Raw genomic sequence first — 72,089 nt, 5'->3', positions numbered from 1 at the left:
TGATGAGGGTTTTTGGTTATATGTGTGTATATATATATATATATATATATATATATATATATATATATATATATATATATATATTGGGTTAATATTTAACGTGATAGATGCTTAGGGAAATGTAATTTATCATTTAGGGAGGTGTGCCAAAGGGATAGAAGTTTGAGATTTCGGCCGAGAAAGGGTTTGCGGTGGAGAGGATTGCGGTCCGAAGGAAAGGCGGCTTCGCACGTTTGTGGTCTTGACCGCAAACTTGATTTCGGTCCGAGGATAGGACTCTCGTATGGGTTTTTCGGTTGGTGCGTTCTTGGTCTCGGTTTTGATTCACATTTGATGTTTTCGGTCAAGTGCTATAGATTTCAAAATTTCTAAAACACAAATATAATAAAGTTATTTCCATTACATCAAATCAAATAATTTTAATAATTTTAATTATTTGGCTTTGGTTTGACTTTCTTGACTTTTAATGACTTGTATATTAAGTTATATATGCATAGTTTTAAATATATATGTGTTTATAACTTATATATAAGTATGATTATCAAAGTATGCAAATAAAATAACTTATATAAACATGCCTTTAAGGAATTTAAGTTCTTATTGTATTAATGTTATGATATGGATTCACTTGCATACGATTGTAGTTAGACTTTTATTTGAACAAGTTTAACTTATATAGACTTGAAATAACAGGTTGTTACATTGCAATCGGTACGACATTTGTCACCCTAGGCATGCTGGCCTAACTGTAGCGAACAGTTAAGGTGCGAGATTGTCAGTCCCATATAGATCTATACACAAGTGTCACGTTCTCCCTTTAGGAGACTCTGGTTATAATTTCAGGACTTGGTTGGTACTTAGATAAGTACGTGAAGTTTGTCTCACAAAAGCTATATTGATGGTTACGTGTAGAATAATGAAAAGTTACTTTGAAATGGATAAACTGTAAGTATATCTCATAAACTATATTTATTATAGTTTATATGTTTGTTTTCCATAATGTATTCTGATTATGTAAAGTAGTGCATATGATCCATAAACTATACCTATTATAGTTTATATGTTTGTTTTTCGTATTGTATTCTGAACTTTGAAAAGTAATATGTAAGTTACATAAACTATACCTATTATAGTTTATATGTATGTGTTCTACTGAAACGAAAACCTTTGTATTGTTAATAATTCAGCAAGTTTAAGTTGTAAAATCTGTGATACGGTTGTTCCATGAAATTCAACATCTATACCCAAATGATATTAAAATAGTTTGCAAAAATATATTTTTTAACAAGTTTTAAATGGTTTTATACTTATATAAATAATCATATAATGGGCCCTACCCAATGAGTGTATCAGGCCCCACCCACACTTGCGTAACAAGCCCTGCCCACTGAGTATAACGGGCCCCACCCAAACTCATATAACGGGCCCGCCCATTGAGTATAACGGGACCGCCTAAACTCATATAACGAGCCCCTCCCACTTACAAATCTTATAAGCATAACAGATATTGAAAACATTTAGGTATTAACACAAAATTTCTTGTGTTACACCTGTATTCCACCCTTAAAATAGTGAAAAATCATGAAAAAGTAGGAGTATGAACTCACCAACTTAATTGTTGACACTCTTTTTAAAACTACTTGTATTCTCAGGAAATCGGTAAACAGGTATCCACAGGTTTTGAGAAGACAGAGCTTCATAGAATCATGTCTTTTAGTTTTTGCTATACATTTTGGTGTCAAGTATACATTGATTTGAACACGAATGTAAAACTATACTTTATGAATGTAATGGTTGTTGTACTTTGATTACTATTTTGCAATTGTTGTGATACTGTACATGACGTCATCCGCCCCCGAACGTTTCTGCCGTTCTGGTTTGGGGGTGTGACAGTTTGAGGGATTCAGACATACTCTCGGCTGTGTGTGAACTCAAACTGAGGATTTGGTAAAGTTTTTCAAAAAGAAGTGTAATCTTAAAAAAAAGAGTTTTCTAAGACAATAAAGGGTGTGGTGCATGCAATCGACCGACCTCAAGTAAGTTTTCCCAAAATACCCATTCATGTTATTTGATATGATTTGATCTTTGAATCTGTGAATTGCAAGCTAGTTAGGGCTAAGGATTTGCTCAGTTTTTGCATGATAGAGTGCTAGGAGAGATGCCTTTGTATGCCTATTGTATGAGCTTGTAGACTTGTATGCTAGTACTGATCAGTCAGTGATAGGATGGTCTGATTAGGTGATGCTTGATTCTGATTAATTGATGCTTGAATGTAGCTTGCTTTGAGCTTTTTAGGAGTTATCACTAGTTTCAGATAACTATTAAGCGAATATTCTAAGTTACATATTATGGGAACAAAATAATTTTAGAAGGTTAATTTTAACTCTATTGCATAGCTCTTGTCTGAGTCCAACCACTTTAGTGTGAGACCTCTCATTAAAAAGAATTGTCTGGTTTTAGTTATATGTAATTATATTCATGATCTAGTTAGAGGGAGTTAGCAGGAGTTCCTTCTGTAGCTGATGGCGGAGAGTGGTGTGTAGTTTTCCCAAGGAAAAACCTAGGATGAGATCTAGTGCTGGGAGCCTTATTTCATGAGGATTAATTGGATGGATATGGGTTGACTTGGTGGATTAAAGGCAATCCTTGGGGAACGTACGGATAGACGTGGAAGATAGTATGGGTCCGTACTACTGGAAGTAGAGGATCCGTACTCAAGTCAAGGAGAGTTGCGAGGAAACCAGGAAACTTGTAGAGTTTGTGATCCCTGCGTATATTCTGATGCTTATTTTTATGGTTTGTATGGTCTATTTTCAGTATGGTGACTCTGCAGGGCAGACTTGTTCGCAGTTCTGGAGCTGGAGAGGGCTCAGGCTCAGGTTCTGGATCCGGACAGCTAGATGATCAGACTAGGGAGTTCATCTCGTCTGAGATTACATGTTGCATTATGAGCAGACTCATGTGATATTTGGTACGGTCAAGGAGGGCATTCTGGAGATTTTGGATGAGCGGTTGAGCGTCTGTCGTTCTGAGATGGTGGCATTGGTAGGGGCGCATTCATTGACCTTCAGGGAGTTCTGGGCATGTGGAGCTCCGGACTATCATGGGGCAAAGGACCTGATAGCGAGCAGGAGGTGGTTAGAGGATGTTGCTAACGCCTTGCGCACCAGTAGTTGCCCTGAGGGGGCAAAGGTGAGACTTACTTCCTATCTTCTGAAGGACATGGCACGAGATTGGTGGGAGAAGGTTGGGCGCTCCGTTGGTGACGCTTCGGTTGAGTCGATGACCTAGGATGATTTTGTGACCAGGTTTAGGGGTGAGTTTGCACCAGTGATTGAGGTGCAGCAGTTGGCGCGAGAGTTTCAGGATCTTCACCAGACTACTAAGACGTTGGCTGAGATCACCGTGATGTTTCGAGAGAGGGCACTTTTAGTTCCGCGGTATGTAGCGGATGAGGAGATGAAGAAGGCTAGGTATCATGAGATGTTGAGGAGTGACATTCGGCAGTTTGTGAGCCGATCCAGCTGCAGGGGGTTCGGCGAAAAGGCCCAAGGTTGTTGATGCGAGAGAGAAGGGCCAGCAGGGCCAGGACCGCTATGGAAAGTGTGGCATGATGCATGATGGGGCGTGCAGGGTGGGTGGTTCTGGCTGCTTCAAGTGCGGTCAGACTGGTCATATTAGCAGAGATTACACTGCTACAACCACCACCACCCCGATATCTGATCTGATTTGCTTCCATTGCAATCAGAAGGGCCACAAGAAGGCCTATTGTCCGAGTTTGGCTGCAGCAGGACCGGTGTTAGCACCCGCTCCTGCAACTCTCTGGATTACTGACGGCTGCTAGGGTCCGGCAGATGCACCTGTGGTGAAGAGCAGGGCTTTCAATTGAAGGTCGGGAGGCTCGTGCGACTCCCGGCGTGGTGATGGGTATGTATCTTCTCCTTATCTCTTTATTTATATTGATTTGTCGGCTTATATTTATGTTTTTCATTTTAGGATCGTTCCTTGTGAACGATATATCCGCTTTGGTGTTGTTTGATTCAGGGGCTACCCGATCATTTGTATCGCTTTCGCTTAGCCAGAAGTTTGTTGGAGCTCCGAGGGAGCTGTATTGTCCATTAGATATCGAGATCACGGATGATAGATTTGTTCGGGTTGCGAGGGTTCATCGGGGTTGTACTCTTCAGTTATTCAGCGAGCAGTATCTGATCGACTTGGTTCCCATTCCTTTGCGTTGGAACAAAGTAATTGTGGGTATGGATTGGTTGAGCCCTAATGGGGAACAGTAGTTAGTGTCGGTTCGAACCCTAAGTGGGGGAGAGTTTCTGGTTCATGGAGAAAGAGCTTAGCGTGGGCCGATTTTGTGTTCAGCAGCGAGGGCCAGACGCTATATTCAGCAAGGTTGCTCAGGATTTTTCGCCTATATGATGGAAACCCCAGATAAGGGTAAGGTGACCGTGGATGATGTGCCGATTGTGCAGGATTATCCCGATGTGTTTCCAGAGGATTTTCCTGGGGTGCCTCCGGAGAGGCAGGTTGAGTTTAGGATTGATCTGGTTCCAGGCGCAGCTTCGATAACCAATGCACTGTATCGGTTGGCTCCTCCCAAGATGCAAGAGTTGTCTACACAGTTGCAGGAGATGTTAGACAAGAGATTCACTCGACCGAGCAGTTTGTCATGTGGAGCACCGATCTTGTTTGTGTAGAAGAAGGATGGGTCTCATCGTATGTTCATTGACTACCGGGAGCTGAATAAGGTAAAGATGAAGAACCGTTATCCACTCCCGAAGATTGATGATCTTTTTGACCAGCTTCAGGGTGGATCTTGGTTTTTGAAGATTTATTTGCGATCAGGTTATCATCAGATGAAGATGTGCAGAAGACATATTTCTGGACTTGTTATGGTCATTATGAGTTCGTGGTGATGCCTTTTGGACTCACCAATGCTACAGCCGCGTTCATGAATCTCATGAACCGCATGTGTAGGTTGATGCTGGATCGCTCTATGATTGTATTTATTAATGATAGCTTGGTTTATTCCAAGACTCAGGAGCAACACAATGAGCACGTGAGGGAAGTGTTGGAGACTTTGAGGAGGGAGAGACTTTTCGTGAAGTTCTCCAAGTGTGAGTTCTGGTTACGCGAGGTGCATATTCTGGGGTACCTTGTCAACCAGAAGGGTATTCTGGTCGATCTAGGCAAGGTCGAGGCCGTTATGCAGTGGGAGGTTCTGAGGTCTTCATTTGAGATTCGAAGTTTCCTTGGTCTTGTTGGTTACTATCAGAGATTTATACATGATTTCTCCAAGATAGTTGTTCCTTTGACTCGGTTGACAAAGAAGACGGTTACATTTCACTAGGGGCCTAAGCAGTAGGCAACTTTTGAGACCTTGAGACAGCAGTTGTGCGAGACACCGATTCTGACCTTGCCGGAGGGTGTCGAGGATTTTGTGGTTTATTATGATGCATCGATCACAGGTTTGAGGGCAGTGTTGATGCAGAGGAGCCGCGTGATTGCTTACGCTTCGAGGCAGCTGAAGCCTCATGAGGAAAATTATCCGACACATGATTTGGAGTTGGGGGCTATGGTTTTCGCCCTCAAAATTTGGCGGCATTACCTCTATGGGGTCTGTCGTACTATTTTCACGGATCACAAGAGCCTGAGGTACCTGATGGATCAACCAAATCTAAATATGAGGCAGCACCGGTGGTTAAATGTGGTGAAGGATTATGATTGTGAGATCCTTTATCACCCGGGGAAGGCCAATGTGGTGGCCGATGCTCTCAGCCGCAAGGCAGTCACGACTCCAATCAGAGACATGTGTTTGAGGATGATCGTGTTTACTCTGCTGTTGGAGCGGATTCGTGAGGCTCAGATTGAGGCTATGAAGGAAGACCACCGGAAGAGTGAGCGTATTGTGGGCCAGGTGGCTTCCTTCGATTATGATAGTTGTGGGTTGTTGACTCTGTATCGGCGGGTTTGGGTTCCGTATTGGGGCGGTGTGCATCAGTTTCTGATGGAGGAGGCGCATAAATCTAGGTTCTCCATTCATCATGGGGAGAAAAAGATGTATAGGGATCTTCGTCCTGATTATTGGTGCCCCTGCACGAAGCGGGACGTGGTTTGGTACGTGGAGCGGTGCTTGACTTGCAGGAAAGTCAAGGCCGAGCACCAGAGACCTCACGACAAGATGTAGCCGTTGGAGATTCCTGTATGGAAATGGGAGGATATTACTATGGATTTCATCACGAAGTTACCCGGACTGTGCGTGTAGTGGATTCGATCTGGGTCACTGTGGATCGGTTACCAAGAGCGCGCATTTCATTCCGATTCAGGAGAGTGTATATGCAAAGAAATTGGTTGAGATTTATATCAGAGAGGTTGTGGCACATCATGGGGTGCCAATTTCGGTGGTTTCTGATAGAGATGTCCGGTTTACTTCCAGGTTTTGGAGGAGGTTCCATGACGAGTTGGGCACTCGTCTCCATTTCAGCACAACATTGCATCCGCAAACCGTTGGTCAGAGTGAGCAGACTATTCAGACCCTTCAGGATATGTTGTGGGTGTGTGTTTTGGACTTTGGTGGGAGTTAGGATACTTATCTTCTGTTATCAGAAATTTCATATAACAGTTATCATGCTAGGATTGATCGACCTCCTTTTGAGATGCTCTATGGGAGGAAATGCAGGACCCCGATTTCTTGCGGCAAGGTCGGTCAGCGGGTTATGGGGAGTACCGAGGTGGTACTCAAAACCACTGAGTTCATTCAACAGGTTCGGAGTAGGCAGCTTAGAGTCTGCAGAAGAGCGTTGTCGACCAACGTCAGTCAGATTTAGAGTTCCAGGTGGGGGATATGGTTCTCCTGATGGTGTCACCATGGAAAGGTGTCATCTGATTCAGGAAGAGGGGAAGCTGGACCGCAGGTATATTGGTCATTTCAAGGTTTTGGCTCGGGTAGTCCGGGTTGCATATCGCTTGCATTTTCCAGATGAGCTCAGTCAGATTTATAGCACGTTCCATGTCGCTCAGCTGCGGAAGTGCTTAGTGGATGATTCCACAGTGGTACTGTTGGAGGATATTCAGGTGGATGACCATCTGAACTATATTGAGAGACCAATGGCGATTCTTGATCGGAAGAAGAAAAACTTGAGGAACAAGGTTGTTAAGTTGGTAAAAGTTTAGTGGCAGCACTGAAAGGGTTTGGAGTGGACTTGAGAGCCGGAAGATGTGATGAGGGAGCACTATCCGGAGTTATTTGGGGCAACGGACTTCGAGGACGAAGTCTGATTCAAGTGGGGGAGAACTGTAAGACTTGAAATGGGTATGTTTTCTTCTATCCCCTTTTAATTAATATTATTGCAGTTTGCTCCTAGTGGTTAGTATGTGGGACGTACCATAGGGTACGCTTAGCGTACTAGCTGAGAAGCTAGTACGCAGGACGTACCATATGTGTACGCTTAGCGTACTAATGGGAAGGTTGGTCGCAGGTTTGAGCCTCGTACGCTGGGTGTACAAGGGTTACGTTGGGCGTACGAGAGGTTTAATGAAACCCTAATTTTGGGGTGTTGCACCCTATATATTCACCTTAGGTCCAAAGAGCTGGCCTTTTTATTAGCCTCCATTGTCCTAAAACCCTATTCTCGAACCCTAATAGAATTTGTGAGTGTTTGTGACCTTTTGGGGTGCTTCCTTGGTTATTTGGTACCTTTGGTACAAGAAGGAGTTGGTGAAGAAGCTTTGTTTGAGCTTGAGCTTGTGGATCCAAAGATTAGGCACCTTTCTCAGTTTCAAGATGGTATAAAGTCTCAACCTTGATCTTTGTATGCTTAGATCTCTTCATGTTATGGTTTTATGCTTTTTTGTCCCTTTTTGGTTGGTGTTGATGGGTTAAGGCCATTTTAGAAGCTAAATATTGTAGATATGGATGTTTGGAGAGTTCCTCAAGCTTAATGGTGCCAACTTTATGGTGTTTATAGTCTCATGCATGTATTAAGTCATTCATTAAGCTCTTTTGAGCTCTAAGAGCCTCATTAAGCCATGCATGCACGTAAAGTTGGCAAATTTACGTGATAAACCAGCTCAAGAAAGTCAGTTCTAAGTTTTGGAGTGAAGTCTTAACCGTTTAAGAACTGAATGAGAAGGTTGGCCAAACTAGTCGAGTATGTTAGGCATACAAGCTGGTACGCGCAACCTACAAGCCCTAAAGCGAGTACGCTTAGCGTACAGGCTGAGTACACCCCGCGTACTTAGCAGTGGGCTTCAGTGTTATTGGCTTCACGGTATTGGGCCATTGTTGTCTTGGGCCTTGTTGGGCCATCATAATTCTAGTGTTGGGTTGTTGGTATTTTAACAGACTTTTGGTTGAAAGCCCACGAAAGAGATTTGGGCCTAATTTGGAAAATTAGGCCATAATTGGGCTTGGAATCATTATTTTGGAATTTTGGGCTTTTGGACAATTGGATTGGGCCTAGGCTTTGGGCCAAGGTGGGTAAAGGATAAAAATGTCTTTTATCCTAGTTTAGACTCTTAGTATGAGTTGGGGTCCAATAATTAATTGGATGATGTTTTTTACTATACCGCAGGGATTTTAGCGAGCCAGCAGCCAGAGACTTATTTGTGAGATTCAACAGTGTGAGGTGAGTTTCCTCACCATGTTTAGCGTGTCTAAGGCACCAATGCTAGCCCATGATCTGTTATGCTAGAATACTATATGTTTGTGTGACTCTTGTATGTGTATAAGCTGGTATGCGTACTCGACGGAGCCCGATGGTTATTCTGTATGTTATTATCTGTTATGCTTATATGATTTGTATGCGGGCGGGGTCCGTTATATGAGTTTGAGCGGGGCCCGTTATACTCAGTGGGCGGGGCCCGTTATATTAGTTTGGGTGGAGACCGTTATACTCAGTAGGTGGGGCTCGCTATATATTCAGTGGGTGGGGCCCGATACACACATTGGGCGGGGCCCCTTTTGCGATTATTTATGTATGGTATTTGGTATTTTCGGGAACTCACTAAGCTTCGTGCTTACGGTTTTCAGTTTATGTTTCAGGTACTTCTGGTGCCAAAGGGAAGAGCTCGGGATGATTGCAGAGCACACACCACTCGATTCCGCATTTTGTGATTTACTCTGATATGATATGATGATTGATACATTCTTTTTACCTAGATTTTTATGATGATGTTTTTGGGATATTGGTTTTATTAAATTAAAAATGAAATTTTTGAATCTTATTTTTGCGACGGTACAATTCAGTGACATTAATCCAATTTTTGTTGTTACTTTTGCTATAGTGTAGACACATTAAAAGAATTAAAATGAAAGTAACCATAAACCGACAATATGAAACGATATAAAAAATAAGAATTCAATATTATTAGTAATTGAAAGGAAAATCCATACATTAAATTCCTACTTAAAATAGCAAAAAACATGTACTAATTAAAAGTATTAAAATATGGTAAAAAAATCAAAAATATCATAAACCGAAAACTGGGCATAACTAAGCATTCATCTTGTTGGTACTGTTCCTTGTTTTCTTGAGAAGCGTATCAGTTGATATAAAAGTTGTTTTCAGGTTCTTTGACTTTTGAAGTTCAATGTATTGAGGTGTTATCATATTTGAAACAAAAATGAACAAGTAAACAAAATTAGTAGAGTAGTTTATGAAGGAAAAAAAAAGCTTAATGCACAAACAAGTTAACAAAAACAAACCTTTGAATCAGGTTTCAAAAGGTGTTTTGGCAATGGGACAAAAGTTTTATATGTTTGCTCAACTATTTTGATTTCTCCAATTTCATGAGGTATAAGTGAATCTTTTTTACTAATTGATCAATGAACACTTTATAGTAGTCATCTTGTATATTTGAGTGAATACAATGATGTGTGATATTAGCATCGGAAAAACAAATACAAAAAATGTATATTTAGCATGTCAAAAAAACTGACATCGTGAAATGGATTTTTTGGTGAAAGTGTTGGTATCTTAGGAATGGTAGTGGAAGTCCTATATTCAACAACTTTTTTGGTGGTTTTTGGAATTGCCTAAAATAAAGATTTAAGTTATATATGGAAAATTAGGATTTAATACAAGAGATAAATTAAAACTAATGAAAACTGTTATGTAAATACATATTTTTTTGTTGAACACGTCTCAATGTATTTGTGTTTAGAATAAACTAGAGTTAGTTATCAATGTACAACAAATGAGAAGGAAAACGGGCAACAAGTTATGCCGCTAAGCTTTTTTATATGGTAAAACCAATTCTTTTGAAGACTACATCCATAGATCTAGGGGATATAACATTGCTATGCATGATCCGTTGTACTCTATTAAGAAGCTCCACCGCATCCGGAGCAAGGAAACCAAACGTATCACATGCAAATTGTATGAACACGTGTTGATTGTCCATGCACGATTTCTCATGTTTGGTGACCTTGCATGTAGCAGCCTTTAATGTAGCCTGTCCCGTTGTGAAACCCCCGACCCTTAAGCCTACGAGAGGGGATACCCCTATAAGGTCTACACATGCGAGTTTCCCTCCAACCCAATGAAAAATCAAAACGTCGGCCAGTCTAAGGGTTGACCTTCCTTCTATCGGGCCAGTCAAGAAATTCACAGGAGCCTCTTTCTTGGTAGAAACCACGGTACGCTTAAATATGTTGACCAAATTATCCCTAACCATATTGTGCCTGTATTTGAAACTCGGGAGTTCTTTGCAATGAACCGCATGCTCTCCAAAAAGAGTCCAAACATGCCTTTCGGCACACCAGACATATCTCGTCAGCTGGGAATATTGGAATCATGAGTCAATATTTGAGGATGGTACGATACTCCACAGGAGACATATGTTGCCCAAGCCCATCTATAGGGATAGCTAGAAGAAAATCTTGAGCATGTGGTGCACCTAAATAATGGAAAACTGCTTTCTGCCGAGTCGTCATGATGAAATGCAATTCCATATCTTGGACAATTTTACTAAAAAGGGCACTCGCCAGTGTACTCTGGGATTTATGGTGGGGGGAGGGTGGTGTCCTTAGCAGAAAAACTGCTAAGGTTAATTTCTAGAAGCTTGTTACAAAGAGAAGCTAAGGCACAAGCATAATCAGAATCCATACCATATATGCCGCTATCCCATAATGTGGTCTTGCAACACACAAGATTAGGCCCTTGAGGCAAAAAAGCATATGAGGTAGCCTCTACTGTTGAGTATAAACCCAAACCAACAAACCTAATGGGTAGAGAAGCAATTTGCCACTGTATGACGCCAAATAATGGGCCACCACAAACCACAATGTCCTCAATCGCCCCGCGCAACTCATTGTCCAAGAACAACGCCACATCCTCCATGTGAATGGGTTGGCACGTCCTTCGTCCAAAGAAAAGTTTAGAAATATGCATACAAGACCGATGTAGAAGGAGCTCACTTTGAGGGTCATAAAATTGTGGAAGAAGGCGCATCAAATTCACAGCATTTTTAGCTCTCTTTTTGGCTAAACTGCTAATGAAAATAGCATCTCTATTAACAGCTCCGCCGAGAAGTTTCACTCCCAATGGTAGCCTCCTAATGCCAACCGGGAATAGCCCATCACGCAGCTTCCTAACATCAATCGAGATCCGAAAGAGCTTGGTTTTCTTGATATTTAACTGAAGGCCCAACTTTAGGCCAATAACCTTAATGATGTCTAACGCTTTGGCCACCTCCTCGGAATCTCCAATAAGTGTGCCATCATCAAGGTACCATGCATGCAGAAGAAGCTTGCAATTGTCTGTAATATTATGCAAGAGTGGGTGGAACACAAGGAATGCGATGGTATATCGAGAGTTGCCGTTGCAGGCTTAGTTTGAACTGTTTTTTTTGGTGATTTTTGCAATTGCCTAAAAAAGTTAAGTCCCAAATGAAAAAACAAAAATTAGTAAAAAAAATATAACAACGGTGTACTTGTGAAGTGATAACATACTGGTATTAAGGGTTCTGTTGGTTCTTTGCTTGTGATAGTATCATGACTTCTACTGATTTCAACAACCTTGTCAATTGAAATACCCTAACAAAAATAACAAAAAAGGGACAATTTACATAAGAACTGCAATTAACAAAAACATTGTCAAGGGATTTTGGTTTTAAGATAACATACAAGTGTTTGAGGCAGATTAGTAAAGTCCGCTCATTTAGCAATAAGATGAGCTAAAACTAGCTTTATTGTTTGATCTTGTTCATTAACCTTTGTAGACAAGGCCTTCACTTCAACATCTTTTTTTGCAAGCTAAAATTTTCCATTCCGCGGTGCTAATTTAAACTCTTTAACTTCCTCCTTAGAAAATCCTTTGCTGCATGGAACATTGAAATATCTATTGGCAGTTACTCCCGTGCCAACACCCTTTAAAAATCTGCCTTTTTCCTTGCCAAAAACTAAGTCATGGCATCCGTGGCCAGTTCAACTTTTAGGTGTCCATCTTTTATCTGATTTTCATGTTCCATATAGCATACATAATATTATTAATTAATTACCTAAAAAAATTAAAAAAATCCTAAAACTAAAAGTAATAAAAGAAATTATTGAAGTTACTAATTTATTTGCCAAGACTTTGACATTATCATTGTTAAATCCTCCTTCTTTACTTTCTCGTCCTTTACACAACATAATTGACATTGGGGGCATTTCTTCTTTTGCAATCACTTTGTTTTCAATCTTGGTCGAACAAAAAAAAATATAAATTGTAAACAATATAAAGCAAAACCTTGTTAACTACATTGATATGAGGTTACGATTATCAGATAATACAGTTAAAGATAGAGCTTACCAACTTCTTTCTTACACTCACAATATTCATTTTTTTTTCAAAGCCAATTCATCATATTTTGACAGACATAATAAAAGGCACATGACCATAAACCACTAAAAGTAACTCGTTGAATTAATTTTCTGAAGATATGATTATGGTTGAAGATTTAAGTGATGATGCTAGAAGTGCTCATGAGGGTCTCCCAGTTTTTTTATATCCTGTTTTTTTTGTTTTATAAAAATTTCCGGACGATCTCCCTCTCCGAAAAAAATAAAAAAAACGAAGTCAATAATATATTAAAAAGTCACCAAACACTTACAAGAACATATTTTCATTTTATGAAGACTATTTTTTAACTTTAGACATACACTAGTACAAAAAGAATGACCATTATATAATCATAGTCACACATTCAATGACCATACTATAATTATAGTGATCAAACGTTATATTTCTTCTATACCAAGATTTACCTATAGAGATACATAATAATTGTAACCATAACCAAATGCTACTTACACTGGCAATATTTGTTTTTTCTCAAAGCCAATTCATCATATTTTGACGCACATATTAAAAGGCACATGACCACAAACCACTACAAGGAACTTGTTAACTTGCTTTTACTAAGTCACTAGTAAACACTACCTTATGGACACATAAATATTTAATGTGGGCATATCTTTCACCAATTAGCTACATTGGATTTCATGTGTCCAAAAAAGCACCATGATACAAAAACATATACAATTTCCTCATGTCACCCTATCTTTATCTATTGTCTCATATAAAAAAGTATCATATTGTTAATCAGTAATCATAGATGATGGTGACATATGGCTACAATGTTTGAGTGTGGCTAATAATTGTCACATTTGGTATAATTAAGTGTGGTTAAAGTTTTGATTATCTGTACAATGGCCACACAAACTGTGACACTTCTTTTGTTATAATGAACTATAAATTGTGACTAAGTAACAATGTAAAATGTTGTATGTAAGTATGTTAAAGTGAGTAAATTGGTAATAGAAATGTTTAGACCAAAAGGGTATTTTGGTCGTTTTGAGTAAATAATGAATTCTGAGAATATTAGTGATAACTATATTAATATAATTAAATGTGGTGTTTGTAATATAGTAATAGTGTTAGACATGAAAGAGTATGTGTAAAACTTAAACAATGGGCTAATAAAAAGTGATTAGACTAAACATGACATTTTAGTCATTTTGAGTAAATAATCACTTTGAATGAACTTCTAAGTGTATAATAGATGAATAATATGATACAAGATTGTGAATAACTTCTTATTGAAATGGACTTAATGTAATAAGAGTGGAATATGGTGAATAAGGGTAAAATAGGAAAAATCCTGAAAATAGCTGATTTTCTAGTAACCACGATGTGGCGAGAATTGTGCCACGACGTGGCTTCGAAGCGGTAAATGGTTGACGTAAAATGAATAGTGAGGGCAGTGCAATTTTAGAACTCCTCAACGTGGAGGGAGTTAGACCATGACGTGGGAAAGTATAATGATATGTTATTTCATGACAAATCCTTTAGTGACGGAATAAAAGTGTCAAAAATAGTCAGAAAACGACGATGTACCAAATAGATGATGCCATAAAGTGGCATGAGTAACACCACCACATGGAAACACGGGGAATTAAAACCTAAGAAAAGGAACATGAGTTCCTTTCAGCTATTATTTTCATATCTTCATTCTACAGTAGTAAAAAACAAAGGAGGGGCGATTTTTGATATGTTTTAAGGGAGAAATTGTAACATACCCCTCTGGCACGTATCACAATATTGTCTACTTTGGGCTCTCGGCGCGAAAACTTCCCAGGGGGTCACCCATCCTTGGATTTCTCTTGCGACCATCAGTGATCCTTAAAGTAACTGGAGCATGTACACACACTACTCCACCCCACAACATCGGACAGTCGGCCTTCTCGTGGCCCACCTGGTTGCAATGGAAACATAACGGACTCATACCCAAGGAAAATCTCTGTTGACCAGACCAAGCCTGCCACACTTATAGTAACCTGAACCCCTAAATCGACAAAATCCATTGTGTTGCTACCCGCACGTGCTGCACTGACCTCGACCCTATTGGCCTATCACTCGCTGATCAAAAGTCTTGGGTCTCTTTGTAGGACCCCCAATTGTCTACACCTGCTTTGGTTTCCTCTTCCCAAGGTGCTCCTAATCGATCTCCCACTCTCGGGATCTAGCTATCATGTCCTCCAAAGTCCGACAAGCTGAAAAGGTGACAAACTCCCTTATACCATCTCGCAACATATCATGCTACCTTGTCTTCTTCATCTCCTTGTTTATGGCATACTGCGAAACCAAAAGATCCCTTTCCCTAAAACTGGTAGTGATCTCTGCTACAGTCTCAGTCGTCTGGCGAAGGTCCTGAAACTCCCTCGCCAATTGTTGCACCTCGATAGCTGGTGCAAACTCTACCCTAAACCGGGTCACAAACTCCTCCTGAGTCATCGTCTCAATGACATCGCCTCCCAAAGTGAATTCCACCTCATCCCTCCAATCTCGGACTCTGTCTTTCAGAAGACAAGAAACAATCTAACCTTCGACCACTTGGGGTAGAAGCTCGACCGAAAAGCGTTCACCATGTCCGCTAACCACCTCCTACTATCGATGGGGTATTTCTCCCCAAAGAACTCGGGAGCTCCACAAGCACACAAATTATGGAAGGAAAGAGTGCGAGCCCCCATCAAAGCCAAAATCTCCATGCGTAAAGTGCCCAGGCGCTCATCCAAAATCTCCATAATCCCTTCCTTGACCAAACCAAAAATCACATGAATCTGCTCCAAAATGTTGCGGATAATCTCCGACGAGATGAAGTCCCGCGTCTGCTCATCCATCAGTTAAATGCCAACACTTGAGCCTGAACCAGAGCCTGAACCTCCTCCACGAGTTCTCATCACCATACTAAAAAAACAACCATACAATAATCGAAACATACTCAAAGAATCCTCTTCCTACAAGCTTCCTAGATTCTCCTTGACTCCCCTTGATTCAAGTATGGATCATGTGTTTTCAGTAGTACGGGCCCAATACTACCTTCCACACCTACCCATACTTTCCTCAAGAGTTCTCCTGAATCCTCCAAGTCACCCTCTCAAATCGATACTCCAAGTACCTGCTAAACAGCGCAACTCAACCCGCTAAAGCACTTCCTAGGCCCTCCTAGGTTCCCCACCTCACCCTGCCATCGGCTACTGAAAAACTACCAATAATGTCAGCTAACCACTTCATGAATACAATCACATGTAACAAAGCTTAGATAATCCTTCGAGTAAAAGACTCAACCCTACAACTTTTGGACTCAGACAAGAGCTGCGCAATAGAGTCAAATCCATCACTGTGAGATTATTTAACCTTTGCAACATGCGGCTTAACATATTCACTTAATAGTTAACTTACATCACGAAGAGTTCCACAAAGAACAAAGCATGCAACATTCGTGTAGTAACACTCCAAGCCATAAAACAAACAAAGGGAATACCACATTCACTTGCTACTACCATGCTAGAAACCTCTACTCTCACTTATGTTTACCTTATGCATGCAAATTATACACAATCCAGGATCAAATCGACTATTAAATAAAATATTCTACCATATGATCACAACCAGACAAGGAACATGAAATAAAGCAAAATCAATCATTGTAGGGCTATATGATCCTAATTGTATATAATTTTTAAACCATACACTTAGCAATTACTGTTACCAATACATATTCCCAATCATAGATTCCAATGTTTCCTAGGCTAAAAGGCATCACATATCATGCCGATCTATCATGCAATTCGTGAAAGCATCCCTAGCCTTATTCTAGCATGTGAACATTCATATCATATATCATATCAACATGTATGGGTATTCTAGGAATCACTTACTTGAGCTCAGCTGATTGCACGCATCACACCCCATTTTTCTTTATAAAAATATTTCCAGAAACTTATTTTCTTTACAAAAATCTTTTTAGAAACTTATTTTCTTTGAAAAGATTACCAATTCCTCGATTTGAGTTTAGACATACCCAAGAGTGTACCCGAATTCCTCAAACCAAGGTTCTGATACCAACTTGTAACGCTATGAAAATCCAAGGTAAATTTTTTCATTTTTAAAACAATAAATCATACAAACGAGTTGTTCCAAAACAAATCAAAGTGAATATATCATTTTAACATCAGAGTAATATTATTAATTGTCAATGCAGAAAACTCTAGGGGATGTTGTGCAATCACGTCGGGCCCTTCCCTTTCGAACCAAAAGTACCTGAAACCATAAATATGAAACCGTAAGCACAAATCTTAGTGAGTTCCCCAAAAAACCACATACCAAAACATACAAGTGTCATGGGCTACTCCCATGGTCTCCTTGCAATGCCAAGGGCCAAATCCCGGTCTTACATATAAGTTTTAGATTAGTGTCTAAGTCCATAACTATAATTGGTATGTACTTGACCCGAGAGTAGCATGGTCCATTTGGGTTGCATGTCACCAGAACAATATGAAGGATGGATAATTGAGAAGAGGTTATTTATGGTTTATTAATATATTATAAGTTCTAATATATTAATATGAAATCATATTATTTAATTAGTATTGATCAAGAATTAATTCGGAATTAATTTTGTGATCAAAAGAGACTAATTAAATATATGAGGATTGATTGTGTAAATCATTCATTCTTACAAAGTGGGCTTATGGTCCATAGTTCTTTATGTTGGGCTAAACCCATGAGGTGACCCATGGGTACTCCATGGAGGTTAAAACCCATGGAGCCTAAGGAATGTGGAAAGTCATGCACATTAGGGTTTACATGGTGTAACCCTAGTTGTGTCACACTATATAAGAAGCCTCATAGCTACCAAAATCGGCACCTAAGTGAGTTGCAAGAGGGCTAGCCGAATTTTGTGTGTGCAAGGAATCTCTTCTCAAGTTCCTCCATTGTTGATGGTGTTGTGTGATTCCATTTGAGGTGCAACACTTGGGGCACAAAGTTCTTAAAGGTCCAAGGTTTCCAACTACACTAAAAGGTATGTCATCTAACTTGTATTTCATGTTGTTTATACTCCATTGTATGCTAGTTAGGATGATGCTTTGGAAATTGAAAGTTTGCATGTATATTAGAGAAAACATAGATCCAAAGCATCTAGGGTTGCATGTACACCATAGGAGTGTTAGAATGCTCAAAACCCAACAGTGGTATCAGAGCCTATGGTTGTTTACCAATATACTTGATGCTACTTGATTTCAAAAGCTTAAAAAATCGATTTTCTGCTGTCTAGACAGTGGACTCGCCGAGTCCACTGGGGAACTCGACGAGTCCACCCTATAAACTGACCAACTCGTCGAGTCAGTTCATGTACTCGACGAGTTGGTGCTCCTGGATGCAGATTTTCGAGTTCTAAGGCTGGAATTGGACTAGGATCATTACCCTAAACTGTTTTTGAACTTATAAACCCGTTTTTGATGTGGTAATGATCATGCTTATCCAATTTATAAGATAATTGTAAAAGTTTCATGTTTTGTATTAGTTTATATGGTTACGCTAATTACATGAAATTTGTTTGATATGAATTGTCTTGTTCTTATGAGTTTATTTTAGATCATAGACAAATTTTTTGATTTTCTTGTTAGAATTTTTGATCTAAATGGTTTTGATGAATTCCATAACTTGTCCTCAAGTTATGGAAAATGAAAAGTTTTTCTTTTAAAGAGATCATTAAAATCATAGGTTATGAGCTTGAAGAGTCTTTTTCCCATAAATAATTTTATGAATGCCATAACTTGTCCTCAAGTTATGGACTTTCAAAAGTCTTTTCATTAAAACCTATATTAAACTCATAAGTTATGGATTCCAAAATTTTTTGAATAGTTCAAAACTTACCCTAAAGTTTTGGAATTTGTAAAGTTTCACCTTTTGAATACTTTAGTTCCAAACCCTAGAGTTTTAAAAGTTAAAATTTTACGCATATACTATTGTGATATTATAGGTTTAATATTTATATATATGTATAAGTGTAAAGTCAGTCTTACCGTTAGTAGCCCTCATTCACGAAGCCAGTCTATAAGGGGGTATAAGGTTACTGCCTATAAAATGGCAGTTTAGTGGGTTTCCACTCTCACCCACCGCTTCCTTGACTGCTGGAGGGTCGTTAGCCGAACAGGTTTGACAGGACATAAATTCTCATTAAAAGTATAATGAAATACTAAGTAAATAAACATTTATTAAATTCCCAATCTTAGTTACTTAGGAAAATGTGAATTTGGTGCTAACCCATGAAATTGCACTTTGCACCATGTTAAGTCGTTAGTGGAGCGTGTGTGGTTAACCGGCACACTAATCTGGGACTGACAGTGCGTGACAAAGGGTAGCTTGATGCTAATCATAGATCAATGGAGTATGAGTGGTTAACTGGAACATTGATTAGGTGGTTGTAACACTGGGTGTACCAAGCTAATTTGCATGGTTATTCACACCTTGTTTGTGATCCTCGGCATCCCAGTCACAAACTTGAAGGGCACAATCGAGATTTAAACATGCCATTGAATTGTTCAATGAATCTCAAAGGATCTAGGAATTTTAATCCATTTAAAACTTAATAATAAATTTCGTTTTTCATGGTGGAAATTGGTAAATCGTCATTTACATACCTTCAAATATTTTGCAATTGGATTACGGCATCCCTCTTCCGAATTGTAAAATATTGTGTTGGGTCCTAGCCTTAATATTTCATTTGGGTGTTATATTAAGGACTAAAATCAACTAAACTTGAATTTCTCCCTCATAAATGTCTAAGTTCAGACAACTATGGTCTTCCCGAATCTTTTAAAAAAAAAATTTCTTTATAAAGATGATTTTCCACAAGGCAATCAAGGTGAAAGATTAATCCCTTCTTTGTGCTTTAGTGGAACTTCACTTCCTTCACCTCCTCGAGTTATTCTCCCTAACCCACAAGTTCAAGGTCACTCAAAGCCCTATTGACAGGAAGGAAAGTTTGTATGTACTCACGTCTTGGAGATGAAGTTACATATTGACAAGCTGGGAGAGTTGGGTGTCGAAGTCTCAAGGAAGTTGGCGGTTGAATGGGTTCTTCAATCACTTCCTAAGTCATATAGCGGGTTCCCTTAAGGACTACTATATGGGAGACCACGACATGACCCTTATTGATCTAACATATTTGATTGTTGCTACTGAATCAGCAATGATTTGGCATACTGGTAAACCAAATTTGACTAGAAGATCTACTTCCCAAACTTCCATGGATATTGACAATGGTAACATTGGAAGTCCAGAAAAGCTTTCTCTTCCCAATAGAAAGGGATCTGCCATAGTCAACCCGGTTGACCAAATGGTAAAGAGAAGGGCTAAGTCTGAGATTGTCCCATGTACCATTCCGAAAAAGTCTGTATGTTTTTATTGCCAAGAGAAGGGGCATTGGTTGCGAAGCTGCCATATTTACCTGAAAGATCCAAGGATGGTAAAGTCGAAAGTTTGACTCTGCTTCAGGTAAGTCTATTAAGTTCCTATTTGGAGATTCTTAATACATGATGTAATGTAATTACATTTTGTTGTTTTGAAGAATCGAAGAAATGAAAGGAAGCTTAAAGGAAGAGTATGTTGAGTCTGATCGCGAAGAGATGGATTTCGATCGCATGGTTCGATGATCAGATTTGTGAGCTGCTTCTTAAGAGTTATGATAGATTGCTTAGGAATAGATAACATCATATTTTCATTTGTATTTGCATTGTAAGGATAAGTGTTGGGTCTAGAGTGTTGCGTCATATGGGCTTAATGTTGATATTTTGATTACCCGGTTTGGGCCTGTCCAACCGTGGTTTAAGCATTAGGGTTAGCTTATATATTTTGCATGCATGTATAACTTTAAGGTTAGACGTTCTCATTAATAGCTTTTGCATTGTAACCCTAAACACACCTCTGTAGTCGAAGTTCTTCATCGAGCTCTTCTGAGGTGTGAGATATTAATCATTCGACATCTTTTGATCCATCCTTGTGTTCTTTGATTGCTTCATTCTTGTTTATCTGTTTTGAATCTATCGATCTAATAGTGCAATAATCTCAACAATTGGTATAAGAGCAGGAGTCTGTGTAATATATACGCATCTCTTCTGTTTGAAGAATCCATTAGGTTTTCCGCTTTTTTCGAATATATAGAAGCAGTCTTCTTCTTGTCGACGGTGTATCTGGTGTTCGATAAAACCCTAGTTTCAACTTTACAAGTCTGATTCAAGCAGATTAAAAGAAGAAGTTTTTCATCATGTCTCACGACGATTCTCAAGTTAATCCAATCAACATATCCAACAGTATAGGATCCACTACGAGGGTTCCCATTCTCTATACTCAAGATTATGAAGTATGGGCGCATCACTTTGAAGACTACGTCGTTGGATCCAAAGACAATGGCTATCTTATCTGGGAAGCAATAACATTGGGTCCGTTTGTTCACTCTGGAATGAACAGAACGATCAAGACTCAAAAAGAGTATAACCAACTCTTGGCAGACGTAGATAAGATCCCTCAAGATGAAAAAGACAAGGTGTTATGCAATGCTAAAGCCATGAGAATGATCAGATTCGCTTTGCAAGGCGATACTTTCCGTTTAGTAAGTTCATGCACTACAGCTAAAGAAATATGGGATAGGTTGAAAGAAATATATTCGACTGATGAGGATCTAGAGCACTCGATCCAAACCCTATTGCTCTCTGAGTTCGGTGCTTTCGAACAAAAACCTGAAGAGAAACTCATTCAGACATTCGATCGTTTCAACCATCTGCTTAGCAAAATGATGAAGTATGGTATTGAAAGGAAGGTGATCGAACAAAAGGTCACGTTCATGAATGGCTTAAGACCCGAATGGATGGCAGTGGTCTCGATTGTTAAGTCACATGAGCAATTTAAGTCCTACTCGCTGGCGAAACTAATGGGTATACTTAAATCTCATGAAAGCGTGGTGTCTAAGGAAGCGAAAGTAGTTTCGGGTGTGGGTTCTCTGGCCCTTGTTTCTAAGAGCAAGAGTGTGGCAGACGAAGAGGAAGAATCTTATATGTCAGAGTGCGATCTGACTAATGAAGAATATGAAATGATGGTAACGAACCCAAAGAAGTTTGCTCGTAAAAAGTTCCCTGTCAGCAAGAACCGAAACTGGCAGGGAAGCTATAGCTTTGAAAAGACGAAAGAGGAGAGCAAGAACACTACTCAGAAGGACGATGAGAAGAAGGAGAGCAAGCTTGTAGGAGATTCAGGATATGACTACAACTACTGTCACGGTAAGAACCACTTTGCTAAGGATTGCATGCTGAGAAAGATGTCTGAGAAAAAGGATGATGAAGATGACGAAGCTTACCACATGTGAAAGTTTGAGGAGATAAAGAAGAAGAAATCAACTAACGTTTCTATGAATGCTTTAATTATGCAGGAACATGTTATTGATGATGAGTAGAAGTCTGGTCTACAAACTCTGAAGATGAAGAGGTACGCAGACCCTCGCATGGAAGAGCTTATGTGGCGAGAGAAGGAGTTACTGAGTCGGCTGGGAGATGCTTAATGGTAACAACCAAAGGTAAGCATGAGGAAGCGAAGCTTAAGGAAGACAAATGTTTCGCTGCCAAGCCTGTGAGTGAAAAGATCAGCGATTGCGATCAGTTGATTAAGATGGTACAATCTATCCTAGAATCACTTAAAATACCAGTAACAAACTACGAAAAAGAACTAAATGAATTAAAATTCAAGTTTTCTAACTTAAGTGGCAGTCTTATGCAAACTCGCTTAGCAAATTCTAACCTAACTGACCAACTCAGCAGGGAGTCTTCCAAGAGTGGGGAGAGAAGGATGTGGATACAGCAGAAGGAGTCAGAGTTAGTTAGGGCTAGGGATGAACTTATTTATGTGCAACGAGACAATTTGAAGTTTTTAAAACAAAGAAATGTTTTCTGTTTGATTGCTAAACGCTTATATACTAATATCACCCAGTCACATCTAGATTGTGAGATAGGTAAAAAGATTCATAAAATGATTTTTCCCTTCCTTGAATTTAAGGAAGACGAAGTCATTGCTGAATGTGAATCTATAATGTCTTCAGATGAGATATCAGTAACCTACAAATATGGACTGGACAAAATTGAATCTTTCATTGAGTCGAAAGAACATAAATGCATGCTTAAGAATTTACTGGACGAAAACGATAAATTAAAAATCAAGACCGAGACTATACATAAGTTTGACTCATCCAACGCCAAATTAAGTTCAGCAAATAAAATAAATTTTGAAACCACTTCTGAATTTGATGAGGACAGTGAGATGAGCGAAATCTCCGTAGAAGACGAGGTCGATTGTTCAGAATTTATTAAGAGCGAACCCGATACATCAAAACCACTCATATCTGAAAATTTGGTTGAGTACGCTCGGGTGTCAAAGGACAAATCCAAGAAACTTAAAGAAAAGGTCGTTGTTTATCAGAAGATGCAAACTACACCAAACCAAGTGTATGCAGTCACTGGAGTAACTAAGAAACAAACGGCGGAGTTGACGTCCACGGTTGAAAAAGATAATGCTGAAGGTTGCGATAACCACTTCTGGTCTGCTCCTATCGACAATGCAGACGAAACAGTTGGTCTGTCAGAGCAAACCTCATGGAGAGTTAAGGGACGATACATTCCCGAACCCCTCAACAAGCCCTCAAGCGTTGATAAACCCTGTTCAAGTGGTACAAAAGAAATACCAAATGAACCACTGAAAGCTTCCAGCGTATCATCAACAACAACCGAAGCTCATGAGAAGAAAACGAAACCTAAGGCCAACATTCACTTGACTCAAGAGCAACTTGCTGAACAGAAACGCCAGAGGAACAAAAGATACATGAAGAACCTCAATGAGAGAAAACACTTTTGGCAATCCCAAAACCCCACTTATGTTCGCTCTGAAAAAGCTTCTAATCTCAAGATGAAAAAGGAAGCACAGGTCAATCACTGCCAGTCATGCAGTCAGGTGAACCGAAGGACCTGTTTCGGTCCTAATACTAGTGGTCACAAGAACCAAAAGTCAAGTTTCAGTCCCAACTCTTACTACGCCAAGAACCAAAAGTCAAGTTTCGGTCCCAACTCTTACTACGCCAAGAACCGAAAGTCCAGTTTCGGTCCCAACACAAGTGCTCAGAACCTAAAGTCAAGTTTCGGTCCTAAAACCCATCATCCTAACTCCCAACCAAAACCTAACTCTGTAAAGGATATCAAAGGAAAGGGAAAGCTCATCTCAGATTCTGAAGTCCAAAATACCAAAAAGTCAACTAACCCTAGGACTCCAAAGAAAACCTCAACTATGAAACCAACTAACAATAACACACACCAGTTAAAACAAGATGAAAATAAAATCAAAGTTTACACCATCAAACGAAAAGATGAAACCACTTTAACAAAAAGAACATATATGGTTGATCTTTCGGTTGCAATTCCCAATTCTGTAAAAGACTCACCAGGGCCCAAGAGACTTTGGGTTCCTAAATCTGCTTAATTTTGCAGGTTATCAGTGACGAGCAGTTTGACGACGAATGGTATATTGACAGTGGCTGCTCTCGTCACATGACAGGAAGGAGGGAAGAACTTAGGGAGTTTCGGTCCCTTATGGATGGTGGATGTGTTAAATATGGAAACAACTCATACGGCACGATCAAAGGGTATGGGATGATCACCAATGGCGAATTCTCAATACGAAAAGTAGCCTACGTGGAAGGATTGCAGCACAACCTCATCAGTGTTTCTCAACTAGTCGTGGGAACCGGTTTGAAAGTCTCATTCGATGATGTGGGATCAGAAATAATTGAAAAGCAAACAAAGAAAGTTCTGTTGAAATCTGAGCGCAAAGGGGAGATGTATCCTCTAAATCTCAACCCGATAAAAGGAAAGCCAGCAATATGTTTGCTGTCAAAGGCGAAATCAGATGAAAGTTGGTTATGGCACCGAAGACTATCGCATCTGAACTTCAAAGATATTAATAAGCTGGTGCTTAGGGATCACGTGCGTGGACTTCCTGTTCTCAAATTTGACAAGGAACATCTGTGCGCAGCATGCGAGATGGGCAAGCAAAGCTGGAAGAGTCACCCTTCTCGTATTAATACAAAGATCATCGAACCTCTTGAACTACTGCACATCGACCTATGTGGCCCTTCGGCTATAGAAAGCATCGGTGGCAGTAAGCTTATACTTGTAATTGTAGATGATTTTTCATGCTTCACCTGGGTTTTCTTTCTTAAACAGAAATCAGAGGCAACTCCCAAGCTAAAAGTTTTTATCAAGCAAGTGGAATTGCAGCTGCGAAAGGTGGTTAGAAACATAAGAAGCAATAATGGTCTAGAATTCAAAAATAAAGACTTTGAAGAGTTTCTGGCTGAAAAGGGAGTAACTCACAACTTCTTTGCTCCCTATACTCCACAACAAAATGGGATCGTTGAAAGGCGAAACCGTTCATTGTGTGAAGCCGCCCGAACCATGCTGAGTTTCGCTTCTCTTCCATTATACTTCTGGGCAGATGCTATAGCTGCTGCTTGTTACACACAGAACCGGTCCTTTCTCAACAAGCGATTTTCCATTACTCCATACGAGATTTTGAATAATCGCAAGCCCAATGTAAGGTTTTTCCATGTGTTCGGTTCAAAATGCTTTATTTTCAACTCTAAAGAAAACTTAAACAAGTTTGATGTAAATGTAGATGAAGGGATCTTTCTTGGCTATTCGCTTACTTCAAAAGCATATAAGGTTCTGAATAAACGCTCAAGGAAAATTGAAGAAACCTACTATGTAACTTTTGATGATAATTACATGAAGAAGATTCAAGCAAGCGAAGGTTCAACGGAGGAAATCTTTCCGGAATCAGGTAAAGTCTCAATTCCCATTTCCAATCTGTTTGAAGAGTACATGCTGCTCTTTGATGAACCAGAGAAAGCCATCCACTCAGAAGCGAAAGCAGCATATAACAATATCGATACCTTGAAGAAAATCATCGATGAAGCTACTAAAGTCATGGAAAGCGAAACTCAACAACCAACCGAGAAGCAGACTCAAAGCGAACCTACTGCAACAGGTGATCATCCAGCTACCAATGACCTTCCAAGAGAAAGCTCTCTACTCCATGGGGAGGGTTCGTCTACACCAAAAACAACCGAATTGCCTTATCAGGGGGTGAATCCATCACAAGGCCCAACCCATGAAGGTCCATTCGAGGGGGAGAATCCAGATTCTGACATGGGATACGCTTCGCCATTTGAGGGGGAGAATGAAGATGAATCAAAGTTTGAAGTAGAAGTAAATGCTGAGCTGGATCCTGCCTATGATCCAAATTACCCTCCTCTCATAAAATGGACAAATGATCATCCTAAAACTCAAATCATTGGTGAATCATATGAGGGAGCTCTCACACGCTCTCAACTGAAGGCGAAGCAAGCTGCTTTATTCTCTCAACTAGAATTCTGCATGTTTAATTCGTTTGTCTCCAAAATTGAACCGAAAACGGTAAATGCTGCTCTTGATCACTTTGATTGGGTGCAAGCTATTCAAGACAAACTCCATGAGTTTGAACGAAATCGTGTTTGGAGGCTGATTCCCACACCAAAGAATGTATCTGTAGTCGGTTTAAAATGGGTTTTTAGAAATAAGTTAGATAAAGAAGGCAGCGTAATTCGCAACAAAGCGAGGCTCGTGGTGAAAGGATATTGTCAGGAAGAAGGAATAGATTATGAAGAGACCTTCGCTCCTGTAGCAAGGTTGGAATAAGTGAGAATCTTTCTGGCATATGTTGCACGTAAAAACTTCGAAGTTTTCCAAATGGATGTAAAATGTGCTTTCTTGAATGGAGAACTAGAAGAAACGGTATATGTTGAACAAACACCCGGATTTGTGAACGTGAAGTATCCTGATCACTGCTACGTACTGGATAAAGCAGTCTATGGTTTGAAGCAAGCCCTGAGAGCCTGGTATGAAACTCTAACACGTTTTCTCAAAATGTCAAAATTCAAACAAGGTTCGGTGGACCCAACCTTCTTTTGCAAGAAAGAGGGCGAACACTTAATGATAGTTCAGATTTATGTCGATGACATCATCTTCAGCTCCACGAATCCTAGCTTAACATCTGAATTCAGGAAGTTGATGGAGACTAAATTTGAGATGAGCGCAATGGGTCTGATTAACTTTTTCCTTGGATTGAACATAAGACAGGGGCCAGATGGCATCTTCATTAATCAGTAAGCGTACATGAAGACTCTGTTGGCGAAGTTCGGCATGACGGGAGATTCCAAAGTAAAGGTTCCAATGGCATTTGGCACAAAACTAACTCCATCCCTTGAGAAACTGGCTGTTGATGTGACTCTCTATCGTCAAATGATAGGGTCCCTTATGTATCTAACGGCTAGTAGACCAGACATAATGTTTTCAGTCTGCTATTGTGCAAGGTTTCAAGCAAATCCAAGAGAACCTCATATGGTTACAGTGAAAAACATTTTTCGATATCTGAAGCGAACCTCGTCTCTCGGTCTTTGGTATCCTGCAAAATCTGGCTTCTTTGTTCAAGCCTTCTCGGACGCTGATCTTGGTGGGTGTGGATTGGACCGAAAGAGCACAACTGGTGGGTGCCAGTGTCTCGATGGTAAACTAGTCAACTGGCAATCAAAGAAACAAACTTGTGTGTCTCTTTCCACAGCCGAAGCTGAGTACATCGTTGCAACATCCTGTACATCACAAGTCATATGGATACAAAGCCAACTTAGAGACTATGGCTTATGCATGAAGAAGATTCCTCTCTACTGTGACTCAGAAAGTGTGATTCGAATATGTCACAATCTGGTGCAACACTCGAAGACTAAACATATTGCACTAAGATACCACTTCATAAAGGACCATGTGGAAGATGGTAACGTTGAAGTTCACTTCGTTCGGTCCTCAGATCAACAGACTGACATCTTCACTAAGGCCCTACCAGAAACAAGCTTTAATAAAATTCTACAAGGCTTAGGAATGATGGAAGCAGAGTCGGTACCGAAACTCCTTCCGGTTCACAAAAAAATTGGAGAAGCGAAATAGAGCGAACGCTCGGTCTATTTTGGTTCCAGAATTTTCGGAAACCGAAATGAACCTAACGCTCGGCCCATTTCGCTTCATCTTTATGAAGTTTGATTTCGGTTGTATGTTTTGTATATCTTGTCTATCTTTTCGCTTACCTTTTATTTCTCTTTTATTTTCATTCCAAAACTCCTAAAATATTTTTATTTTCTGTTTTTATTTTTTTTCAGAAATATTCAAAACTCCAAAAATATTTTTTTTGTCTGTTTTTACTCTTTTTTCAGAAATATTCAAAATTCCAAAAATATTTTTTTCTGTTTTTATTCTTTTTCAGAAATATTCAAATTTTCAAATTTTTTTTTGTTTCGTTTTGTTTTTTTTTTGTTTTGTTTGACGATCACAGATGTTATCTCAATTACAATTGGAGTTGGGGCAGGTATAATACTCTTATCTTTGTACTAGTTAAGTGTCCCTAGAAGCATGCCGTTGCATGTAGACCGAAGCCTCCTAGACTCTGAGTGAAGCCTTAATGATTTGATGGACACCTATCGTTTCTTCCCAATTAGGCTGCTAAATTCACTTCAGTCACGAGCTACCTTACTCTTCTCACAGTGAGTTAAGATTTTTCTGCTTTGTCATTCTTAATTTGCAGAGGTACTTTCGGCTCTTTAACCACCTCATTTTTCTCCATCACGTTTCGCTCCACAATCGTAACCCTTAAGACTCTCAGCAATTACCACTGAGGTTTGTGGTTACACAACATATGTGTTGATGATCTTAGACACGTTCACCACGTGCTGAGTGAGACCCAAAATCCAACACCTTGAATGAATTGACGGTGAACGCTAAAATATTCAAGCTATAACTTGTACCTCAAGAAATCTCCTTTTTAATTTTTGCGTGATCTTTATGATATTGTCTATCACCAAGACGTTTCTTCCCATAAGGTCCAGTTTCAGATTTGTTTTTGAGATTTCTTATTATTATCCAGTCACAAAATAAATTCTCCAACCTACTTGTTCAACAGACCACATCGGTCTCACAAGTACTTCATCCTTCTTTCGGTCTTATTTTAAGTATCGAAGTTCGGTTGAAGCTAAACCACCCACTAAAGCCTATACTTGAAAAGATGCCTTTCAATGTTTCTTAACAAACATTTGATCGTATTTCACGGGAAACTACACAGACACTTCTCAGTCTCTCTTGGCTTTAAAGGAAGAGATTCGCGCCCGGGATCATTCGTTTCATGTCTTCAAAGACATCACTTATATCCCATACACATCTTGCTTTATTTCTTTTTCTTTGGCACACTCTTGCACGAATATCTTTATGATTTTCCAAACTCTTGTTTGTGGTACTAATGGCACTTTTCAAATTTGTGCTTTCGGTTCTAACAGATATGGTGGTTCCCTTTCTTATGGAGGAGCGAAGGTTGCTTAACATGAAGTGAACGAATGAGTCTCGTTTGTAGCTGCTTGTACTTTGAAGCATTTTCAAAATTGAAGAGACGGTAATTGGATAAGAATTCCACATGACTCATAGGATAAGAATTTGGATTGGGCGCGTGAATTTGAAACGGTTCCTACACCCACACCTGCTGACGTATATCTAGGGAAACCAAGCTGTCAAATCGCGATTTTTCTGGCGACGTTTCAGAGATCGTATCATCATCACAACGGATATTTTCTCTCTCCTGGCAACGGTATAAAAGGGGGTTCTCACACCTACTGTACCTCCTTACCTTCTTCAACCTCTCTCTTGAAAACAACAGGCGATATACAACTGTTCATCTTCTTCTTCACTACAACAATGGCGGAATCATCCTCTCTTCAAGATCAAACAGCTTCATCATCTTAGCTTACGATAAAACCCAATCAGAATCTCATCATTCAACTGGATCCTTTTCTTTATGATTCGTACATGCTTCACGTTGTAGAGTGTCTCAAGTATTCTCCATTGGTGATTGCTCTCACAGAAGTCGAATCAGTTCCCATGTCCCTTCTATCACAGGTCTATTTCACTGCTTCCTACGACAAACGCAAGGAACGGATCTTCTTCGATATCTCTGATCACAAGACATTTGTATCCAAAGCACGCTTTTGTTCACTGCTAGGGCTTGTTGTAGATGCTTCTGTCATCTCACCGGATTTCATAACAACAACTCAGTTGTTTTCGATGTTCTATGACATAGGATACACGGACGTTCTAACGAAATTCAAGAAGTCATGTTTACCACCTCAATGGAATGGTCTGCTTACACTTATCTACAAGGGGTTAGCCGAAAAGGTTGCAGGGTCGGATGGGGTGAGTAAAGGTTTTATGACCATTCTTTATGGTCTCTACAATGGAATCAATTTGGATTATGGTTCACTAATCTGGTCACAACTGGTGCAGAGCCTCAACTCCTCATCCAAACATTCTGAGATTTCATGCGGTCATTTATGGACATTAGTCACTCGCAGAGCCATTGAGACTTTTCATATTCCTGTCATGGCGGATGCTCTGCTATCTTCTATTGCTACTTTTCACACGATCAAAATTATTGTAACTGACCCTACAAAGTTCATATACATCGGTTCTATTCCTAAATCAATGAGCCAATGTGTCTCTAGTGAAAGTAGAGTCATGGCTGATTACAGGAAATTGCCTCCTTCGGGTCCACGCCAACTCACTCCTGAGATGCAGAGTGCTTTGGAGGTAGCTGACAAACCTGCCAAGAGGGGGAAGAAACCGGAGTCTAAGAAAGCCGAGCCCGAAGGTCCCTCATCTCCTAAAAAGCGTAAGGCTGATAAAGCTGCACCTTCGGCTCCCAACAAAAAAAGGTCAAGAAGATGGCAAAGCGACCGAAGGCACCGACGCCTTCTGCTTCCAATGAAGAGGGGCAACCAACCAATTAAGAAGAGGAAGTTCAACACGAAGGCTCACCAAGGGGCAATACTCCTCCCCGATCTCCAACTCATGAGGTACAGATTCACGTTCCTACTCCTCCTCCTTCTCCAAAACAAATCACAATACCAATCTCGGTTGCTCCCATTCCACCACCTATCACTTCTCAACCTACTACTACTGCTCCACTACCACCACCAATCTTTTCTCAAGCTACAACCACCACAACCACTGGACCTTCAGTGAGTGTCAACGTATCGGATATGGGGGCACATACCGTTCGTATTGACACCCCTGTTACCACCAAACCTCTCTCACCATCACCTTCAACAGACTCTTAGCCTACTCTGGGAGGTGAAAACTTTGATTTTGACTCCACTTATTATAGTCCTTATCGACTTCCAAGTGAAGATGATGATGATGCTTCTGTGACAAAGCACCATTTAAAAGATCTTCATGATAAGCTTGACAAATTGCTTGGTTCCTCAGCACCTTATTCAGATGTTGTTTTAAAAGCTTTTCTTGACACTGCTCTTCAGCAATATACATCCTCAATCGACAAATCTACAAAGGCTGTGGATGCCTCCACATCTACCTGCAAGAAAGCAACAACCGAAGTAATAGATCTTGTTCATGATTCAAAGATCTTTTTGGAATCACTCAAAGGCCATGCAGATTCCAATGCTGCAAAGGTTATTGCTTCTATTGATTCTCTCTCAAAGTCCCTTCAAGAAGAAAAAGCAAAATTTGATTCTGTTCAAACTGAGTTCCAAGCTGATCACAATTCTCTTATCACTTCGGTCAAATCTCGCCTTGATATGGTTCAGGCTGACATGGCCATGAAAAACAAGATTATGGACGAACTTGCTCGAAAGTCTACACAAATTGAAGTCCAGTCTGCTCATCTTGCTCAAGCCCAGAAGGAAATTGCATCACTCAAGACTGAGCGGGCAGTTCTTAAAAGTAGTGTTGGGGATGTTCTCTCGATTCTCAGTAATCTTGTCAATGCTCATGATCCTGTTCTCACCCTTACTATCCGGAATCACTTAACAGCTAAACTTCTTCCTGCTATTCAGATATTGAGTCAAATTCAGGGTGTTACGGAGCCCGTGGTCACTCCGCAACAAGGGGGAGAAGCTGATCAAAATCCTCCAATTCCACCCAAAGTCATTATCGAAACCGAACCGAAGGTTAATGTAGCTTCGGGTTCTTATGGACAGGAAAAACCGAAGGGTGTTGTGGAAGATAGTGATGATGAAGAAGAAGAAGAAGAAGAAAAGAGATAAAGAGATTGATGAAATTTGATATTAGCCAGAGAAGAAGAAGAGAAAGAGCGAAAGAAGAAAGCATATCAAGATGCTCTGGTTTGCAAGCAGGCTCTCTTTCCCACTTGGACCCGGGAAAGATTAATCAAAGAAGAGATTGAGTCTCCCAACACTCACTGGCTGGAACCTGTTGCCATGTTTGAATGTGAAAACACGAGGGATTCTCAATTTAACATGCCCATCACCTGTAGGGCATTCGTGTTCCATTGTTTTGATTCAACGGTTGAAGTCGCTTCTCCTCATCCACAGGTTGATCGAGATGTAATCGATTATTATCTTGAATTTGCCCAACCCCAATACTTGACATGGAGTGCTCAGAAAATAACCTCTGTCAAGGTATTGAAACCGAATGTTGCTGGGAAATTTATCAACGTGAAGTTCAGGGTGACCCGAGGTTCTGATAACTCGGTTCATATGATTTCGTTAGCTGATCTTCCAAACCTGAACCCACACGATTAGATTCTGTTGTTTAATATTCTGCTTACTAATCAAGAGCAGTATGGGCCGATCCTCGATCACATTAAGAGAATGTTGGCTTCCTACATCCATGAAGTTGCTAAGATGGATCAGAAGATTGCAAACGTTTTGAGAAAGAAGCCTATTGTGAAGAGTATCGGGAAGCTGAGTGATCTAAATAAGATGAAATTGGGCAAGATAGATCCAGTTCACCACACTGTTATGTTCACTAGAAGTGAAGGTGAAAAATTCCTTTTCGCTCTTGTTAACAAACACCTGTTCTCCACTTCCTGCTTAGAGCATGTACTTGATATAACTCACAGGTGTAAACAGAACGGTGCTTTGGATAAGAAGAACTTCTCTGACATGCTTCGGTGGTATATAACTTTTCGTCACACTCTTTTGGCCATTATACCGAAGGTGTTCAAGACAGTGAAGAAGTCTGCTCTTTCTCAACCGAACTAATCTCTCGCCTCTATTGACGCAAAGGGGGAGATTGTTGGGTCTAGTATGTTGCGTCATATGGGCTTAATGTTGATATTTTGATTACCCGGTTTGGGCCTGTCCAACCGTGGTTTAAGCATTAGGGTTAGCTTATATATTTTTCATGCATGTATAGCTTTAAGGTTAGACGTTCTCATTAATAGCTTTTGCATTGTAACCCTAAACACACCTCTACAGTCGAAGTTCTTCATCGAGCTCTTCTGAGGTGTGAGATATTAATCATTCGACATCTTTTGATCCATCCTTGTGTTCTTTGATTGCTTCATTCTTGTTTATCTGTTTTGAATCTATCGATCTAATAGCGCAATAATCTCAACAATAAGTATTCCGTAATTTTTATAAATAAAGAAAAATTTTGAAATTGATCTTATTTTTAAAATTTCCTTACAATGGCATTTGTGAAAATTTGTTGCTTATATGTTTCCATTGATAGCAATATTGGAATATGAATTTGATTCCTTCGTTTGTGGTGGTGTCGAGAATTTACCAAATAAGGAAAGATTCTCACAACCCAAGTTTCAATTGTATAGGAACTTGGAATCATGCAACTTGTATTGTGTGATGAATGAGAATTTTCATCTTTGGGAAATTAAGACTAATTCCTTGTCCACATGTATATGTCAGTCAGGTGAAGGACTAGGGGATCGGCTACACTGGGTGTGCGCTGGTCAGGTCCACCACAAAGAACGATAAGACTATTCGTCATAATTTTTGAGTCCCAAAAATTGCTTGATGTATCAATCAGATCCACTTGATGGTGCGGAATCCCAATCAAGTGGATGATGCCAGATAGAATGGATAAGAAGAAGAAGAAGAACTTGATGAATCTATGGTGTATTCAATAATATGAATGATGTTCCATACACATAAGATCCACACACACTCTTATTCTCTCTAGTTTCTCTCTCTAGAACACCTTGATTTACACACACACTTGACCGTAAACTCTCTACTTCCATCTGACATCTACTGACACTATCTATAGGGAACAGTAGCCATAAACACGTTTACAACCGTAAACACATTTACAACCGTAAACACATTTACAACCGTAAACGCCACCCAACCGTGAACCCAAGGTTGTTTTCGGTCCTAGACCGAAAACTACAATTGCCTAGAAGAGTAAAGTATAAACCATATTTTAGACCCAACAATCTCACCCTTGGTTTATATCTTTTTTTTTCTTTTTGACCCAACAAACTCCCCCTAGGATTGTGGCTTGCATTTCTTCTCAATCTTCACTTTGTGAGCTTGGCTTCAGCGTTTATCTTCGATTTCTTCACAGCTTCAAGATGAACAAATGAATCTTCTATGTAAATGACTTCATCTTGAACATTTGGGATTCTCTTCAAAATTTGACAGTGAACGCACGTTGGGTGTGGAGGCTTCATGTAGAGGTTCTTGAAAATTGGCGCTTTCAGGTTGAGAATCTTTAGAGAGAATATCAGAGAGAACGAATCTCCTGGATCACTTCAGCAGGTACATAGATAGCCACAAATTGATTTAGGAGGCTTCAATGCAATCTGTCACATAATCTTCAAGTACAGCTTCACCTTGCTTCTGCGGTTGAAAGATTGAATGTTGAAAGAATAATCTTTATTTCTTGTTCCTTCGAATGAATATTCTTCGACAATCACGGATGAAGCTTTGGCTCAGAAAATCTCGATACAATCTCCTTGAGTCTCATCTATGTCTGAAATCGCTTTTTAAGACAACGAAAATTTGAGATAAAAACAAAACTAAAAGAAAACTTAGCACACAATATTTTTGGATTTTTCATATTTTCGGAAAAAAATAAAACAGAAACAAAAATATTTTTGGATTTTTTAATTTTCTGAAAAAGAAATCAAACATAAATAACACTATTTTTCGATTTTTGGTTTTCTGATTTTTGTTTGGTTTTTTTTTTTAATTTTAATTCTCCCCCCTAAATTTTTGCATAGAGGAAAACTATAAACAAATTTAACCAAAAGAAAAATAATAGCTAAATTTAAGACAATTTTGGGATCAAAGTTGTCAGGCAATCCAATATCGTTTATTAGCACACGCCTGCATGTCTAGATCTGGTCAATCACCGGTATTGTGGTCCACTTAAACACAAAGGATATTGACAAATTCGTCAGAAAATAAATGACAAGACATTGTGATCTATATTCCTAAATGGACCATTTAGCTGACGACGACCAAGGATATTGTTGTCCACTTAAATTTAGCAGCGAGATCTACAAACAACCTATTAAATGGTTCAATTTTAGATGCACTAGAACGTGTTTCCCACTTCTCGATGTACCCCGGTAATCAAGAATTTCCAAAGAAATCCTTACTTTAGGTGAGTATTCAATCATTAAGAGAGAAGATAGATATAGAAATGCATATGTTGTATCCCATGCCAGATGTCTTCCAATCATGCAGAGGGAACAACACATGACTAACATAGATAGAGGATTATAGAGATAGTAGGGTGCATATGATATGTCCTAGGTCGGATATTCCGATCACGTAGAGAGGACAACATATGACTAATAGATAGAAAGAATTTCATAGATAAGGAGATGCATAGAGACTGAGTTGCATATCTTGCATTCCAGGTCGGATATGTTCCAATCGCGCAGAGGAGGCAACATATGACTGACAGATAGGAAGCAAGAAAATAATTTCCTACAGACCTACTTTATCAGAACCCCCTAGTCGCCCTATCAGAACCGGAATTAAGGACATAAGTCCATAAATCGAGGAAATGTTGAGCCACAGTTCTAGATAATTAACTTCAATTTTCTCACAGGTTCCCATGTTTATCTCACTGCTCAATCTACCCGAGCGATGTATTGTCAGTCCAAATAGAACTATCTAAGTCCATACTGTCAAGTCCATTCATTGTCAATCTATGTCTAGTCCTTTTGAATCCTTCGTGCCTACCAGCACATTGAACACAGAGTCTAAACAATTCGGCTTTAGTGCATTACATGAATATCAGGTTTCCCTTTAGCACTAGACTTCATATCACTTCCCAAACAATACCTACAAATGAAAAACTATAAGAAAATAAAAGATTTTCTTCAAAACGAATCAGTTTAAGATAAACTCAGGAGTATCGAGAAGAAACACTTAAACCATAAGTTATCAATTGAATTTTCATCCAGAAGGTCTAAGAACAACACACATATTTCAATCTCATAATAGATCCAAAATGTCTTCACATCGTTAAGCATAAACCCCATTTGTTATCCTTTCCTTTCTTCCTTTCCCGCAAAGGACACATACCCTCACTTAAAGTTCTTAGTGTTGTATAGTTGAGAGATGTCCCCTATCATGTGCTTGTAACAACCACTATCAACAAACCGGAGTCTGATGATATTCCTCCATAGCTGCTCCATCACAGTGCAGGATTAGTTGGTCTTTGGAACCCAGTCCATTTTGAAACTGGGTTGACCTTTGTCATATACACACGGAACTCTCTCCCGTGACATTTCATGCTTATCACAGACAAAAAATGAAGAAATGTCAGAGTCATTAGAAGATTTGGGAGAGTGAACCTTCGGAACCCATCTGTAGTTGGTCTTAACCCATTTCTTGTTCGATTGGATGGATGCCTTATCGCTTGTTTTTGGACTTGAAACGGGCCGCTAAGATGCCTTTGACCTAACCGGTCTTGGTTTCACTAGAGCATCTCTTGAATTTGACTTCTTGGCAGGCATTCCCTTCTTGACCTTGGGATTTTGGTTTTTGGCCTTGGGAGTTGGATTCTTGCCCTTCTGCGCGTTCCAATCACCATTGTTTGAACGTGGCCTCGAAGGGTTTCTTTTGGAAAATCTCCCTCTTGGTACGTTCTGCCATCCTTGAGTGTAGTAGGGAACATATGCGGGATTTGGACAATTTCTGGCAATGTGTCCAGGTGTTCCACACTGAAAACACGTCTGTTTCTTCACTTGGAAGTTGTTTCTGATTGCCCCTGGAAGCACGCCCTTGCCTTGTCCCTGATTGTTCCCACAAGCACACTTGCAGCAGGCCGTTTGTTTCACTTGTTTTGGGGGCCTGTACTTGCCAATAACAGGTTTTTCAAAAGTAATTGAGTTAGAAGAAACAGATTCAGAGTTCAAGGAGTCATTTGTTTGTTCAATAGTGTTCTCCTTATTCTCATATTCCGCTACTTTACCTGCACAAGAAGTAGAATCATCAAAAACGTTCACCTCAACATCCTCAGTTGGCCCAGAATGTTCAGTTTTAACTGAAGCTGATACAGGGGGTTGGCCATACTGAATGGGTATTTCTTCCTCATTGGTCTCAAGGGGTGTGGTATAGTTGTCATTTAAAGGAGGTGGAACATTATGATACCCTATACCCTTGTTTTGATTATCTTTAAATGTTAGTTGTTTTTCTATCATCGATGCAACTACCTCACTTGATACATCAAATTTCTTAAAGGTAAAATCTGCATCTTTATATTTAGCTTTTAATGTATCAAGTTCGGTAGTCAAGTTAGCAAGCTTTTCCTTAACATATGTATAATTTTCACATTTGTTGTTGTATTCCTCTTAAAGTGTTCTAAAATCCTTGATTTTGGCCTCTAGTTGTGCTTTTCAAGGATTTTGGGCCTTCCTAAGTGTATATCCTTCATATTTAAGGTCCTCATTTTCCCTTTTTAGTAAATCATTTTGATCACGAAGAAACTTAATCGTAGCTTCACAAGATTGAGAACATAAAACTTCATTGACCGGGATGATTGAGGAACTCATTGTTTACCAAAAATGCCCTTTGACTATAAACCTCAAAAGTCAACCTTAAAAGTCAAGTTTAAAAAGTCAAACTTAAAACTCAAATCGAAAAGCTAAAAGTGAAAATTTGAATGTTAAACGAGAAAGTCAAAGTTTAAAATCAAAGGACAAACTTGAAAGTCAAAGTCAATTTTTGAGGTCAAAAGTCAAAAATGATAGTAAAAAATTAAAAACCAAAATTTTGAGTAGAAAATGGAATTTTAAAATTCAAAAAAATTGATTTTTGGGCTAAAATTGTCAAAATTCGAAAATAGGAATGGAATTGCGAAGCTATATGATTTAAAAGGGGGGGATGTTAAACATATGGCTTGCTAGATCAATTGGTAAGGCGTGGGTTGTATGAGAGAAAGACCCGGGTTCAAATCTTGCAACCCCCCAGATTTTTTAAATTATTCGCTGCTGACCAAGAACTCGCATGAGCTGACTGAGAACGCAACCCGAACACGTGCTGGAACTCGGACCGAATACGTGCGTAATGTCCGAAGCCGAAAACGGATCACGGCTGTAAACACTTCGGCTGTAAACGCTTCGGACCGCAAACTCGGACACGCTCCTTGGGTTGTAAACGCTTCGGACCGCAAACTCGGACACGCTCCTCCGGCTGTAAACGAGTTTACAGTTGCAAACAGGTTTACAGCTGTAAACACTTCGGAAAAACACGCTGAATGCGAAAATGGCCGCCGGATTTCGTTCTTTACGACCAAAAAACGCGATTTTCACCTTTTTAGCTCCAAAACTCAATCGAAAAGCCATTTTTATGAAAAACACGAAGAACAAACCCCCATATTTTGTCCAAAACTAATCAAAAACGCAAAATACTTCAAGAAAAAGTGCAAAAACGCTCCAGATCTTGCCAATTAGATTGATACAATCCAAGCTCTGATACCAACTGTAAGTCCCAAAAATTGCTTGATGTATCAATCAGATCCACTTTATGGTGTGGAATCCCAATCAAGTGGATGATGCCAGATAGAATGGATAAGAAGAAGAAGAAGAACTTGATGAATCTATGGTGTATTCAATAATATGAATGATGTTCCATACACATAAGATCCACACACACACTCTTCTTCTCTCTAGTTTCTCTCTCTAGAACACCTTGATTTACATACACACTTGACCGTAAACTCTCTAGTTCCATCTGACATCTACTGACACTATTTATAGGGAACAGTAGCCATAAACACGTTTACAACCGTAAACGCCACCCAACTGTAAACCCAAGGTTTTTTTCGGTCGTAGACCGAAAACTACAGTTTCCTAGAAAAGTAAGTATAAACTGTATTTTAGACCGAACAATCGCCCCATGTCTCCGTTGAAGGATTTACAACATCATTGATGTCATCAAAAAACGAATTGAGATCCTCATTGCTAGGCTTGAAATCAATACTCTGCTCGAAATCAAAGTTCAAATCATCATTGTCAAAACCTGATAAATCATCCCCTTCAACCATTTCAGTTCCATCATCATCATCCTCATCATCATCAAAAACTAAGACGTCATCCTCTTGACCCATCTCATCATCACCTTCATCATCCTCATCAGCATCATCATTTTCATATTCATTGGTCACTGGCACATGTTCTTCTGCTATAATTGTAACAGGAAGAACAACATCTTCTTCATGATCAGAAACAATGACATCATCATCTTCATCATTGGAGGAACTTTCTGATTCAGAAGCTTCACCAATTTCAGCAAACTGACCAAACTTCTCCAACGGGTGCTTTCCTTGAAACACTAATTTTGTACCCTTGTGGTTTTGCTTCATTAAACCAAATGTGTTTGCACCCAGAGATCTCAAATCCAAGGAATCACCTTTCCTTTCTAAATCCAGATATTTACTGTCAAAGATCATCTGAAGGAATCTTGGATACATCAAAATTGTGTCCTTCCTTTTCCCTTGTAGATTGTTCTTCATCTCATTCAACACATATCTTAAAAAATTGAATTCAAGATCCATGATTAAAGCAACGATGTTGCCAGTGTTCAGAAGGGAAATCTCATCAGCACTTGTTTTCCTGCCGAATATGCAAATTACAAACGAGTGAGCAAGAAAACGCCAATACGGAGGCAAAAGCTTCTTCATTGTGGGAGGGAACACTCCTTCATAGCCCATTCTTTCAAGAACCTATTTAGTCTTTTCCACAGGAATTTCAGTTGGAAATCCTGGCTGGTCCTTGAATTGAAGCACTTCGCGTATAATCTGTTCAGACACTACAATCTTTCTTCCTTGGATGACAGATTCCACTATGCTTTCTCCTTTTTCTCCTTCATTTATTGAAGCCTTTTCCCAAAACTGCATTACCAACTCCTGATAAATGATTGGATTCGTTTGATAAGCATGAGCAAGTCTGCAATTTCTAAGTCCATGAATCATGGACCTAAACTCTTGATGTCCTGCTGGAGGATCGGACAGATAAGCACCAATGTTGTGACTTTCTGAAAAATTCAAGTTAGCCATTTGATCTACAACAAAACGAGCCAAGTGAGAAAATCAAGAATTTAAGCAGTTAAAGATAAATTTTTTTCAATTACAAGTTGATTTGGCCTCAAATTAAATTTTTGATTCATATGAAAAACAAGAATATAGCTGGAAACGAGTTTACAGCTGTAAACATGTTTAACAGCGGTAAACGCGTTTACGACTGTAAACGGTTTAATGGCGGTAAACGCGTTGATGACTGTAAACAAGTCTATGGCGGTGAACAGGTCTATGGCGGTAAACGTTTCCAGATCGACGACAAACACATTTTGGCATCAATAATCCTGCAAAATACGATCGAATCAAGTTAGATTCAGCATTGTGGCCTTCGAAATCTATATACCTTGATGAATCGATGTTCAATTTCAGAGAAAAATACAAGCAGATGATGAATCGAAATCATAAGTTGAGAGAATACGGGAAAAAGATTTTGCAGCTGTAAACGAATTTATGAGGAAAGTGGGGTTTGCAACTACAAACCCTCCCTTTTATACCTTGTCACACCCCCAAACCAGACGGCGGAAACATCCGGGGGATTGTGCGTGACTTCATCCTTGTAGTATCATCACATAGTATATAATTGAACCATAACATCATCATCACCACACATGTAATATAACAACGTACATTGTTTACATCGAGTATTGTGTCTGAATATTACATGCCAAAATAATTACAGTCTGATGAAATAAAAATATGATAAAACATCCATTAGTTTGTTCAGCCCAACCTGCTTCAATGGTTTCCTGAGAATACAAGTTAATTTAAAAAGGTCAACATAAAAATGTTGGTGAGTTCATAAGCATGTTTGAGAAAATGATTTGTACAACTTTGTAATCACAAGAAAATCCTGTATTTTCTTAAAATAGTTTTGGATGTTTGTGTCCGATCTTGTATTAATGCATGTGTGTTATTTTTTAATAGAATGCCAAAAGTGAATGAGGAGAATGTAAAGAGAATGTAAGAGAATGCCCCAGAAAACCCTATGTTGCCTGTAAAAAATAGAGAATGTTGGTGAGTCAACCCCCAATGTCGAGTACCGGCGTGAGTATGTTCCCGAGTAATCCAAAGATAAAAGAGAACGGTCTCCCGTAAAATTTATAATGTTAATTCCTCTAAGTGAGTCGTTATAACCATACCAATTAATGACAAATTCGCCTGTCTTGGCGTTTATGGACGCCGACGGAAAATAGAATAAGGTTTTTGTCACCCTAGACTGGCTTAGTCTAACTGTACCGAACAGCTCAGGTGTGGGGTGTCAACCCCGTATAGATCTATACATAAACGCCCCCCCCCCCCTCCAAGAGACTCTGTTTATAACTGCAGGCTATGATCGTACACTCAATAGGTGTCAACCGACACGTCTCACTAGATCCTTAATCGAATTTACGCGAAGAGAAACATATAAAACTCATTCCATGCCCAATGAACCATGTAAGTGAGCAACTAAGGTCCACTAAACATGTAAGTCATTTTCAGGCCCGAAAGGAATGAGATTATATAACATGGGCCCAAAATATATGTAAAAGGACAACTAAGGCCCATTTCACATGTAAGGTATTTACAGGCCCAAATAGCACACAATTAGTGTCCAAGGTCCGTCGAGCATGTTAACGGGTCACATTTGGTAAATATGAGAATTGTAAAAATTAGCCCGCTTGTTATTATTTTGCTAGTATTAGCTTAATTATTTACTAAAATGGCATAAAAGGCCCACATTTGGTAAATATGACATTCTTGGCCCATTAAGCCAAAATTTTACAATTAAGGCCCAATTTTAGTAAAATAAACATTTAGGCCCCTTTTTGGACAAAACTTGTATTTAAGGCTAGTTTTTGTAAAAATAACATTTTTAACTCACTTTTGTCATTTTGTCGATTTTAGCCCCTTTTATGAAGTTTTTCCTAACTTTAAGTAACTTATATGTATTCTAAACCCTTTTCTTGTAAGGTAAGTTGAAATAAGTGTTATGTGATACCAATATCAACATTTTTTTTTGTAGATCTTTAAGTTTATGAAATTTACAACACATAAACACATATGTAACTAAAGAAAACACACAAACTCATGTATACACACATAGATCTACACAAAACAACTTGTATTCTCCCCCAAAACAAAGTAAAAATCGAAAATAAGGGGTATGAACTCACCTTGAGTTGGTTTATGGGATGATTGGAGTGATAGAGTGAAGATCTCAAGTCTAAACTTTTGGATGAGTTGAGGAACTTCCTTGGAAGGAATGTTGTCCTAAGAGTTTTTCTCACATATCATTATGGGTGAAATAATGTGAATTTATCTTGAATATTATATAAAATACTAGATAAATGGAATAACTTACTTAAAAACTCTAAGGAGAACTTGAGGAGTTCAGCCTTTAGCAAGATCCTTGCTCTTACTCTTGAGAGAAGTATTAGAGAGAATATGAGAGAAGTGAGAGAAATGGTGGATTTTAAAGTTCTCTTACTGTCGTTGTTTTAAGGGATAAAGGGAGATATGTTCTTGAAATTCTGAAGGTTTAAAACATTGTTATTTGATGGGTAATTCATGGGTTACTGTGAATTGCATAGAGAATGGGGGATTACATCAAATCATAAAGTCAAACCCTTTTATCACTTTATGATTTAAAATAATATCCTTGTAAATTCAAGATATTATTTTTGTGTAATTATGTTTTAATATTTAATTTTCGGCATAAAATAGGGGTTGAAGGGGTCTAGGTAATGATAATACGAGTTTGGCGGGATTCCCGACGTCAAAATCTCCTAATTTGAAGAAAAGGTTCGAAATGGGAAAAATCTGGAGTCGAAAGGGCGAGTTCGGAAGTCATTTACTCAATTCTGGAGTCGGGATGCGGGGTCAGTGGGTCCGGAGCGGCTGTCCTTTTGCGTTGCGATATCTTCTAAGGCGGAATTGTCCGGGTCAAAACCGAAGATTCCGGGGCGAAGCTTTCCGGAGAGAAAGTTCCGGAGTCGACCTCCGGAGTGAGGGAGTTCCGAAACCCAGGGGGTCCGAGGTCAGTTTTAAGTTCCGGATTAAATCTTCTAATCCCGAAGTGGGCTGGCTCTTTTTGTCTTTTTAACCCCCTTTTTGGGTTGCTTTCAACTTAGGAAAGGAGAGTATGATGTTGGTGCTTATGCAATAGTTTATTTTAGGAGAGACTTGGGAGAGATTTGAGATACATAGAGAGATTTGGAAGAGTGAAATATATACTTTGTATTATAACAATACATGGTTCATTAGAAATCATAGTGTAAACTTTAACGTGTTAGTACAAGTCTTACAATAGTTGATGTTTACATGAGGACATAATTTTCTAGCTAAACAAGCTAGTTGTGACATCATCCCCCCGTTAGAGGGAATTTCGTCCCGAAATTCTTTCGAAAGGTAGGATTACGAATGAGAGAATAAATGAGGGTACTTCTGCTTCATCTGGTCTTCGCATTCCCATGTGAATTCCAGTCCACGCTTGGCATTCCATCGAACCTTCACAATCCGAATGCGGCTTTGTTTCGTACGCTTCACTTCCCTATCCATTATCTCGAATGGTTCTTCGACGAATAGGAGATTCTCGTTTATTTCGATCTCTTCTAGAGGAATGACAAGAGTTTCATCTGATAAGCACTTCTTCAAATTCGAGACGTGGAACACGGGGTGTACGTTGCTGTGCTTCGAAGGTAGCTGCATCTTATAAGCTACCGGATCAATTCGGGCAAGAATCTCGAACGGTCCGATGTATCCTGGGTTTAGTTTTTCCCGTTTCCCAAATGGATCATCCCTTTCTAGGGAGAGACCTTTAATAGCACTCGATCTCCGACTTGGAATTCCAGAGGTTTTTGTCGTTTGTCAGCGTAACTCTTTTGTCGGTCACGCGACGCTTGGAGTCGGGATTTGATTTGGATTATCTTCTCTGTAGTCTCTCGAATGATTTCTGGTCCTGTAAGGGTGTTGTCCTGTTATTGCCCTTTTGCCAGCTAGGTGTCACCCATCTCAGCCCAGCAGAGAGGCGATCTGCATTTGCGACCATATAAGGCCTCAAAACGAGCAACCTTTATGCTTATGTGATAGCTATTGTTGTACGAGAATTCAATCAAGGGTACGTGGGTATCCAATGACTTGCCGAAATCAATCACACAGGCTCGGAGCATGTCTTCGAATGTTTGGATGGTTCGTTCGCTTTGGCCATCGGTTTGAGGGTGGTAAGCAGTGTTAATGTCTAGCTGTGTTCCCATAGCCTTCTGAAGGGACTGCCAAAATCGTGAGGTAAATCTACTATCCTGATCCGAGATTATAGATACCGACACTCCGTGGAGTCTCACGATCTCTTTGCTATAGATTCGTGTTAATATTTCCATCTTATACGATTCTTTTATTTGCAGGAAATGAGCGGATTTAGTTAGGCTATCGACAATCACCTAAATAGCATCCAATCCGTCTGCCGTCTAAGGTAATTTGGTTACGAAGTCCATAGTAATCCTTTCCTATTTCCACTCGGGTATTACTGGTTGTTGTAATAGTCCCGAGGGCTTTTGGTAATCCACTTTCACCTTGGCGCAAGTGAGACATTTGCCCACGTAAGTGGCGATCTTTTCCTTCATATTTGGCCACCAATAATGTTGCTTAATGTCCAGGTACATCTTATCCGAACCTGAATGGACGGAGTATCATGCCTTGTGGGCTTAGTCAAATATATATATATATATATATATATATATATATATATATATATATATATATATGAATGTTATGTTGGAATGGTTCAACATAAGGAAATTCTATATATGGAAATGTTTGCGTTCTCAAAATTTGATTATGATTACGACATCCCTCTTCATAATTCGAATTGTGAGAACATGGAAAATATAAATATTATAGCAAAAGGCTGATCAAGTATCATGTCTTTATGTTAGACATTATGAATCGCATCCCATATGCTTCGGGTATAGGATCGATTGCATATGCTATAATATTCTTGCGTTCTAATTTTCCAAATGCCTAGGGCATTAAGAGGGAAAAGGGACTAGAACGAGATATGACTAAAATGGTTAAGCAATTGTCGAGGACAATCTGAGGTTTACCAAAGATTGGTTGTTTATGGATAGTTGGAAGTATATTGTAAATTTTGGAAGGACCATATTGACATACTCTGAGAGGAGGTAACTCTTATTCAGAAGTGATAGTCAAAATGGGAATATGGAAATGTTACCATAAGTGGAAGTTAATACTGAAATCTATGTAAGATTAGGAAACTTAATGCAAGAAGGATGTTCAAAGGAATGTACTTTGAATATGAGACTTCGTTTCCATGGAATTACTCTCCATTGGAATACTTTGTAATGTCTGTTGCCAAGTCTCTGTGACTTTTGTGCATAGTCATTACAAGAGGATCATTGCATATAAGTTTAGAATCTAACAGATTATAGCAAATGGAAAGAATCCGGTATTCTTACATTTACGATAAGGATTTGGAATTGTGAAATGAGCATCGTTGAAATGTTGTCAATTGATCTATTTCACAAAGAAAGGACCATAGACAAACATAGTGTGCATGCTTGGAGCTTGGCATAGCTATTGTTTTAATTCAAGTATTAAGTTGATTATTCGAAACATTATACAATGAATAATGATTAATCAATATGACTCAAATGTTTTTGGGCCATATAGGATTAGTATTATTATTTTGTTTCACTTTGCATGTTTTGACTTCCTGAATAACTAGGTTATTCAAACCATCCGCAGTCGATCATACTTTGGAAGTAGGTATTAAGGCAAGACTGTCATGAATGGGTCTGTAGTTTGTCTAGGACAAGGTGGATGCAGTGTTCGTGAGTACTCCTGGAATAAGATCCGAGTATTGGATTCAACCCACGCTCATCTGAATCACTTCATGGATTTTATCACGAGTGATTGTGAGACGATAATATCTTATATTCTTGAAACAGAGACATGTGAGTTTCAGTCTACAAGTTGGTTGCACATTGATGATATGTAAACGCACGAGTAACTCGGTGTTATAAAACATATCATTGTGTGTGATTTGATGAGTAGATAGAGCAAGCATATGAGTCGAAGTTTATCCATTCCTTTTACCCTTGGAGGGATAAAAGCGATATCCGTAGGCCCCTCGATGACTTAGTGATGACACCCCTAAGCGCTTGGCCAAGCCTGGACTGATTTGATTTGTTCAATTAGTCGTTCGTCATAAATCAGAAATCATGAAACAACAGATGGACAGAGAAAATGATTATAATCCATGTCTCATGTCCATATGATATCTAGAATGGAAGAATATATGATCCCTTATCTAATGGACGCGTCATTGACTAGGTCAGAGTTCGACAACGGCTTTTAAGAGCTACGATTGCTAGTCGGGTTGTGGAGTCATACTTTCAATAATAGTTATTAGACTTATCCATGTGGGAGACTGTTGGATTAGTGTCTAAGTCCATAACTATAATTGGTATGTACTTGACCTAAGAGTAGCATGGTCCATTTGGGTTGCATGGCACCGGAACAATATGAAGGATGGATAATTGAGAAGAGGTTATTTATGGTTTATTAATATATTATAAGCTCTAATATATTAATATGAAATCATATTATTTAATTAGTATTGATCAAGAATTAATTTGGAATTAATTTTGTGATCAAAAGAGACTAATTAAATATATAAGGATTGATTGTGTAAATCATTCATTCTTATAAAGTGGGCTTATGATCCATAGTTCTTTATGTTGGGCTAAACCCATGAGGTGACCCATGTATACTCCATGGAGGTTAAAACCCATGGAGCCTAAGGAATGTGGAAATTCATGCACATTAGGGTTTACATGGTGTAACCCTAGTTGTGTCACACTATATAAGAAGCCTCATAGCTTCCAAAATCGTCACCTAAGTGAGTTGCAAGAGGGCTAGCCGAATTTTGTGTGTGCAAGGGATCTCTTCTCAAGTTCCTCCATTGTTGATGGTGTTGTGTGATTCCATTTGAGGTGCAACACTTGGGGCACTAAGTTTTTAAAGGTCCAAGGTTTCCAACTACACTAAAAGGTATGTCATCTAACTTGTATTTCATGTTGTTTATACTCCATTTTATGCTAGTTAGGATGATGCTTTGGAAATTGAAAGTTTGCGTGTATATTAGAGAAAAAATAGATCCAAAGCATCTAGGGTTGCATGTACACCATATGAGTGTTAGAATGCTCAAAACCCAACAATAAGTGTCATGGGCTACCCCCATGGTCTTTCCTTGCAATGCCGAGGGCCAAATACCGGTCTTACATACAAGTGCCAGGGGCCAGATCCTAGTCTTTCATATAATTGCCAGGGGATAGATCCTAGTCTTTCATACAATTGCCAGGGGCCATATCCTGGTCTTTAATGCAAGCATCACAGAGACAACTAGCATTCCACATAACAAGTAATGGGCCGACATTGGTGCCTTCGAGCCACGGATATAGTGAGAAAACTCACCTCACAGTCTGAAAGAATAGTTACACCGATCACTACAATAAAAGCTATCTCTACCGGTCACCTATACAATTATCAGGAACCCAAATCTCAAGCTATAAATCAAATTACCCAAAATACCCTTAGGTCAAACTTGGTCATCCCTAGTCATAGTCAAAGTCAATGGTAAAGGTCCAAAAGTCAATATTTCTTCCCAGCAAGGTACGCCTTGCATACCAAGAGAGTACGCCCAACGTACTCTGATGTTGACCAAAAGCGGGGCGCTGACCGCGTACGTGTAGCGTACTACCTGGTACGCCCAACGTACGTAGCCCATTCCTAAAACTCTATTAAGAGCTTATTCCATTAAGTCCTTACATCCAAAACTCAGATCCAAACCCAAGATGATGTATTAAGTAATAAAGTTTCCAACTTTATGACTTTGCATAGCTATAAAGTGCTTAATGACCAAAACCCTAAGTTCTTAATCCAATAGGACATCACAACTCTTGTATAGAAGGGATGGAAGGGCCAAGATCACATTTTTATGGTTCATAATAGTTCCACAATTGATAAAGTTTCCAACTTTATCCATTAGAATGGTCCCAACAAACAAGATCTAGTCTTTAAGTCTCAAAGGGACCCAAAAGTGCATATTTTGCAACTTAATCCATTAAGTCCAAGTCTCTAACCTTCAGATCTAAATCAAAATGATGTTTAGATGGATAAAGTTTCCAAATTTATCCATAAAAAGGTCACAAACCTTCAAGATCTAAACTTTATGCACTTAAAATGACCAAAAGCTCATGACATTCAAAACTAGCTAGATCTAACAATTTCATCATCAAGATTCAAACTTTATACATCTCGGAGAAAGATCAAGGTGAACAATGTCCGATTTTACAAGCTCCAATGCAACCAACACTTCTTCAATGAGTTCCTTCTTCTCCAAGGTGCACAAAGAACACTCCAAAGCACTTAAAAACACAGTTTGTTTGCCCACAAGGCTCAATATAGGGTTAGGGTTACAAGAGAGGGTGTTGGAGAGGTGAAGGCTGAGAATGCAATGGGTTTGGGGGAGTTAAGGAGCTTAAATATGGCTCAAACCAAGAAAATAGGTTTTGGGAACTGATTGCGTACGCCTAACGTACTCAGGCATATTCAGTACGACCAACGTACTCAATTATGCCTAGCGTATGCGGCTGACCCAATAATCGTCCTAACTTCAAACGGTCGTAACTTCTTCGTTCCAACTTCGTTTTCGACGTTCTTTATATCCATAGAAAGGTATTGAAGAGCTCTACAATATTATCTAAATATATTTGACTAAAAGCTTCTCGAACAAAATTTTATATTTCATGCAAGAACCTGACCTATGAATTTTCCCGTTTTACCCTTTGAGTCCAAAACACAATTCAACGGTTTAGATTTCATAACTATCATTACCTCCTTTCAAAAGGTGTAAACATCGCCTCCATAAGGTCCAAAACCTTTACACAATCGACTTCCGGCCCATGGCCCTGAATCATAGAATGATCCCAAACAGGGTGTTACATATACATACACATTTGGAATTTAAACATTTTAAATTTTTTATGTCCTTTAATTCTATTCGCTAACCAAAAGTGTATGCCAACAATAAAATTATCTTTTGTCTTTTAATTAATCTTATAATTAAATCAAATTGACTCTTATCTTTTAATATAAAGACTAGTTTGTATGTGTTTAAAATCGAAAAAGGAATGAAGCAACCGAAAACAAGGAACAAATTTTATAATTATGGAACATCAGGTTCCACGACGTGGAGAATTGGTAACCACGTCGTGGGGTACTGGAAAAAAAGAGACTATAATAAATATATTAGTTTAAATTTTCAACAACTCACCACGACATGGCGATGAGGTAGTCACGATCCAGATTCAGCATCCGTAGAAACCAAGACGTGGTGGAGGACCAGCCACGACGTGGTGAAGAGGCAGAATAACCAGAAAGTTGTTTTTCAAGCATAAACACGTCCAATTTTAACAATGAAAATTTCTAGACATTTTAAAACAGTTTAAACACAAAAATCACACACATACGAACCCTAACATACGATGAAGATAAAGTCTATGTGCAATAGACATATATATGAGTTGACCTATGCTCTGATACCACTGATGGGTTTTGAGCCTAGTCAAAGACCAAATCGTAATAGTGGAAACAACAACTTTTATGATCTATAAACTTGAAAGAAGCAAAAACAACTCAAACAAATCTATGTAACTTTGATAAACATAAAACAAGTAATCGTACCTTTGTGTTCTTCTTGGATTTTTTTGTCTAGCCAGTTAATCGAACTTGAGAGCCCAATATAAATTTTATCTCTTGTGGACACACCAAGGACACAAAATATTTGTTGGTGATCTTGGAATTGACATGCGAGTTAAGGGGCTTATTGTTTGTACTTTATATAATATGTTTGGTGAATGCAGAGTGCATGCATATATAAGATCGAATTATAAGCCGGTACGACCGAAATGTGGGGGTCAAGGGGGTCGCGCCCCCTTGCAGTGTCCTTGCGGCAGTGCCCCTTGTGTAACATCCATACAAATCATGCCAATTTAAAACTTTTTCAAACATTCAAAACCATTAGTTATTACAAAAAGGTTTCCAAAATAGTTTCATATCAGAGTATCCCATAAATCCAAATAATAAAATGTGAGGATGTGTATGGTCATGCCTTCGCCTTCCCGCGGTCATCCGCTGTACCTGAAACAATAATCGATAAATGTAAGCTCGAACGCTTAGTGAGTTACCCCCAAAATACCCATACACACAACAATACACATATAATAACAAACAACATACTATGGGTCCAATCATCCATCAAGAATCAAGATGGAATACCCCGGGCCCCTCAACCATTGGGTTGGAATGCCAACATACTATGGGTCCAATCAACCACTGGGTTGGAATACCCCAGGCCCTCAACCATCGGGTTGGAATGCCAACATACTATGAGTCCAATCATCCTCGGGATGGAATACTCTCAGCCCACAACCATCGGGTTGGAATGCCTACATACTATGAGTCCAGTCATCCTCTGGATGGAATACTCTCGGCCCACAACCATCGGGTTGGAATGCCCACATACTATGAGTCCATTCATCCTCGGGATAGAATAATCTCGACCCACAACCATCGGGTTGGAATACCCACATACTATGAGTCCAGTCATCCTCGAGATGGAATACTCTCGGCCCACAACCATCGGGTTGGAATGCCAACATACTATGAGTCCAGTCATCCTCGGGATGGAATACTCTCGGCCCACAACCATCAGGTTGGAATGCCCACATACTATCAAACATGTGCACCTATATCAAATAATCATATAACAGTCTATAAAGACAACCAACATACTAGGGTCCACTCATCCCCAGGATGGAATACCCTCCACTACCAATCAAGCATGTACACATATAAAAGTCAATCACCTAACAGTGTACCAACAATCGGACCAACTACAAGTCACTAAGCATAGCATCATCCTATCTACCAGGATATCGATCTAACGGATCATATAACATACGACCATCCTATCTACCAGGATATCGATCTAACAAATCTCAACAGAATATAACTATCCTATCTAACAGGATATCAACCTAGCATATCATAACAATAACCATTTTGAATATCAATCCAAAGGGTCGGCCTTGGTACCTTAGACCCTTGAGTACAGTGAGGATAACTCACCTTGCAATGTCGAACCGCAATGATAAGATCAAATCCCCGAATCACAGCCACGAACTCCACCACCTATAACCATCATGGAACCAAGTCTATAAATTCCCAAATTACCAGAATATCCTCAGAAGTCAAACATGGCCAACCCTAATCAAGTCCAAGTCAACGGTCAAGGTCAACAGTCCATGTTGACCCAACTCGTCGAGTCCAACTACTGGCTCGTCGAGTTCCTCCAAAACCTCAGAAACCGCGAAAACCCTGAGTCAACTCGTCGAGTTTCCAGGCAACTTGTTGAGTTTATGAAATGTCCAGAATATCGGGGGAAAACCCTAACCACTCATCGAGTCACCCCATTGACTCGTTGAGTTCATGCAGAACTCAGAAAACGGGAAAACCCTCTTCAACTCATTGAGGTGGCCATCCAACTCGTCGAGTTTATTCGATCCATGTCTCCTTCAGACGATTATAAGTTACTCCAAAGCTCCAAACAGTAGATCTAGACTCCTAGGACGTTGCTATCACGTAAAGTTGCTAACTTTACGTGTATGCAAGATTCTATGAAGCTAAAACACTCATAGCTAGCATTAGGAGAAGGTTTTGGATATCAAGGAGGGCTAAAGCTTCATAAAGTTTGAGGTTTTATGTCCATGAGGCCTTGGGAAGTCAAGATCTGAAACTATGCCCTTGTGACAAGCTCAAACCCGAATGTGACCCCATCTTGCCCTAGAAATGACCATTTCTTTTGCAAAAGGGAGATCTAAGCAATGCAATGTAAAGTTGGTAACTTTATACCTCAATCCTGTTGCCACAACACTGGAAAGGCTGGATCTACAAGCTCTTCCTTGCTCTAAGATCTTAACTCCTCAAGAAATGCTCCAATACACTCTCTTTTAGTCTCACACTCTCAAGAATGGAGGCTAGTTCGCTATTAGGGTTCCTCTGGACGTGAAGGTGACAAGGGAGGCCGAGGAGGAAAGTTAAGGACCTTTAAATAGGGTGTAAACCCTAAAAATTAGGGTTTTCACTTTCCACCTCCTACTCGTCGAGTTAGGTCCTCCAACTCGTCGAGTAGGGTCTAAAACCCACGCGACTGATTTGGTCTCTACTCGACGAGTTGGGCCTTCCGCTCGTCGAGTTGCCTTTAATATGTGACTAAAAACTTTAAACTTATACCGGAAATTCGGGATGTTACGCCTTGCGGGGTCTAAGGGGCAGAGCCTCATGCGGTGGTCTTTTGAGCGATATTCTAGTGAGTGATTATGGTAAGATTGATAAGTCTTGCTAGTTTTGGAAGCCATTGATTATGCCATTAATTTCGAGATTTGCCTAAATAATTTAGAAGAATAAAGCCTAATTTGTCTTACATATATACGACTACTCTTTTGAGCCGTAGATAGAACCATTTTCTCAGCTCTTCTTCTTGAACGGACTTAGAATTCTCTAGCGATTAGCTTGTGTTTTTGTGCTTAGATATACAAGTGTCCTTTTTGATTATCCTATGAATCCGTAAGGAACATACACGACCCATAAGGAATCCGGTTATCCACCATCACCCTTCTCATAATATCCACCAACAAACTTCAATGATCTGAAAACTTCCTCGAACACATACATAAGAAAGAATCGAATACAAGAATCTGTGACTGGCCATGTCATGGAAAACAAGCGACCAGGTCGTGGGAACTGAGCTTCGACGATTCTAGGGTTTTTCCATAGGGTTCCGAACTTTGGTGGTAGAAAGATATTTTTCACATGTACCAAAACCGGATTTTGATCCTTCTTTATATAGGGAGGTGATTTAAAACCCTAAAGATAATTACCAAATATATTTATAATTATCTTAACTTTTCTTATGAATATTCCAAATTTATTTATGTTTTATTAATTAATTAACAAAACAAGTCCCTAATATAAATATCTTTCAGATCTGCTTTATTTTGCTTTTATGTATAACCCAAAAAGACATTGCTATTAATTATAGTAATATTAGCGGTTTATTATGGTTTGAGCACTAATATCTATCAATAACATCAAAAAGAATGGGGAAAAATGATACATCCTACTGATGGTTGAGCCTAGAAGCATTTTGACAAGATGTTTCCTGGTTTTAAACAAGAAACATGCAATGTTTGTCTCAGGTTGATTACCAATAGGTTCCGTCCAAACAGTTCAAAAACAGCCATGTATTATTCTATTGGCGAGTGTTAATTATAATTTATAACATACCTCTTAGGGTGGTCTTGAAAAATCAATGCAATTCTTGGTGGGAAGAGTATTCCTGGTTGGTCTTCAAAAACAACCATGTATTAATATTTTTCTATGACTTTTGGTAGATAAACTAAAACTATTTCCTATAATATGTTGTAATTAGTTTCGTTGTCCCACACTAGTTTTCTGTTTGTTTTGCAACTAAAATTTGTTCTTAAAAAAACAACAATTTCGAAATTAACAAATAATTGAATTTGAAGAAGTGTGATAATTAAAGGACAAAAATGAAGAATCTAACGAACAAATATATTCTAAAACAGTAATTTGTTAAAAAGAAAATAAAACCAATAATATTATGCACAAATTCTATTTATATTCTATACCCTCTACATAAAAACAATTGAAACATGAGGGGGGAGGGGTGGAGTGTTGTATACACGACACTTGAAAAAACAAATAATTAAAAAAATAATAATATATAACCATAAAGGATTGTAAATTGTAATCATGGTGGTGATGATTTTCATGCAAAAAGAAGGTTTGATTTTTCTTTTGTTATGGGTTTTGCTCGTCCATCTTAGTGTCAGTAGACAATAACCTTTTCTTGAATTCTTTTATCTTCTTTTGCCTCTTTTTGGATGCTTCTTTTCTCTTTTCCAATGGGGTTTTGTTGTACAGTTAGTTTCTGTTTGAGCCCTGATTTGTATATTTATCTAAGGCCTGGAAATGCAAAGAGTTCTAGAGAGAAGGAAAGAGAGAGAGAAAGAGGGGAAAGTAATAAAGAAAAAAGGGTAAAGAAGTGAATAAATGGGGTCTATATTGGTGAAAAAGAACCCGCAACTAGGGTGTTCAAGTAGGGTGTGGTCATGATGACGATGACAGTGATGGTGTCTTTCTTTTTTGTTTATTTCAATGATGATCTTGACTGTCAGGATCAGGCCAGAAGGTGGAGTACTTCAACCAATCTGTCTCTTGGTGGTTTGTTATGGATGACTCCTGCATTTTAAACACAAGATCTAAGTTAAATCCTAGGCTTATAGATTTCACACTAAACGAAATGTTACAAATTTCAGGTTTGGATTCACCATAATATCCTGATTAATGACGATCTACAGTAGAAGTGATGCTGAAAACCGTGTTGCAACATTGAAAGTGTTTAAATTGATGTGTGTGTTTCCAAAGTAATTATGTAGTCTTAATGAAAAAAATGTCTTTAAGAATTACAACAGAATGATCATATTATCAGGAGTAATGTTACTTTTTAATTTCTTCAAGTTATTCTTTGTATGATTCGACAAATTTTACGTTCTAAGTGATAACAAGAATTTTAGACACATTTGAACATCCAAATAAAATGCTTATCATACGGCTCGTTAATTATGTTAGTTTTGGTTTTTTTTTATTTTTTTTTTATTTTTTTTATTTGAAGGAAAAAGAAAAAGAAAGAAAAAGGTTGCTGGTCGTATGGAAGTTATACCTAAATTTCATGGTGCTTTTCGGCCTTCAATCACATTGGTATTTGTGACACTCTTTGTCCTAGGATGCCATTCTTCACAAAAGTTTTTGGGTCATCTTATAACGTTTTTATAACTTTTGCCTTTTATTTCAAATCAGTTGGCTGTAACTGAATTACTCATTTATTATATAATAATATAGTACATATTTTTCTCTAGATAAAACAAGTAAATTAACGATTGCAGGCCTACACCGTAATGCACTATTGTTTGCAACATCATGTCTAAGTCAAATTTGCGATAAAAAGCTACAAATCATTAACAATGTTGACATGTTGTTCAAGGCTTTAAGCAACTTGTGTCCATCAACACATCTTCCTATGTGTATACTTGGCAATATTTTTGTGGGTGGAAACAATATTTTATAAGAATAAGCCTTTATATATATATATATATATATATATATATATATATATATATATATATATATATATATATATATATATATATATATATATCATTTATAATCAATATAAAAACAAGAGATCTCTGAAAACAAACCAAAGAAGCATCAATAGACTTCTCACTTTAGGACATGTGTGTGTATCGGAGTGAGTTTCTTTAAACTTTTGTCCTTTTTTCTTGTTCAAAAAAGGGAAAAGAAGGTGTTAGATGCCAACACCATAATTTAGTGCTTATTTTATGCCTTGTTTTTTTGCTCTCCTCAAAAAGTTAAAAATAAAAAAATAAAATAATATATTATGTTGGACAAAATATTTAATAAAAAAATTGAATTTTGTACATCAAGTTAAATTAAGATTGTATTTATATACCGTACATACTTCATGGGTAATATATATATATATATATATATATATATATATATATATATATATATATATATATATATAGAGAGAGAGAGAGAATTATTCTATTGTAGAGATCAATGTTATATAAGTAAAAAAGACAACATATTAATAGGAATAAAAGAAAAAAGAAAGGGACTAATACATTTCCTAAAACAAAAGGATAATACAATAGAAAACAGAAATTCTTTTACGGTTAAAACCATGTGTTTGTTCATCAAAAATGACTAATTTCTACGGTCATTTCAAGAAAAATCAGGATTTTCTTGATCATTTTTTGGATTTTTCTAAAAATGGGAAACAAATTCCAAAATTAATTTAGTCACCTTAGCCAGTTACAGAGAATGTCCAAAGAAAGAAACGCCAAAAATCTATCAGCATACGCAATCCTTTTCATTTTCTATAATTAAAGAAAACTCAAATATATATAACACATCACCAAAAGGAGAAAAAAGAAAAGGTTACAAAGGTAAAAGGAATAATACGAAGAATAACGACTAATAAATAATTTATTTTAAAGTATATTTCATATTTTGTTAAATTTATAATTAAAACTATACCACAATCTTTAAATAATATATATGTAAAATAGTATCTGGAAACAAATAAAAAAAACTAACAATATGAACTAATTAATAACAACCAAAAGAGTAACACGGAACGAGGACAAATTAGATTAGAGGCTTCAGGATCTCGATCCCTATTTTATTCAGATTATATACATACACACACATCTATATATATATATATATATATATATATATATATATATATATATATATATATATATATATATATATATATATTTCAGAGTCAAAAAGGTAATGAAAAACTAACTTCTTTGATATCAGTTGATGATGATGGAGTGCACCCCATTATCAGTTCTTCCAATCCTGATGTTGATCTCCCTCCAAGTTTGTGATGATGGTGTTGTTGCTGCTATTAAAAGTTGAAGAAAGATATTATTAGTTTTCTGTTAAAAATATAGATTTTATTTAATACCAGAAACTTTACTAATCAAATATAAAATAATTATAACAAAAGAAAAACATGGTTCATGACAGTATTTCTTGAGGGTATGTTTCTTTTATACAATATTACTCGGCCATTCATTCATAATTAAACTATCGTATTTTGAAAATAAATTTCTGTTTCCACTATAAATAAGTTATTTCTATTATAAAAACGAAAATGCAAGTAAAATAGTTCTTTTTTCATTTATGCTGTCATTACTTATCTAAAAATGTTTTCTTTTATATATATATATATATATATATATATATATATATATATATATATATATATATATATATATATAATGTACTGTCTTCATGAAAACAAGAAACAAGAAAAGTGAAAAGATAAATATTATTTAGTTGTTCTCAAGTTAGCTAAACAACAAAGCAAACACTATTGACTCCTTTTCCTTATAACTTTTTTTTATATTATATATGGGCATTCGAAAAATAAATGTTCTAACTATATATTTAAAATACAAAAGATGACATTGTGTTTGATCTTTAACTAAGGGAGTGATGTAATAAGACCTCGTTATCACCAACCTTATATAAAATGTCGTTGTAATTTTAAACCTCGTCAACGGGAATATCACATATTTTCGTAAAATTTTGGGAATGTTGCATTTGCATAGAATTAAGAGTAATATTAAAGCTAATAATTAACGGAAAGTATAATAAAAGATCACCTGAAAATTGTCCATCATTCTAGAGACATGGAATGAGTCCTCATCAAGCATAATGGAGGTGTGATGTAGGGGATGTGGAGGGACGAGGGTGGAAACAGGATGACTTGGCCTGCTGACGTGGAAAGCAGCCGCTGCCATCTGGTGTTGATGTGGATGATGATGTGGATTTTGTTGGTGGTTCTCATGTGTCACGTGATGCTGCTGTTGTAGGTCATGCTCATCGCACGTGATACTTCCCATCCTTCTATGATCGCTTCTGGTTGACGCCTCACCTCCAGTTGTACCAACCTGCATCAAAGAGTTGTAGATTTAAGCGTTTTGTGTGGTTGTACCCTTTGCAATGTTAATTAAATTATGTACAACAAGTCATGCATAAGGTACAATACAGAAAGGTTTGCTGACAGTAGAAGCAAAGTATACTCGAAAAGCAACCTTCAAACCATTTTGAGTTAATCCCTTAACCTTGCACTCAACTAATATCCCAAAATTTTGGCCCTCATTTCATGCCCACAAGTTAACGTCCCAACACTTGTATCGTATATTATTTTTATTATATTATTTTGTTAATATAATATAAATTTTAATTAAATCAACTGAAAAGGTTTTAAAAGTTGATATTAATTGGTGTATATATCATGACAATAGCAGAAAACCATAAAATACAAATTATCAGATTTTGTTGAATATGATAATCTGATAAAGTCCATTTTGTTCATAGGCATTAGATTTGATTGCCCGTTCTAAAAACAAAATTATATTTGATTGATTTTGGTGTATGATCGTGACAAGAATAGAAGAAAAAGAAACAATTATATTATGTAAACTTAACAAAATAATACCAATATATGTAGAATTACGGAAAAAGACGAAATAAAGTCGTTTTGTTCATTTTCAACAAAATTTAATACATTTGGATTAATTATGAAAACAAGTGGACAAAAAACCATGGAAGAAAATGATGAATAAGTAACGTGTACCATATCATAATATTGATGTAATATAAAAACAATTGGATTTTTCCCAAATGGAGATGAAATCACTCAGCATTTTTCATTTGGTTGATGTATTATAATGGGATAATTATAATTAAAAAAATAACTTGGATATATAATTAAAAAATAACTTGTATTATAATGGCATTTTTCATTTGGTTGTTGTATCATTTGGTTGTTAATTGTTATACCATGTCATTTATTGATATTATAGAAAAACATATAAAATAATATAAAACTATTTAAATTTGCGGAAAAAAGTAAATACAAAGTGTTTCCAACTCAATGATAATATTTATATATCAAAATAACAAGGATAATACTATAAATTTATTGCAAATTAAAAAAAGAACGTACCTCATCGAAACTTTTTCGAAAAGGGAGGAAACTAAAATTATCGACGCCTTTCAACTGTTGCATTTGATCCATCGGATTATAACTCGACATAACCGCACTAACACTAACAGCGGATAGTTCATCCATGTTGTTATGAACAGGAGCAGTAGTGGTAGTTATGTTTATTTCTTTAGAAGATGAACAGCTCCCACTTCCACTCCTACTCTCTCTTCTGTTCATCTCATTATTCGAGCCTTCAATATGTATCACATTTGATAAAAGATTGTTATTATTAACCTTTTCGGACCAATTGCATTGCCTTGGTTGAGTTTGGTAAAATATTTTTGACACCACGAGCTCACCCTCGCGTTCTTCTTCATGTTGTCCGAGGTGATACTGATGCATTACCCAATTTGTCTTTTCAGGTTTCCGGTTTTTCCCAAAGTTTGTGTAGAGTACCAAGATTTTCTTGCACCCTTTTTGCTTTCCACTAACCATAACGGGTCGGGTTTTACCCGTTTTGTGCCAACGGGTTTCACCGCCTTGTAGATCACATTCAGTTTGGATTTTTCTTCTTTTTCTAGTACCCGTGGTGTATGCTTTGGAAGGGCGGTGGAAGAAGTGTCTGCTCAATCCATTTCGTGTAACTCCTAAAACATTATAATTAATAAGAAATATTAACTATCGATACAATGTGTGTTTCTGTCACTTTTTAATGATTATATTTGTTAAATTTTATAAAATAAAAACTTCTCTACTCCAAACAAATTCAATAATTAGAAAACAAATATCTTTACAAGATCTAAAATTAGTGGTAGGTAGTTTAGGTGTAACAAAGCAGGAAACCCTAGATTTGAAAAACCCATGTAGTATTTCCTTTCTTAAAGCCAATAAAGAGTTTGCATTCATAGTAAAACCAAACTCTTGAATTATGAGACAAACAAGTTATGTCTCAAGAAAGTCAAGAAGATCAGGAGAATAAATTAATCAATTAAACTTTTGTTTTCTTGTCTCCTTAATGAAGTTCAAGAAAATCAGTATAATAAATTGATCAATATATTAACTTTGTTGAAAGCAACAATGTTTTTTTTATTCATGCTAATTAACCAACAAAATACCACCGAGCTCACCACCGGAGATCAAGAAAGTGAAAGGAGTGCTCACCTGGAAGCTTTTCTGGATGTGTATAACAAATTCCATCTTCACCTTCAATTGTAGGGATGAATTCATCAATCAACGGATGAGATTTCAAGTTCTTGGCTTCAACTTTGGCTTCAAGATGTTCAATCAATTCTTGGTCTGTTGGATCGAATTTTACTCCTGCTGGTAGACCCACCCAATTCTGCATTTGAATCCATAATATTATTAATCCGCAAACATAATTAGTTACAAAATTAATCAGAAAGTTCAATCTTTTTAGGTTGAAGTTCTTAAAAATGAAAAAAAAAATAGTGTGAAATATTAGAAGAACCATAAAAATTATTCAGTACATAAAATCTTATCGAGTAGGTGCATTTCTTCAAATGAAAGATATTAACGACTGTGAATTTAGTGTTAATTTCCAAAAAAAAAAAATAGAAGAGAATATTAATCAAGAAAATAAGATCGTTTTAAGTTGATGTCTTGAAAATAGAACAAAACTAAAAATTTGCTGTTAAATTAAAGGAATTAAGATTCCAGAACAAACAAGACGTTCTTGAAATCATGTAAAGAAAAAACTGGGAATTTGGTTTAATGGAAATAAAATAATTAAATGACAAAATTGATCAAGGAATGGAATCTTTCATAAGTTGAAGTTCTTGAAAACTCGGTGTTAAAATAGAGGAAGCATCAATTGATATTCTTTTGAAATGATTCTTGGTTATTTGTCCAAATCATTGGATTAGAGCTTACGAATATTTTAGCAAAGAATTAACTACCCGTACAGACGTACCGGCTTTCCTTCCAGTCTATGACCGCAACCGGGACAGTGTTTGGATCCACATAATTGATGTTCTTCAAGCTTTGCATCAATGAGATCAGAGCTGCTGATATTCATTCTTGTTTGTCTTCTTCAATCAACTGAATTCATTAATCATCCAATACCCAAGAATTAATCTTCCTGATCATCATATATCACACCCATTAAACACATGAACTATCAATTTCCAGGAAAAAAAAATTGGGGAAGATCTAAACCTCAAAACACAAGAAAGTAAGCACTAGAACGAATCAACCAATTACAACAGTTCTTGTGTTGGATTTTTTGAAGGTTCTTAATGATGAACAAGAAAGAAAACACATGTTGGGGAGTACCTTGAATGGGATATATTCTTCAAAAGTGAAAAATATCCCTACAACAAATATACTATTTGAGAGAGAGAGAGAGAGAGAGAGAGAGAGAGAGAGAGAGAGAGAGAGAGAGAGAGAGAGAGAGAGAGAGAGAGAGAGAGAGAGAGAGAGAGAGAGTTATGAAAACCTGTGGCTTTAACCATGAAAAATACCAGAATTCCTTCAAACTTTAACTGAAGGCCAGAGAGATAAAGGAAAAGTTGTCTCTCTTACTGTGTATACATAAGTGTGTATGTAAATATGCATATACAAACACACCACCACCTTTTAACTCCTTCCTAATTTAAGCATAATAGCTAGGCGGTTCCATATGACCCTCACACGCTCACGGTGTATTTGGTGTATATATATATATATATATATATATATATATATATATATATATATATATATATATATATATATATATATATATATATATAGGGTTGAGATCGGTTGATCAAAATTAACTCATTAAGGGCATGATCGTCGTCTTACCGATCTCATTTAATGTTTAATTTTTTTGTTATTGGAAATATTAATAAAATGTTCTAAAATTAACATAATAAATCAAATTTCAGATTTTTTTTTTTTTAATTTTCGTTTTTTTTAAATGGAGATTTTTTACTTTTTTCAGAAAACAATAATTTTTTTTTTAAAAAATGGAAAAAAAATAATTTTTTAAAAAACTGCAATTTTTTTAAAATAAACAACATTTAAAAAAAAACTATATTTTTCCAAAAAACTGCAATTTAAAACTACAACTTTTTTCAAAAAAACTGTATTATTTTATAAAAAAACTGCATTTTTTAAAAAAGTAAATATTTAAAAATCAGTAAATTAAAAAATAAACTAGAATATTTAAAAAAAAACTCTAATTTTTTAACCAAAAAAATCAAAGTTTTAGGTGCATATATGCATATTTTATCAAATGCATATATGCATATTTCTTATACTATAATATTCGTAAATAAATCATAAAAAAATCTCATTTTTATTAATTAATCTATAAACATAATAATACAAAAATTTTATTTGATACAAAATAAAATATAATAAATAAAAAATGCTACAAAGATTCACAGTGTTGTCATTTCTACATATCAAAATTTCCATATTTTCTTCAATGTATCACTTTTCACATCTTCAATATTTTTCACAAATTCTTCAAAATCTATAATAAAATTTAAAAAAATCGATTAATGCAAGAACACTCACAAAAATGCACATCTATATATATCATGTAAGATTCACATGTTATTATATCATGTAAGATTCACATATTGATTATATAATGTGATATTCACATGTGATTGTATATTTTAAGATTCAAATGTGAAATTGACAAGAAAATTTTAAAAAATAATTAACGAAAAACACACACACAAAATGCATGTGTGCATATAAACATAATTTATATGTGATTCACTTATGATTTAAATGTGAATCACATATAATTCATATGTTATTCACTTGTGATTTACATGTGAATCACATGTAATTGATATGTGATTTACATGTGATTCATATGTGAATTACATGTGATTCATATGTGAATTACATGTGAATCACATGTAATTCATATGTGTTTCACTTGTGATTTACATGTGAATCACATGTTATTCATATGTGAATTACATGTGAATCACATGTACTTCATATGTGAATTACATGTGAATCACATGTACTTCATATGTGAATTACATGTTATTTACATATGAATCACATGTAATTCATATGTGTTTCACTCGTGATTTACATTTAAATCATATGTAATTCATATGTGAATTACATGTTATTTACATGTGAATCACATGTAACTCATATGACTCGTGATTTACATGTGAATCACATCTGATTCATATGTAAATTAATTGTGAATCACATGTAATTCATATGTGTTTCACTCGTGATTTACATGTGAATCACATGTGATTCATATGTGAATTACATGTAATTTACATGTGAATCACATATAATTCCTATGTGATTCAAGTATGATTTACATATAAACTAAACTTGAGTGCTTTTAAAGATGATCAAACAAGTAACTTTGTGCTCATAGGGAAACGGGATGACAGTTTCAACAAAGCACTCAAACACATAGCTATGGTAGTAAGATCATATGTGTGGTATTTGATTGCAAGTTCAACAACATCATTTTCAGTTACTTGTCCATGAAAACTAAAAAATTAACAAATATATCATATGCATAATATGTCAATTGTCATAAGAAAGACAGAAAGAAAACTAACAGTTATAACAATCAAACACATCAACAACATAATTTTCAGTTACCTGTTCATAAAAACTCAAAAATTAACAAACATATCATATGCATAATATGTCAATTGTCATAAGAAAGACAAAAAGAAAACTAACAGTTATAACAATCAAACACATCAACATCATCATTTTCAGTTACCTGTTCATAAAAACTCAAAAATTAACAAATATATCATATGCATAATATGTCAATTGTCATAAGATGACTTATTTCAATGAAAATTTTAGAAAATTAAATCAATGCATTGCCGCATTGCTGATGTAATCCACAAAACTAATGAATTCTAGGAATTAAAAGTTAGAGAAATGTTCAGTACCTAGAAATCTAAACATTGAGAAAAATTGTTGGCAGTAATTTCTTCAGGCATTAGAAGAAGTAATAAGCCATCAAAAAATTCATGGCCTGAATGTAATACAACAGATTAGAATCATTAAGCAATTTCATTACATTTCACATAATCTATAAGAATATCTAAAAAAATATACAATATTAGTTGTCAATTGAGTTGAATGCTGACCGGGCAGTAACCAACAGAGGGGTTATGGCGAGCATATGTTGTGAGTAAACGTCTAAAAACATTTCTACCACCTTCATCTAGAGCAGGGTGACCTGGAAAAGTCCAAGGAAAATCCTGTAAAAACAAAACAGTATATCTGATCTGATAGGAATTGTACAAAAAAAAACTAGGATTAATATATCAAGACACTAACCCTTTAACATATTTGATGAATATCATGCAGATTTATCCAGTCATACAACACTATAAAAAAACCAATAACTCAAATTTCAGCCACTTTAGGTAGAATGATATAGTTAGTGTTGGATTAATGTCTAAGTCCATAACTATAATTGGTAAGACTTGACCCGACCCGGCATGGTCCATTTGGGTTGCATGGCATCATGCATTTGGATAGACTATAATGAGAGAAATAACACTTAAGGTTGGTTAATATATTATAAGTTCTAATATATTAATAAGGTTATTTAATTAGTATTGATCAAGAATTAATTTGGAATTAATTAAGTGATCAAAAGGAGACTAATTAAATATATGCGTTGATTGTGTAAATCATTCATTCTTATATATGTGGGCTTGTGATCCAAGATTCCTTATGTTGGACTAAGTCCATGGGGTGACCCATGGATACTCCGTGGAGGTTAAAATCCATGGAGCATAAGGAATGGGTAAAGTTATGAGTTACATGGTGTAACCCTAATAGCCACCATATAAAAGAATCTCATGGCTCAAGAAATCGTGCACTAATGTGTGAGTGTGAGGGCTAGACGATTTCAAGGAGTGTTCAAGTTTCTCTCAAGTTATTCCAAGTGTATTTGGTGTTGTGTGAACCATTTGAGGTGTCACACTTGGGGCACTAGGCACTCAAGCTTCATGAAGACATTCTACATCAAAGAGGTATGTATTCTATCTTATTATATTTATTATTTTGTATGCTAGATTAGGATAATACCTTGGATGCTCATAATTGTATGTATAATAGAGAAAACATAGATCCAAGGTATTTAGGGTTGCATGTACACTTAGGAGTGTTAGAATGCTCATAACCCAACAGTGGTATCAAAACTCTTGGCAAATGTTACAAAATGAAGAGTCTAGTTCTAATTAAATGGTTTTATGACTCCATAACTTGTCCTCAAGTTATGGAGGTTCAAGAGTCTCTTCATTAAATTAAAAAAAAAGTGTAACCTTAATTAGTTCCATAAGTTACAATAAAAAAAAGTTATTTTTTTTATTAATTAGTTTAAAGTCTTCCATAACTTGTCCTCAAGTTATGGAACTTGAAGAGTTTTTTTTTATAATTAAAACTACTTTAAACTCATAAGTTATGGAATTAATTAGTTTTGAATAGTTTCAAAACTTGCCCTCAAGTTTTGGAATTTGAAAAGTTTTCACTTATGAATACTTTAATTCCAAGTTAGCCCTTAGAATTTTAAAAGTTAAAATTCAACCCTTATACTTTATAATATTATAAGTTAATAATATTTATATATATGTATAAGAGTAAAGTCAGTCTTACCGTTAGTAGGCCTCATTCACGAAGCCGGTCTATAAGGGGGGTATAAGGTTACTGCCTATAAAATGGCAGTTTAATGGGTGTCCACTCTCACCCACCGCATCCTTGACTGGTGGAGGGTCGTTAGCCGAACGGGTAGGACAAGGACTATAATTCTCCTTTCATTAAAAGTATTAATGATAAATACTAAGTAACTAAACTCTTATTAATACCCAATCTTAGTTACTTAGGAAAATGTGAATTTGGTGCTAACCCATGAAATTACACTTTGCACTTTGCTTAAGTCGTTAGTGGAGCGTGTGTGGTTAACCGGCACACTAACCTGGACTTAACAAGGTAGGCAAAGGGTAACTTAATATTTATCATAGTATCGGTGGAGCGTGTGTGGTTAACTGGCACACTGATTAAGGGGTAAATATTAAGGGTACCAAGTATATTTGCATGGTTATTCACACCTTGTTTTGTGATCCTCGGCATCCCAGTCACAAAACCTAAAGGGCACACTCGAGATTGAAACATGTCTTTGAACAGTTCAATGAATCTCAAAGATCTAGGATTTTCAAATCCAATTAAAACCTAATAAATTATTTCGTTTTTCATGGTGGAAATTGGTGAATCGTCATTCACCTACCTTCAAATATTTTATAGCTTGGATTACGGCATCCCTCTTCTAAGTTATAAAATAGTTTGTTGGGTCCTAGCCTTAATATTTCATATTGGGTGTCATATTAAGGACTTTAAATCAACTATCTTGAATATCTCCCAAAAAGATGTCTGGTCTAGACATTTATGATCTTCCCAAATCTCTTGAAACAAGCTTTCCTAAATGAAGATGATGTCCCATGGATATCATACTTCTTTCACCTCCTCCAATTATTCTCCCTAACCCACAAGTTCCTAAAAAGTTTAAGGTCACTCAAGCCCTATTGGCAAGGCAAGGTCTAGGTGTGATCACATCTTGGAGATGTAGTCACATATTGACAAGCCGGGAGAGTTGGGTGTCAAAGTCTTGAGAAAGTTGGTGGCTCAACTACTTTCTAAGTCACATAGTGAGTTCTTTTGGGAATCCTATGAAACAGACTAAGACAAGACCCTTAATGATCTTATCTATTTGCTAAGATCAACTTCCTAAAACGCTATGGACATTGACAATGATGACATTGGATATCCAGTAAAGCTCTCTCTTCCCAATGGAAAGGGAAAGGCCATAGTCAACTCGGTTGACCCAATGGTAAAGAGAGAGGCGAAGTCTGAGATAGTCCCATTATCAAGGGTCCATAGGTAACTATTACCAATGGAAGGGGCATTGGTTACGAAGCTGCCAAATTTACCTAAGGATGTTAAAGTCAATAAGTTTGGCTCTACTTCAGGTAAAGTCCATTGTCTAACTCTATTAAGTACATGTTGATTCTGATCGCGAAGATGGATTTCAATCGCATGGTTCGGTGATCAGAATTTTGGGCTATTACTTAAGAGTTATGATATTTATATTGCTTAGGAATAGATAACAACAAGGTTTTCATATGGATTGTAAGGATAAGTTTTTCCGCAAAGTTTTAAAATAAAAGAAAAAGGTTTTGATTTTATTTATTTTAAGTATCCTTACAATGGCATTTGTGAAAAGTTGTTGCTTATAAGATTCCATTGATAGCAATATTGGAAAAATGGATTTGATTCTTTCGGTTGTGGTAGTGTCTAATATTACCAAATAAGGAAAGATTCTCATCACCCAAGGTTCAATTGGACCGAAACTTGGAATCATGCAAGTTGTATAGTATGATGAATGAGAACTTTCAGCTTGGAAAATTAAGACTAATTCCTTATGTTAATAAGGAAAGGACTAAGGGATCGAGTACACATTCTTGTGCACTGGTCAAGTCCACCACAAAAGATCAAGAAGACTATTCGTCATGATTTACTTAAGTTCAGTAAATATGGTTATACTTATAAGTTTAAGTATAAGTCTGTAGCATTGGAGAAGTTTCAATGTGAGACAGAACGAATAAGAAGAATCAAAGTATGGCAGAAAGATAAAAGTTTCTCAAATCTGAAAAGATGGGAGAGTACTTTAGTATCATGTTTATGATCATCTTAATGATTAAGATACCATATCACAATTGGTCCTCTAAACTCATCTCTTATGACTAAGAAGAGGAGTCATGAATCGTTGAAATGGTTAAATCAAAAAGATGAGTCATACTTCGTTCCAAAACAATTCTTAGAGTCATACTCCAAGATTGTAACTTGAGTGATATATCTTAAAGAGGGTTTGTTAACACTAGTCAAATGTAAGAGTAAAAGGTTATCTACTCTTGTACATTTGAAATTGGTAAGTTGTGATGTTTTGGATAAAACAGAGACCAACTTAGGCCAATTGTGTAAAGTGTTAGTCTTGATAAAGAATCCGCACTATCTCTTGAATATTTGACAAGGGAGTCTTATATGTCAAGAGGACAGTAGGAGTCTTAAAGCTCTTGAAAGTTTCAAGACTTAATCAAGAATAAAACCTAAAGTCCTTCACTAGCACACGACTTGAGGTTTATAACCTATCGTGTTGAAATTTTTGTGCCTATTCAAGTTGGCTTTGCATAGGAGTTCTGAGAGTTCTCAATTGGTTGCACAACTACTTGGAAGCAATGGCAGGCACCTGAGCTGCCAAATGGCAAGAGTTTAAGATTGCACAAGTTTAATCAATATGAGTTTGGATTTGTCATTAACCTTGTCTTGTGATTATGGTTTTGACAAATTCACATGGATAAGAACACATATACTATTAAATCTAAGTGTCATAAGGTTTCTCTCCGATTCATGAAAATGATGGTGAGGAAACACTTTCACTAAGTAGATTTTAGCTAGATAGCAATTGTGATATTTGCATTCTCAAAGTCGTTAGTGGAGCGTGTGTGGTTTACCGGCACACTAACATGGACTTGTGAGAAGTGGCAAAGGTCTAAACAATTGAGACTATGATTACGGAATCCCTTTTCATAGTTCTAAAATTGTTTAGACACACATGTGAGCTATCTAAGAGAGGTGTATGATTTTGATAAAGTTTTATCAAAACAATCTAGTATCAGAAATCTGAACTTTGGTAAGAAAGTCAGCTGATTTCTGAGTACATGTCAAAGCTAGTGGGAGCATAAGTGTTATGCTAATAATCATCATGTTAGTGGGAGCATGATAATTATGACAAAGGTTGCAAGTTAGCAATGTTAATTATAGAAAACAAAAGTTTCAATTCGTGAGGTTGCAGGGGTTGAAAAAGTTGTTTTGCTATAATTAAGGGAGAGGAAATTATACTTCATTTCGATTCTAAAAGCTTAGATTGAGATTTTAATCGTATTTAATCAAGGATATATATATGAATTTCATGTTGGAATGGCTCAACATAAGGAAATTCTATATATGGGTCCATTATTTGCGTTCTAAAATTCGATTATGATTACGGCATCCCTTTTCATAATCTGAATTTTAAGAACTTGGCAAATTGAAATGGAAATATTATAGCAAAAGACTGGTTTAGTCTTTATTTGCGTTCTAAAATTCGATTATGATTACGGCATCCCTTTTCATAATCTGAATTTTGAGAACTTGGCAAATTGAAATGGAAATATTATAGCAAAAGACTGGTTTAGTCTTTATGTGAGACATCATGAATCGTGTCCCATATGCTTCGGATATAGGATCGATTACATGTGCTATATTCATCCTTTCTAAAATTTTCCAAATGCCTGGGGCATTATGAAGGGAAAAGGTCTAGAATTGGATATGACTAAAATGATTAAGCAATTGTCGAGGACAATCTAAGGTTTACCAAAGATTGGTTGCTCAAGGACAGTTGGAAGTATAATGTTAATTCTGGAAGGACCATATTGACATAATCTGTAAGGAGGCAACTCTTGTTCAAAAGTGATAGTCAAAATGGAATATGGAAATGTTTCAAAGTTAGAAATTATTCAATCTGTGTAAGATTAGGAAACTTAATGAAAGAAGGGTGTTTCCAAGGAGCTGATCTCCTTTGGAATGCTCTGTAATGATTGTTGTCAAGTCTTTCTGACTTCGTGCATAATCATTAAGAGGATCAATGCATATAAGTTTAGAATCTAACAGATTTCAGTAAATGACATGAATTTGGAATTCTTGCATTTGCAGTAAGGATTTGGGACTGTGAAAAGAGGATCATTGGAGTGATGTTCAATTGATCTATTTTACAAAGTAAAGATCATAGACAAACATAGTATGCATACTTGGTGTATGGAATGACTAGTGTTTAGAAAACATAGTGTACATGCTTGGAGCATGGGACAACTATTGTTTTAAATTCAAGTATAAAGTTGATATAACCGAAACAATGAATAATGAGTAATCAGTATGGTGATAAATAAAAGTGTTTATTTATATTCATAGGGTTTGATACCATATTTGATTCATTTATTCTTGTGTTTCACTTTGCATGTTTTGACTTCCAGAATAACTAAGTCGCTCTTCCTGAATGATTAAGTTATTCAAACCATCCACAGTCGGTCATATGTTGGAAGTAGATATGAATCAAGACTGTCATGGGTTGGTTTGTAGAGGTCCAAGTTGGTGGACAAAGTGGTGCTACAACACTCATGAGTGCTCATAAGTTCTGAGTATTGGATTCAACCCGCGCTCATTTGAATCACTTCATGGATTTTATCACGAGTGATCATGAGACGATAATATCTTATATTCTTCAAGCCTAGAGATATGAGTTGTTACTATGAGTTGGTTATACATTGATTGCACGAAAACGCATTGGTAACTCGATGTTATAAAACGTGCCTTTGTGTATGATTCAACATGTAGTAGAACAAGCCATATGAGTCGAAGTTTATCCATTCCTTTTACCTTCGGGATAAAAGCGATATCTGTGGGCCCCTCGATGATTTAAAGATGATACATGTGAGTGCTTGGCCAAGCCAGAACTGATTTGATTTGTTCAATCAGTCAGTCATCATGAATCGGAAATCGGGAAACAACAAATGGACAGAGAGAATGATTGATAATCCATGTCTCAGTCCAAGGGGTTTATTGCACAAAAACGCCGGGACGCAGACTCCCGAAGAGGGAAGCCCAACGAATGTCAGATGCAAAGCCCCGCACCTCATTAAGATCATATTGGCATACTCTCCCAAAAAAGAAAGAGCAGACCCCATTGAAGACGAGAGTGAGGTACAACAAGGCCATTATGATATCTAGAATGGAGGAATATATGATCCCTTATCTAATGGACAAGTCATTGACAAAGGTCAGAGTTCATCGACAAGGTCAGAGTTCGACAGAAGCTTTTGAGAGCTACGATTGCTGATCGGTTCCTGAAGTCATACGCAATAATAGTTTTAGACTTATCCAAGTGGGAGACTGTTGGATTAATGTCTAAGTCCATAACTATAATTGGTAAGACTTGACCCGACCCGGCATGGTCCATTTGGGTTGCATGGCATCATGCATTTGGATAGACTATAATGAGAGAAATAACACTTAAGGTTGGTTAATATATTATAAGTTCTAATATATTAATAAGGTTATTTAATTAGTATAGTTCAAGAATTAATTTGGAATTAATTAAGTGATCAAAAGGAGACTAATTAAATATATGGGTTGATTGTGTAAATCATTCATTCTTATATATGTGGGCTTGTGATCCAAGATTCCTTATGTTGGACTAAGTCCATGAGGTGACCCATGGATACTCCATGGAGGTTAAAATCCATGGAGCATAAGGAATGGGTAAAGTTATGAGTTACATGGTGTAACCCTAATAGCCACCATATAAAAGAATCTCATGGCTCACGAAATCGTGCACTAATGTGTGAGTGTGAGGGCTAGACGATTTCAAGGAGTGTTCAAGTTTCTCTCAAGTTATTCCAAGTGTATTTGGTGTTGTGTGAACCATTTGAGGTGTCACACTTGGGGCACTAGGCACTCAAGCTTCATGAAGACATTCTACATCAAATAGGTATGTATTCTATCTTGTTATATTTATTATTTTGTATGCTAGATTAGGATAATACCTTGGATGCTTATAATTGTATGTATAATAGAGAAAACATAGATCCAAGGTATTTAGGGTTGCATGTACACTTAGGAGTGTTAGAATGCTCATAACCCAACAGTTAGTACCTGTGTGATGGCTTTATGGGCAACGCGTTCATCGACATTTTCGATGTTGACTTGGACAGAATCCTAAATTGGAATTGGTTCATCATTCATGAAGTCAAAGTGAAGTTAACATGTGATATTTCTCATTGAGGCATTTCATCGAACATGTTGAGTGTAAACAAATATCTATATTTTTCAACAACACAGGTGTCTATTTTTATACCTACAATCAACACAAGGATTTAACTCTTTTTAAAAACATATTGACTAAACTGG

General features: G+C 37.2%; 1 protein-coding gene across 7 annotated transcripts; it reads right to left on the bottom strand.

The window, feature by feature from the left end:
- Nucleotides 1-54,043: 54,043 nt before the first annotated feature.
- Nucleotides 54,044-61,695, bottom strand: LOC145117574 (NAC domain-containing protein 75-like). Of its 7 annotated transcripts, none has more exons than XM_079053868.1 (7): nt 61,516-61,695; nt 60,991-61,158; nt 60,222-60,399; nt 59,079-59,707; nt 57,730-58,017; nt 56,862-56,963; nt 54,044-54,700 (listed from the first exon to the last, which is right to left on the bottom strand). In XM_079053868.1, exons 2-7 carry the CDS (start codon nt 61,093-61,095, stop codon nt 54,614-54,616), a joined length of 1,389 nt encoding a protein of 462 aa, XP_078909994.1. In that variant the 5' UTR covers nt 61,096-61,158; nt 61,516-61,695; the 3' UTR covers nt 54,044-54,613. The 7 variants fall into 7 exon arrangements, with proteins under 7 accessions (XP_078909994.1, XP_078909996.1, XP_078909995.1 ...); XM_079053870.1 differs by having other exon boundaries at nt 60,991-61,118; XM_079053869.1 differs by lacking the exon at nt 61,516-61,695 and adding an exon at nt 61,353-61,452.
- Nucleotides 61,696-72,089: the final 10,394 nt, after the last annotated feature.

This window comes from Lactuca virosa, chromosome 5 (genome assembly GCF_052849685.1).
Source record: "Lactuca virosa cultivar CGN04683 chromosome 5, Lactuca_virosa_CGN04683_v6, whole genome shotgun sequence".
NCBI lineage: Eukaryota > Viridiplantae > Streptophyta > Magnoliopsida > Asterales > Asteraceae > Lactuca > Lactuca virosa.
The sequence above is the reverse complement of the archived record's forward strand: the minus strand, read 5'-3'. Positions and strand labels throughout refer to the sequence as shown.

What these genes read in the sequence shown, in the direction of transcription:
- LOC145117574 (XM_079053868.1), bottom strand. Translation starts at nt 61,095, where the DNA reads ATGAATATCAGCAGCTCTGATCTCATTGATGCAAAGCTTGAAGAACAT. An exon ending in ACATCCAGAAAAGCTTCCAG is followed by an intron (nt 59,708 to 60,221) that starts GTGAGCACTCCT and finishes ATAATGTTTTAG; the next exon opens with GAGTTACACGAAATGGATTG. An exon ending in TTCGAAAAAGTTTCGATGAG is followed by an intron (nt 58,018 to 59,078) that starts GTACGTTCTTTT and finishes TCTTTGATGCAG; the next exon opens with GTTGGTACAACTGGAGGTGA.